At 44.4% G+C, this 71,747-nt stretch overlaps 4 protein-coding genes across 6 annotated transcripts; all 4 read right to left on the reverse strand.

Moving 5' to 3' along the window:
• Positions 1 to 670: 670 nt before the first annotated feature.
• Positions 671 to 28,352, reverse strand: ypel2a (yippee-like 2a). Of its 3 annotated transcripts, none has more exons than XM_083781726.1 (5): positions 28,211 to 28,352; positions 7,301 to 7,658; positions 4,489 to 4,532; positions 4,169 to 4,277; positions 671 to 1,483 (listed from the first exon to the last, which is right to left on the reverse strand). In XM_083781726.1, the coding sequence occupies exons 2-5, from the start codon at positions 7,406 to 7,408 to the stop codon at positions 1,367 to 1,369; spliced, it is 378 nt and encodes a 125-aa protein (XP_083637852.1). In that variant the 5' UTR covers positions 7,409 to 7,658; positions 28,211 to 28,352; the 3' UTR covers positions 671 to 1,366. The 3 variants fall into 3 exon arrangements, with proteins under 3 accessions (XP_083637852.1, XP_083637851.1, XP_083637853.1); XM_083781725.1 differs by having other exon boundaries at positions 671 to 1,523; XM_083781727.1 differs by having other exon boundaries at positions 1,399 to 2,691.
• A 6,800-nt stretch (positions 28,353 to 35,152) lies between these two features.
• On the reverse strand, positions 35,153 to 51,875 carry smg8 (SMG8 nonsense mediated mRNA decay factor). The gene is made up of 12 exons (XM_083781543.1): positions 51,360 to 51,875; positions 50,038 to 50,273; positions 48,162 to 48,315; positions 46,796 to 47,109; positions 46,293 to 46,532; positions 43,918 to 44,040; positions 42,606 to 42,868; positions 42,049 to 42,194; positions 40,380 to 40,739; positions 39,363 to 39,845; positions 38,918 to 39,091; positions 35,153 to 35,934 (listed from the first exon to the last, which is right to left on the reverse strand). Exons 1-12 carry the CDS (start codon positions 51,585 to 51,587, stop codon positions 35,722 to 35,724), a joined length of 2,934 nt encoding a protein of 977 aa, XP_083637669.1. The 5' UTR covers positions 51,588 to 51,875; the 3' UTR covers positions 35,153 to 35,721.
• Positions 51,876 to 54,286: 2,411 nt separating this feature from the next.
• LOC310855511 (succinate dehydrogenase [ubiquinone] iron-sulfur subunit, mitochondrial-like) lies at positions 54,287 to 55,135 on the reverse strand (the record flags this gene model as incomplete). The annotated part of the gene is made up of 1 exon (XM_083760537.1): positions 54,287 to 55,135. The coding sequence occupies one exon, from the start codon at positions 55,133 to 55,135 to the stop codon at positions 54,287 to 54,289; it is 849 nt and encodes a 282-aa protein (XP_083616663.1).
• Positions 55,136 to 61,264: 6,129 nt separating this feature from the next.
• On the reverse strand, positions 61,265 to 69,118 carry kctd7 (potassium channel tetramerization domain containing 7). Its single transcript, XM_083781671.1, has 4 exons — positions 67,470 to 69,118; positions 64,115 to 64,284; positions 62,824 to 63,002; positions 61,265 to 61,932 (listed from the first exon to the last, which is right to left on the reverse strand). The coding sequence occupies exons 1-4, from the start codon at positions 67,920 to 67,922 to the stop codon at positions 61,553 to 61,555; spliced, it is 1,182 nt and encodes a 393-aa protein (XP_083637797.1). The 5' UTR covers positions 67,923 to 69,118; the 3' UTR covers positions 61,265 to 61,552.
• Positions 69,119 to 71,747: the final 2,629 nt, after the last annotated feature.

Consider the following 71,747-nt stretch of genomic DNA (forward strand, 5'->3'; position numbering starts at 1 on the left):
TGTAAAAAAGTAGGAAATCTAAACCTGTCGCATGTCCCGCTAGCACAAGACAAGACAGCAAAGCATACACTAAAATAACCAATCATCAACTTTTGAATAAGTGAATAAATAAATAAAACATTGAATATGGCTATTTACACAATGCAAATATGGTTTTTATCACAATATATATATACTGTATATATAATGCTTTTATGTTTGTAGAGAATATACAGCTATTCATCACGATCTCACAGAGAAAGGCCTGCCTTCCACTGGCTCGTGGCCAGACCCAATCCTTCGGGAACCACCCCCGATATATACTCAAGTTGACCTTTGCCCCCTTGGGGTCTATACTAGGCTCCTGTTTTCCCTCGACACCAGGGGTCTTCAACGTTATTCAGGCCAAGGACCCCCCGCCCCACATATTGTAATCACGTTAATGTGTATTTTCAGACATTTAACCACTTAAATCCCTCAATACTTGTAAACGTGAACTTTTGACTCCGTACTTGGTTTGCTCTTTCTTTCCCTGTACACCGACCGTCTTTGTAGAAAATAGCCCAATCTACAAGCTTGTAGATCGTGGTAGATTTTCGGCTAATGCCCCCCACCCCCCAGAATAGGGATGCGAGGGTTCAAGAGTTTAGTGTAAAAAAAATAAAGACCCCCTCCACCCCTTGCAGTATCTCTGAGGACCCCCTAGGGGTCCCGGGCAGGCCCCCCTGTTGAAGACACCTGCTCTACACCAAATATCGTCGCCAAAATGGGACAAGTCATGAACTTCCTGATGTCTGGAGTCTGGACTATAGGTCCACGGCTCACCGATTGGGACAGTCATGATCAACTTCCTGGTGTCTGTACTAGGTCCACGGTTTCACTGATGAGACACAGTCTTTGGTTGTGGAGGGATGCGTCACACGACTCCCTTTTGATTGGTTAAGTTCCACGTTGATCCCGCTTTTTTTTCCTGGTTCGCACCGTTAAAACACATTCTGTGGTTTGTATTGGTTCTTGAGTTCAAGGCTTTTTAGGGACTCAAGGAAAAACAAAATATGTCTTCAGTAAAACAAAGAAACAAACAAACCAGCGAGGAGTAGGACGTGAGAGAAAAAAATCAGTTTACAAAAATTCAAGTGTAACATTCTGGCATGAATACATCCGAGCGTAAGTCTCAGCAATTGTTTCCGGTACGAGAGTGAGCGGAAATAATGACAATAAGTACAGTATCAGAACCCACAGGTTCGTCCAGTTGTTCTGGATTCACTTCCACAACCAGATATTCTCCTGATTTCAATTGTCTTGAAGGCCGTCTTGGAAGAACGCTACTAGCATTAGCGACGCTAGCGCGCTTCGATTCTCACACATTCTCTCGTCGACCCCCGCGTCAAATGCGTCCCTCTTCAAAAAGTGTTTCCTCACGTCGTTCTACATTTGTAAAGCATTCCACGGGCTGGTAAACAGGCAACGTCCACTGTGCGGGTCCACTTGTAGGCCTGTATACCTTCAGAGTTGGGGATGTTTGCTGTGTAAGTAACATCACACTGACAAAGGCAAAGAAAAATAAATACAAAAAGACAACATGACAAAAGTGTTACCTCATAAAGATTGCTACCATTTGTCACAATGGGGCCAAATAAATTAAGTAAGCATACATTTTTATGTAACTTGAACACATGAATAAATAATAATAAAAAATCTTAAGCAAATATTGTTTTTAAAATAAAATAAAAAATATAAAGCAAGAACATGTTTTGCCTTTTTTTTTTTTCTTTTTTGTTCAACAGTCAAAACAGTCCGATTTCGGATTAAGTTCAGTTCATTTTGTTTAAGGTGCTGAGTGTGTGTGTGTGTGTGATGACACATTATTTTGATACAATCTAATATTTGTATATGGACTTACATTCCCATAAGGGCCGGGGTCCTGAGTACTTCACTACCAACCTCCCCCCCCCCTCCCCTCCCCCCCCCACATCATCACCGTCATCCTCTCTGTTGAGACCTGTGCACATAACGAGCGCAGACTGGAGAGCGTGATCGTGGCGATTCAGCCCGGAGCCAGGGGCACAACAAGCTTCCGCCAGCTTGGGCAACATCAGCCAGGGATGATGATGGAGGGCTTGAGAGTGGGGCGGAGGGGGGGGGGGGCTCGGAAACCCTCCTCTAACCAGGAGGATAAGCTAAGCTAAGGAACGAGGAGGAAGCTGGGACGGCAACAGCACCACTCCGGAACGAGGGATGGAGAGTGACAATGCAAAAAAGGAGGGAAGGTTGACGCCAAAAAAACACAAAAAAAGATCTCATTGGGACAATATTCATGTTCATGTACGTGCGTACATGAAGTGAGTGTATGTGTGTGTGCGTGTGTGTGTGTGTGTGTGCGCACACGTGTTGCGCATCGTCTCAAAGTTGTCTTTTCACAGTCCGTTGCCTTACAGATTGCGCGCTAACAAAGTACGCGCACGCGCTCGAGTTCCTGCTTTAGACGTCCATCGGCAAGCCACGCGCTTTAAAGTCCTAAGACACGCCTCCCGGGCGGGGAGGGAGGGGGAGGGGGACATGGGCTCCTCCTCCTCCTCCTCTGTTCAACCCCAGCCGTCGTCCTTGATCATGTGGGCCGGTTCAATCCCAGCCGTTGTCCTTGATCATGTGGGCCAGTTCGATGATGAACTTGCCCTCCTTGTATTTCTGACTGCTCTCGAACGCGTGCTCCTGCAAGACGAGGACACGAAGAAGAGACCAGGTTGGATATACCGTCGCTGTCAGGCAGACACCTCTTATCTCCATATTATAACTGTTGGTGTTTTTTTTTTGTAAATAGACGCTTCCTGCTTGTCTTGACCACACTACTTTTCTTTCCTCTAATTTCTATCCCACGATTTTGTAACCCATTTTCACCCCTGTGTCAATCATCTAATGTGATCCTGGGCTCTACACACCCTCTGCCAACCTAGTCCCCATATATGGGGGACAAGGGGAGAGCAACGGACTTGAACTCATGCTTCCTTCATGCCTGAGTGTCCAAGTTGCTCCTTTACACCTGACAGGGGGGAGTTTCCCTGGTTGGACGTAGCGTGTGGAAGGAACACGTTATTCCAACCAGTTCCTTTCCCCTGGCCAGGGGGAGGCAGTTTAGAGACCAGGATTACTGCATGTTTTTTGTGAGGGTACCTACCCTAGGGGACACGGGGAGAACATGCAAACTCCACACAGAAAGGCCCTTTCGCCAACCCCGCCTCGGGCACTGACGCGGAGGAGGAAACACGCCACCAGCACCCACAGCGCCCCGAGCGGGAATCGAACCCAGGACCTTCTAGCTGTGAGGCGACAGCACTACCAACGGTGCCACCATTGACCACAGTACAGTACAGTAAAAAGACAGGTAAAAACAAACTGAAGGGTTTCTGCGAGGAAAATACTTTTACTGATTTTTTCATGTTTCACATAAAGGTGTGGCACTGAGGAAACTGTTGCGCCTTTCTTCGTCCTTTTTTTCTCTCTTCAAACTTAACTACGGTAGCGGTGGTCTCAAAAATATAAGGAAAACTTTGACTGGAAAAGAAGGTGTGTCATACTCATTAATGTATAAATAAAGTATGACAAACTAGAAAAGTATCAATTAAAGGCACAATACAATAAAACAAACACAAAACTATCAAAAAGAAGAAAGGGGAAGCAGCACATCACAGCAATAATGAAACTATAGATACACACAAAGTACAGTCAAATATTATTTAAAAAAGGAATAGTGTTCTTTAAAGATGGAGTGCCGTGATTTTTTCCACCCTAAAACATTCCTTATTATTATATAATGAGGAAGATTATTTATTTTTTAAGTGTACAGTATTTGTTAAAATATCGTTTTTATGTGGACACGCCCACCAGTTAATTAAGTATGCCTGGTTTGCCTTGTGTGTGGTGATCCACCTGAACTGAAGCCGCACCCACAGCTGTTGTTGTATGATAAAGGGGGAGGGGTTAGGGGAGGGGATGATATTGTGATGTCACTATATCACTGTTTTTTTCATTGGCACGTTTGACTATCAAGGTTTCAGCCTCCAGTAATACAAAGGGAAGACATCATTGCACATAACAACCACACCAAGGGGTCCAATGAAGTACTGTCACCTCATAAACACATGAAACATTCCATCCACCCTTGTGTGTGTGTGTGTGTGTGTCTACGTACGTATTTCCATCCCAGGGTGGTTTTACAGTTTTCACAGTAGATGTCGGCCACGGCGTGGAGGCCCGTCAGCAGAACCCGCTCCTCCGCTGGCCCACAGCCCACGTTCACCCTGGACACACACACACACACACACACACACACACACACACACACACACACACACACACACACACACACACACACACACACACACACACACACACACACACACACACACACACACACACACACACACACACACACCTACTGTAAGTTTCTCCCATTAATCGAATAATCGGGAAAGACTCTTATAAATCAATGGTTTTGTTGGTGGTACTTACACAGAATTGAAGAGGTAAGCTCTGCCTTGACTTCCTTGGAATGACTGAAACAGAGGAATGGGACAAAATCAAACATCACAATATTCTTATTTTTTTTTACCTCAAAATTCATCACAACATTGTGCAACATTTTAGAATATACAGTATATGACATATACGTTCTTTTCCCCCATGTATTTAGAAAAACAAAAATAGAAACAATTGTGCGGTATTTGCCCTATTTTATTTTTTATTTTTGTGGGAAATTAGTGTATAATATAATAAAATAGGGTCTATGGTGTGGTCACAGCGAACTTTAATTCTGCCTATGATCGATATAGAACGGCTAGTTGAACAATTTTAAAATGTTTAAAAAAAAGTTTTTTTTAAAGGCAAAGATGTTTAAGGATAAGGTGTATAAGTTGCATGGTGAAAATCGGGCCCTATAGGTTTACTTTAGCCTATTTTGTGCAAAACTTAGCATGTTTTATGAACAACTGTTAAGTTATGTATCCTTTCTTTCCCTGCGCCATAATTTGAGCCATTGGTGCTGCCTACTGGCCATCTTTTTTCTTCTCTCTCCGTTTGGTTCAGGTTTAAAATGGTGATGCATGTTATGGTCGGACTGGGCCTTGGGCCGGCTCAGTTAGGGTGGAGCATACATGTTCAGGCCCGTTGGACCGGCTCAGTTAGGGTGGAGCATACATGTTCAGGCCCGTTGGGCCGGCTCAGTTAGGGTGGAGCATACATGTTCAGGCCCGTTGGACCGTCTCAGTTTGGGTGGAGCATACATGTTCAGGCCCGTTGGACCGGCTCAGTTAGGGTGGAGCATACATGTTCAGGCCCGTTGGACCGGCTCAGTTAGGGTGGAGCATACATGTTCAGGCCCGTTGGACCGGCTCAGTTAGGGTGGAGCATACATGTTCAGGCCCGTTGGACCGGCTCAGTTAGGGTGGAGCATACATGTTCAGACCCGTTGGACCGGCTCAGTTAGGGTGGAGCATACATGTTCAGGCCCGTTGGACCGGCTCAGTTAGGGTGGAGCATACATGTTCAGGCCCGTTGGGCCGTCTCAGTTTGGGTGGAGCATACATGTTCAGGCCCGTTGGGCCGGCTCAGTTTGGGTGGAGCATACATGTTCAGGCCCGTTGAGAACTCTAGTCCGCGTACACTATTCATTTGACACGACAAAAACAAAAAAAAAACTATGGAACTACACTTCAGAAACAAGCCCAAAGAAAATCTGCAACCCGCAACTCCCAATATTTACAAGCAACTTTACAGAAAAACAAAGAAAGAAAAGTCTCTTATAAGAAGCAGACATGGCAACACTGGTTGCAGGACCTATACTAAAGGTCAGAGAGTGTTTAAACAAAGCTCCATCTGGATGTATAAATAGAATGTAAATATGGTATCCAGAGCCCTGCAGGGTTAGGGTACGGATATGTATATTGAATGTAAATATGGTATGCTGGGCCCTGCAGGCATAGCAGTCGGGACAGCACACCAACCCAAAGGCGTTCACAGCACAATGGAACAAAGCCCTGTGCCGAGTGGCCAGGGGGGCCCATTCACACAGCCCTGTGCCTAGTGGCCAGGGGGGCCCATTCACACAGCCCTGTGCCTAGTGGCCAGGGGGGCCCATTCACACAGCCCTGTGCCTAGTGGCCAGGGGGGCCCATTCACACAGCCCTGTGCCTAGTGGCCAGGGGGGCCCATTCACACAGCCCTGTGCCTAGTGGCCAGGGGGGGCCCATTCACACAGCCCTGTGCCTAGTGGCCAGGGGGGCCCATTCACACAGCCCTGTGCCTAGTGGCCAGGGGGGGCCCATTCACACAGCCCTGTGCCTAGTGGCCAGGGGGGCCCATTCACACAGCCCTGTGCCTAGTGGCCAGGGGGGCCCATTCACACAGCCCTGTGCCTAGTGGCCAGGGGGGCCCTACTTGATCAATACCACGTCACACAAACAGTAGCACGTCGCACGTGGATATTATGCTACTTTTGAATTAGAATCCTGAAAAGCAACAGTTTTGGACGTATGAGGACGATTTATTTGTATTATTAATGTAGCTATAAGCAATATCAGATTCTAAAAATGTCTTCTACATCCTGACAGTTTTCTGAAAAAGCTACGTTTCTATGTCAGCCGTTCTTCGATTTTTCAAAAATAGCAGACCTACAAGCTCGTAGCGCGCCACTCTACATCCTGACAGTTTTCATTCTGACCTGAGATCAGATTCTAAAAGTGTCTTCTACATCCTGACAGTTTTCTGAAAAGGCTATGTTTCAATGTCAGTCGCTCTTCGATTTAAAAAAAATAGAAGACCTACAAGCTCGTAGCGCGCCACTCGGTGGCGCGCTATGAGCTTGTAGATCTGCTATTTTCAATAGCTAAAGCATAACATGATGCTGACACCCGTATGTATCCATCGCATTGGCCTAAATTAGCTGAGTGCAGAGAAGTGAATACAGAATACTCACCGGCCTGTCTTCACACAGAGTTCTATGAGACGGTTGAAATCACGAGAAAAGCCCACGGCCCCCTCTTTTTTCGTGATCTCAAAGACATCCTGTGTGAAAACTCACGGCCCTCGTCTCTCTCTCTCTCTCTCAGCAAGGGGGGGGGGTTTATCACCCCCCCCGGAACATGAGACTGGAATAACACAGCTATGCTGTTTCAATAGCTAAAGCATAGCGTAACGCTAACGCCAAAAGGGGTTCCCGCCCCCCAAAATGGGTTAAAGACGGGGGAGGGGGGTATCATTTTGGGTGCAAAACGTTTTGCAGAACCACGCCTGCCTCCAGAGGTCATCAAAACCAACCAGCGCTGACCTTGGAGATGAGCTCGTCGTGGTTGGCCAGGTGCGCGCGGCAGTGGATGCAGCTGTAGGTGCGGTGGCAGCTGGGCAGGTACGCCTGGAAGGTCTTGGAGCGCGTCATGATGTCGCCGGCGGGCGGGCGAGCGGAGCGGCGACCGGGAGGAGGAGGAGGTGACGGAGTCGCTGGCGCTGGGGCTCCAGGCGGGCCGGGCCTCCACGGTGGGCCGCGGAGCAGGAACAAAGGGCTGCAGGAGGAAGGAGACCACCCCGGTGGACTTTGCAGGGGAAGCAGGGCAGCAGGCAGGCAAAGGGGCCGTGATGCAAGGGGGGACACCAGGGCCGCCGGCGAGCCCACCGGCCTGAAGGGGAAACTGCAAAACGCAAGAGAAAAACGCACGGTCAGAAAATTGGGTCGAACGTTCTTCCCACAAATGACAGCAGAAAAAGTCACACAAAGGCATCAAAAGTATAGCAGGTCGACGAGCTCGAAACGTGGCGCGAGGCGAAGCGACGCGCTTTGAGCTTGTGGAGCTGCTACCTTTTGATGCTTTTGAAATGGAATCCTGAAAAGTAACGGCTTTGGACATGCGTTCCCACAAATGACAGTAAAGTAACGGCTTTGGACATGCGTTCCCACAAATGACAGTAAAGTAACGGCTTTGGACATGCGTTCCCACAAATGACAGCTCAAAGGATGAAAAGTAGCAGATCCGGCCCGGGCCTATAGCTGGCCTTGTGATCCTAGCCTGACAGCAGTGTTAATTTCGTCGGCTACGACTAGGACTAAAGACTAAGTCGACTAAGGTTTCTACTATTTAGTTGACTAAGACTTAACAATTTCATTTCAGAAGACAAAATAGTACTAAGACAAAGACTAAGACTAAATCAAAAGATTTTTTTTGTTTTTACATTGCAATTATGCAACCGCTGAACTGAACTGAAATCACTTCAAGTCATCTTTGTGGCTTTTTGTTACTTTCTTCTCCATTTTAGATAAGATAAAAATTGAAAAACACCCAAAATGTTTCAATATCATGCATCCCTAATGCACGCCGTCTGAAGAGATGACACAGTCAGGAATGCCCTTTTTGACTACTCAACGACGCGACAGATTTACTGGGCTTACCAAGCATATGGCCCACCAGATTACAGTTACAGTTGTTGACGTGTGCACGTGTGCACACACGCACACACACGCACACACGCACACGCGCACACAGGTACACCCAGACAGGTAAGCCGCTCAGGTCTCGCAGCATCCAAAGCCTTTAAAACCGGAGAGCAAGCAGGGCAGGGGAAGCTTACTGTACACTACTGTACAGTACATGCGGTTGGACCAGTTGCTCAGGTGTGCAGTCTGTCAGTCAGTCACTGTACCGTTAACCCATTCTGACCTGAGATCAGATTCAAAACAATGTCTTCTACATCCTGACAGTTCTCTGAAAAAGCCACGTTTCTATGTCAGTCGTTCTTCCATTTTTCAAAAATAGCAGACCTACAAGCTCATAGCGCGCCACTCGGTGGCGCGCTATGAGCTTGTAGATCTGCTATTTTTCAATAGCTAAAAGCATAACATGATGCTAACACCAAAAGGGGTTCCCGTCCAAAATGGGTTTTAAGAATGAATGGGATTTGCCGTTATTATTATTGGCTGTTTGGGCAGCGGCCATTTATGTTGGTGAAAAGTCAAAAAGCGGCAAATAATGTGACATATTATCTTAACCCATTGATTCAATCCAGGAAAGCATTTCTCATTTTAGATTTTAGACATAAAGACATATAATTTTGGGGGTCCTTGACATGAAAAGGTTTGAGAACTGTTGGCATTTATTTTTTAAACCCATTTTGGGCGGGAACCCCTTTTGGTGTTATGTTATAATTTAGCTATTGAAAAATAGCAGATCTACAAGCTCATAGCGCGCCAATCGAAGAACGACTGACATAGAAACGTAGCTTTTTCAGAGAACTGTCAGGATGTAGAAGACATTTTTTTTAATCTGATCTCAGTTCAGAATGGGTGCAGAATGGGCCTCTGGGGGGTCTTTATGGGGCTAAACATGTCCAGTCAGTCTATGAGGGGTCCTGGAGTTCAGCCCTGTGGTCCCCCACCTCAGCAGTATCCCTGAGGTAAGCAGCTCTTCAGCTGTGGTGGGCCGGCCTGCTGACTCAGTGCCACTAGTTGGCACAATGTGTGTGCATGTGTGTGCGTGCGTGTGTGTGTGCGTGTGTGTGTGTGTGTGAGGGGGGTCACTTAGCGGGGTGTGAATGGAAGTGCTGAGGTCAGAGCATTGCGGGGGGGGGGGGGGGGGAGGCGTTGGAGGTCAGAGGGCACAGCTATACCAGTGTTGCAAACAGGCTGCGTTTTTGACGCAATATATTGATAAAGGACGCAATCGTTGTCCCCTTCCCCCCGGGGGTCCTGTCCCCTTCCGGGGGTCCTGGGTCGCACTACTGTACTGTAACACAATCCATGTTACATTGAAGTTGTCAATTGTGTTTATTTATTTCAGATAGGCTACATTTACAAACACTGTACACTCAAGACATCAGAAAGGCTACATTTACAAACACTGTACACTCAAGACATGCTCCTAAGTTATATGGGAAGTACAGAATTCATTCCATGTTGATCTGACCCCCCCTCGGCCCTCGCCCAGCAGTCTGCCGTCAATGAGGCGGCTGTGTGCTTCTCCCCCTCAGGCGTCTTACTGGTACTGATGTCAGTGCTGCACACTGAGAGTCTACTCGACGTGTTCCGAGAGGAAGCGTGAAACTCTAAGCCTGTACCTTTAGAGCGTGAATAAAACATGAAGATATTTTATGCCATACGTCATTACCCTAATGCACTGCTTCACAAAGACTGCGTTGGAACTTTGGTAGCCTGGTGTCCACCTATGCTTTCTATGGCATAGGCAGCTCCCGGCACCATCCGCCAGGAGAATCGACACAGCTGCGCGACATGAGACAAATTAATTAGAGCGTCTGTACGTCAATTTAACAAAGGTGCAGACGATCAGAAGAGAGTGATCGACGTTTGCGCTACTGTATGCCGAATTGAAGTAGACTCGGACCCAGACTTTTTTTTCTCTCCCTGGAAATAAAAACGTCTGGGTTTCCGAGGCTAGAACTTTGGGACCCGGACACATCTTTATGGGTCCCTCAATTATTTTAAAATCAAAGACATTCCATAAATTAGAAAAGAAATGTTTTCACTAGAAAGGTGAAAATAGCCGATTTACAACGCAGCACGAAGCGATGCGTTGTGAGCTTGTAGATCTGCTATTTTAACTAAAAGGTTTGGGAACCACTGCCCAAAATGCACTGCTTCACAAACATAGGGCAGCGCACCCCATCTTGGGTCCGTGCGGCGTGGACCACGCCAATAGCAATAGTTGGGCATAGTTGAGCAAATAGTTGGAACCTTTCCTAGAATTATATATATATTTTTTTTCTTCCAATATTTTTTACACATTTATAAAAGACAACAAAAAAAACAAAGTTTATTATATCGTTGCTGTCGGGTAGAAAGCAGCTAACTCAACTTGTTTTTTTCTTTTCTTTTAAAATAAATCAACGCTATTGAACCCCCTTTATTGTCTGTGCGTTAGTTAAAAAAATATTGAACCAATGAAATGTATTAAAAAGCACTTTTGGGGCCCAGGCCGTAGCGTAACGGTCTGGGCACCGGACTGGTGATCCAGTCGCGGTGTGCCGCGGGTTCGACTCCCGGACCCGACACGGCCTTTACCGCATGTCATCCCCCCATCTCTCTCCCGTTTCCTGTCAGCCTACTGTCTATCCCTTAAATCAATAAAGGCGTAAGCCACAAAAAAATATCTTAAAAAAAAAAAAAAAAAAAAGCACTTTTGGCAAAACCAGCTAACTCCATTGGATCCTCAAACTGTTGACTTTAAACGGTAGAAAAGATGGACCATTCAATAGTTGAGCAACGTCCACATATTTCAACTTTTTGCGTGGATTTTCTGTGATAAATGAATGCCCTACTGCCTACTTCATCATATAAGACTGTCACACAAAACCGGTTTGGGACGGTAACCGAAAAGCTCACAGCAGCACTAAAGTAAAATATACAGGTAAGATGCATTAATAGGATGACTCACAGGCACAGCTTCATCCAAACGTGGAAGGATATCGTTGCTGTGTAACTAAGTACATTTTAAAATGTTAAGCATTTTAAAATAGTGAAAATATATATATTTACACACCCTTAAATGAATGGAGATGTTTGTTTTTGTCACATTACTAAGCCAATAATTTGATAACCAGCGGAGTCTCCGGTATACCCGGTGACTTAAATATAGTCTCCATTGATTCTCCTATTGACCTGGGGCCCGTTTCACAAAACTTGGATTAGAGATTAAACCGGGATTTAACAGATACCCTGGTTTAATATATGCTGGATCAGCGATTAACCGGTTTCATGGAAGCTGGTTAATCTTGCCAGATTAAGTTTGCCAGTTAACCTGGATATGTTGAGGCTTGAGTCAGTTTCATGAAAGCAATGCCACACTAGTTACCATGGAAACTAATGCTGTGGACTTGGCCTGCTCCGGACCAGGCCTTTAACGATTACTATTGCAATTCATTTTGGATCAAATCTTAGATTGACTGGCCCATTATGTGACACTTAACCCATTCTGAACGGGAACCCATTTTGGTGTTAGCATCATGTTATTCTTTAGCTATTGAAAAATAGCAGATCTACAAGCTCATAGCGCGCCACCGAGTGGCGCGCTACGAGCTTGTAGGTCTGCTATTTTTGAAAAATCGAAGAACGACTGACATTTTTAGAATCTGATCTCAGGTCAGAATGGGTTCATCAGACCAGTGTGTGTCCAGTGGAAACCTCGTATGAATCTGATCTCAGGTCAGAATGGGTTAATGACCACAAGGGGAGGTAGGCTTCCCATCTCCTTTGTACATAAAGATGTTTGCATTTGTTGATTTGATGATATGTATTATTGTGTTATGCTGCATATATAGGACCACAATGGAAACAAGTCCCCAGGACTTTTCTGTGTTATGCTTTAGTCTCTTAATGTCTGACTGTACCACATGATGACATGTTTACATTTCTGGCTAATAAAGTATTCACTCAACAAAGGAAAATAAAAGGAAAAAAAAGGAAGAAAAACATGCTCCATCCAAAACACGAAGCACCAAGCGTCCTGGATGCGCACACGCACGCTCACACGCACGCACAGACACACACACACACACACACACTAAAATCATTTGAAGGTGTAAATGAACCAACAAAACATATCAACAAGCTCGTGCCTAAAATCTACAACTACATCGGATCCATTTGGAAATTGGAACCAAAAGTTATTTTATTTCCTGAAAAGTAAAGTTTTTCTTTTTTGGACATAGGCCTACAAGGTTTTTCTTTTTTTTTTGCTAGTGATGATTTCCAACAAATTCCCACGGTTGGGAGGAGGAGGGAGTACTGCCTTTTGTACGCATGTGTAAAACATTGTAAGCTTGGTGGGTTATATAGCCAAGCCACCAACACGCTCGTGCATGCATGCACGCGCACACACACATAAAAATACTGTAAGCTTGGTGGGTTAAAGCCAAGCCACCAACAGGACGGGAAGGCAGCTGCTGCATGAGCGTCCAACTGCTACAGTAGATTAAAACTGTGTGTGTGTGTGTGTGTGTGTCATGTTCCGCGATGCTGACGCCCTGAGGCCAGCCGGGCCAAGCCAAGTCAAGCCAAGCCAGGGTCATCTAAATATGTATATATGGGTGGGTTGGTTTAACCACTTTCAAACCTGCCATCCCTATTTTTGGGCATGTGTAGTTGTGTACATATGTTTGGATTTTACGGAGCTAAAATAGCAGATCTACAAGCTCACAGCGAGACAACGATGCGACACGCTGTGAGCTTGTGGATCGGTTGCTTTAGTGGTTTGTTGTACGACCAAGTAGTCTACTGTAGTGTATTAATAGGGCTGGGGGCTTTACCACTTAAACCCTATAGCCTATAGGCCTACATACATACATAGTACGTTGACCGATGTCCCTCAAGGGTCTACACTACAGGTATATACGCTAAAACAAAATCTATTCGTTGGAAATAGCCGATCTACACGCTCACAACGCGTCTCGAGTTCGAAGATTGGCAATTCTCCCCAGAATAGGTGACTCGAGGGCTCGGCTGGTTAAAGTGGTTGAATTGAAGCGCTGTTGACCGGGTTACGCTGAGCTATAAAGGTTGTAATTTCACAACAGGGAATGGAGGACGGGAGGACGGGGGGTGGGGGTTGATATTTAGAGGAAAGTCATACAGTAATGTGGCTTGAAGTGTGATTTTTCTTCTGAACACTATGGCATTGGCCAATAAGGCTGCAAGAAGATGTATCGAAAATGTGAAAATGTACCTTCATGCAAGGTATATACATATCGCGAGAGACGGCATTTATCAAGGTAAATTAATGGTATATCATCATCAGTGTTGATTTCGTCGACAAAAACGATGAAAAAAAAAATGTTCTGCGACATTTTTACAAAGTTATTTTACACTTGACTGCATGCTGAAAATAGCCGATTTACAAGCTCATAAGTAAGGATCATAAGTAAGCTAAGAACCTAGCATCCGTCTAGCAGTAACCCCAACCCTAACGGCACGCAAAGCCACGTAGTCTGAATTGTGGGGTGTCGCAACTATGGGCAGTCCCCATCCAAAACTGTTACTTTTCAGGATTCAAATAAAAAAAATAGCAAAAGCAGCAGATCGACAAGCTCAAAGCGGGTCGCTTCGCACAGTGTCTCGAGCTTGGGGATCTACTGCTTTTGATGCTTTCGTGTGACGCTGTAGCGTGATCAAGTAGAGCGTTAATTCACGGGGAAACACAAAAGGTTACAATATGGAGACGAGAGGTTTCTGCCCGACGGCAATGTTATTATGCAGAGTCATTTAATTTAATTACTGGTCATTATGTGTCAAGGACCCAAACAAATGTATGCAATTGGCTGCCGACTCCCATCTCAAAATATGTTGTTCCAGGGACCTTCCAGAAGCAAATATATTAGTTAAAAACGACAGCTGTGAAAGAGCATATAGATCTGCACACATTTTCACGATGTTTAAAAAATAGCAGATCTACTCGAGCTTGTAGATCTGCTATTTTCCCCAACAGCTAAAGTTTACAATAATGGTTAAAGTGAGGTCTAAATGGGTCATACTCTCTACCATACAGATTGGTTAATAAATATTAATGTATTCATTAAAATAAGTTGCAGTGAGCAGTGAGCAGCTCTGACCAGGACCAACTCCTACAAGCAATAAAAGTGTAATATAGTTCTGAGAGCTTCCGTTGGAGAACTGCCACCAGCCCACATAATTTTTTTTACCTAAGGCTGGGTGATGATTTTCCAGCGCAAACTCTCAACGCCGAAGGCACTGGAAAGTATTACGTCAGATTTTCACATTGTCAAATCCAGGGTGGGATTTTTTTTTGTTTTGTATTCACTCAGATTTTATTGTGCAGCGCAAGGAGAACATAATGTGGAAACCTGTACAGTATGTCCAAATGAAGCGTTCCTTTTGGGTTGTTTCGATCTACACGCCATGTCATGTGAGCTTGTAGAGCTGCTGTTCTCACAGTGCTCTTGTACAACAAAGTAGGGGAAAAAAGGAAACGCCAAAAAAGTGGAAATATGGAGATAAGAGGTTTCAATTTCGATATGGAAAGGGAGACAGATATGGGTTAAACCAGTGGACCTCAACCTGTGGTTCTGGATCCCCATGTGAAGTTCTTATTTTAGTGTGTGTGTGTGTGTGTGTGTGTGTGTGTGTGTGTGTGTGTGCGCGCGCGCGCGGTCCACATGGTTAGCTTAATGTGCAACATTGTTTTCTCACTCAACAGAAAACCCACCAACTAACATTTTACCTTTTGGTCAAGTTGTGAAATATTACCTGAGAAAGAGGCAAACATTGTGACAATAGTTGATCTACATGCTTGTAGATCAGCTATTGTCACAATATGCATCTGTGGAACCGAGGCCAAACCAAATGTAATATCTCAACTCCTACAATACAGCTACAATACTACAAATAATTTTGGGGGGGTACCCAGTTCAAATATGATTATTTTGAGGAAAAGGTTGAGAAGCACCAGGTTAAACAACAAACAACAATAGCAACAAAGCAGGGACAGAGAGACGAAGAGGAAAGGTACAGTGCAGTGCAGATGAGAGGAAATGGCAACACAAGAGAGAGAGAGAGAGAGAGAGAGAGAGAGAGAGAGAGAGAGAGAGAGAGAGAGAGAGAGAGAGAGAGAGAGAGACATACAGGCCACATCATGGAAGAAAAGAGGGAAAAGAAGACAAAGAGCTCTTTCTGCATGCTATCAAAGAGAGGGAGGCAAACCTACCTGCGAGTGCAGAATGTGCTGCATTTAGCTCTTAAATAGCAAAGATAGCATGCCATTTGGTTTAGTCCCGGTTAATTACGTTATATTACATTATACAATTACACCAGTGCTTCTCAGCTACTGACTGGGAGGACAGAGTACGGTGACCCAAACGTTGAAATGAGCAGAGTGGATAGCATGCGGCTCTTGTACAGGCATATCCGGTTTGCACAAGCCAAGTGAGTGTGGGAGTTACTTTGAGGTCATGCCATCTACAGTATCCCACTGGCCTTCCCTCATCCTTTACCTGAGCTGACCTGAACAACAAGCCCACACCTCCTCCTCCTCCTGCTCCGCTCACGCTCTGGCAGGTTTGCACCGTGAATGCATCATGGGGGATTGATGGCTGCTGTCAGTTACAGGAGGAGCCACTATACCAACTACAAAATGAGACGTTTACCTCTCCTCTTTTTCACAATCAATCAATCCAAGTAATTGTCTGTCTGTCATGCACATATCTTGAAAACCATTCATTCAACAAATAAAGGTCTTATCTTATCTTAGGTGTAGTATTGCAGAGGACCCGAGGCCTCAGCAATACATAGACTTCACTTCATACAGGTATACAGTGTGTTGAGTTGATCAGGTGTTTCTAGGGAAAGCTGTATAATACTGGAGGCCAATAATTGCTTGGCCTGTTGTGGAAGGTGTTCACCTTTGACATGCACATGAACCCATTTAGAGACTCGAGGCCGATTTTACAAATGACTTTTAAATCAGTAGTTCTCACACTTTGAATATTCTCCTAAAATGTTAAAAGCAAATGCACAAATACAAAGAAATTACTTTCCTAGTTTTAATGTGTAAAAGGGGGGGGGGGAGAAAAGTATTAAATTACAATTGTTTCCCAAATCAATTAAAATCTATTTTTAATCATTCATAGACTTGTGTAGCATTGCGTCGATGTGTATTTTGAGTTAACCAGGCCAAAACTTGGCATTGTGAGCTTGTAGATTGGCTATTTTTGGCTAATGTTGGTTAATGCAAAGGCCAGTCCACACCAATGCAACTCCTTGCAACTGCCAGTTGTGATGGTGGTGTCAAGACAAGTAGTTGCATGTTGCAAGGAGTTGTGTCGCAAATCATTGGTGTGGAGTGGCCTTTAGTTTAAAACCAGTTCCTATCACAAAGATTTGGCACTGGGAGGCTAGCCCCCCGTGTTGAAGACCCCTGGTTTAGAGTCATCTCCCTCAGAGTGAAGCCTGAGTCTGTCCTCCCCCGTGTCGAAGACCCCCTGGTTTAGAGTAATCTCCCTCAGAGTGAAGCCTGAGTCTGTCCTCCCCCATGTCGAAGACCCCTGGTTTAGAGTCATCTCCCTCAGAGTGAAGCCTGAGTCTGTCCTCCCCCGTGTCGAAGACCCCCTGGTTTAGAGTCATCTCCCTCAGAGTGAAGCCTGAGTCTGTCCTCCCCTGTGTCGAAGACCCCTGGTTTAGAGTCATCTCCCTCAGAGTGAAGCCTGAGTCTGTCCTCCCCCGTGTCGAAGACCCCTGGTTTAGAGTCATCTCCCTCAGAGTGAAGCCTGAGTCTGTCCTCCCCCGTGTTGAAGACCCCTGGTTTAGAGTCATCTCCCTCAGAGTGAAGCCTGAGTCTGTCCTCCCCCGTGTCGAAGACCCCTGGTTTAGAGTCATCTCCCTCGGAGTGAAACCTGAGTCTGTCCTCCCCAGGACACAAAGCACTGACACGTGTTGCATAATCAACACCTACATGTAGGTCTTAGGTGAGTGGTTCTTCAAAGTGTGGTTCACCCCTGAGGGGGTTCCAAATGGACCCTTGCAGGTCTACAACTCTGAGTGTAAAAAATTGAACCAAATGTTGGTTCCATTTGTGTGTACACGCTCTAAGAGTTATGGGGAATCTTTGAAATTAAAAAGGATGACCTCTGCGATTGATCAGAATGACCAGCACTCTCTTCACTTGCGGTATGGTTTGATTTGATGATGTTTGTGTGAACTCACTTTTATTCAGAAGTATCTTTTATTGTCTATTCCAGGGATGAAACAGTTCATCGAACTAATCGATAATAAAAAATAAAAACAGTTATCAATTGAATAATCGATAAGAAAATGTATGGCCTTTCAGCCCTGAAGAGAAACCATGAGTGCATTGTTTTAACCCAGGATGCAAAGCAGCCACGTGTTGCGTAATCATCACCTCACCGATTGGTCTGCATGCTCACTTCCTGTATGGTCTAGACTATTTCATGATGAGTAGTTCCTGTTCCTGCTTCTCAAAGTGGGGTCCTTGAGGGGGTTCCAGGGGTTCCCCAACCAAATGAGCTATATTAATATCAAAGCACTTAAAGCATGTTGTAACCATATGTCGAAAAGCGCTTTATTCAAGTGTATTATTATCTAACAGTTATTTTTTTTCATAACTTTTATTGCATTTTTTATTGTATTTTATTCTGTTAATTTCCCCCAAAAAATTAAGAATAAAATTATAAATAAATAAAAACTTTCCTCCGCCCAGTTTTTGATCATTGCCTGTTCGCCTGCGATCGCCAGTAGTTGCCGGGTGGGTCCCATCGACAAATAATGCACTTCCGGAAATTCCCATTTGTGTTTTTTCGTTTTTTCCCTGCGGACTGCTGTTATGAGAGCATACTGGACGCAGTTGATCACCGTAATCAATCGATATTAAAAAAAGGCGTCAAAAGGCGCAATTGGCGACGGGTGCATATCAAATATGTAAACACTGAATCAAACTACTTAAGGAACTGTCTGGGCCGAGCGCTCACAAAAACCAGAGTAGTCTACGTCAAAATGACCCCAAACCTGTTTGGAAGTGAAATATCCCCTGTAAGGTGTCCACTGTCGAGGTCTGAGACTGCACACACAGCAGAGCATACACACTGACAAGCAACACCCTCGGGTGTTACTTTAACACTGGCAGTGTGAAACTAGAAGCTCGCCGGGCCTGTGTTCCTGCTGTAAACACAGCAGCGTTCACTTATCCCTGTGGACTGTAGAACTGCAGTGTTGCGTTGACACACCGTGAAGAGTTTAACCTACTAACATGTGTGATAATCCTAGCGCGCGCGCACACGCACACACACACACACACACACACACACACACACACACACACACACACACACACACACACACACACACACACACACACACACACACACACACACACACACACACACACACACACACACACACACACACACACACACACACACACACACACACACAGCTCTGATGCTGAATAATAAACAACTGTGATCCTCTCAAACATAAAACACACGGCGCACGGCGCCATGTCGCCAATAGAACAACCACTCTAATTAACCCCATACGTTGTTGGGCGTTATATACCATCGTTCCCCAAACAGTGGGACGGGACCCATTTGTGGGTCACGGACATGTATTGTTTCGTTTTGTTTTTACAATATTTTTGGGGGCTATTTGCCTTTTATTGATACATATTATATATAGTAGGTAGGTAGACAGGAGACGGGGAGAGAGATGGGGGGGGGGGGGGGGGGGAGACATGCAGCAAAGGTCGTCTGGATCGGGACTCGATCCCGCGACACGCTGTCAGGCTGCAGGACTACCAGCCTCGGTGCCCGCCGGACCGCTAGGCCAGACCGGGCCACCACGGTGGCATAAGTGACTTCAAAATGTACTTAACCCATTCTGACCTGAGATCAGATTCATACGAGGTTTCCACTGGACACACACTGGGTCTGATTAACCCATTCTGACCCGAGATCAGATTCTAAAAATGTCAGTCGCTCTTCGATTTTTCAAAAATAGCAGACCTACAAGCTCGTATCGCGCCACTCGGTGGCGCGTTTTGTAATAATAATCAAAATCTACAAAGTAACTAGTGACTGAAGTTTTCAAATAAATGTAGTGGAGTAAAAGTACAATATTTGGATCCGAGATGTAGTGCCAGTGGAGTAGAAGTAAAAGCATTGGAAATTGTACTTAAGTACTACAGTACTTAAGTAAATGTATTTCATTACTTTCCACCACTGATAGTGCTTTAGTTTAACCTTTGAACAAAATCAAAAACGTTTTGTTTTAACCAGAACATATCACGTACCCTTAACCTTCACATCATCAATCAAACGAGCTCCCATCCGGATTGCAGATTTTAAAGCTTTTACTCTCGATTGCACAGCGGTGTCGCTTGTCGACAATAAGAGCTGATGGAGCCGACAATGGCGCAGCATAGTACTGAGCATAGACACAGCAGCTGGGCTAGCCAGATGGGAGCGACTGGCCACCTGGGCCTGCCTGGAGGCTGCTGGGTGGGTGCTTACTGCTTCCATAGACAGGGAAACATGGCAACAACAACAGCGTGGGAAATGTGGGCTGACTGTCTGTTAGAAGCTCACGAGGAAATAGATCACGCAAAAACTCCCCCAAAACATTACATTTACACTTTCACGCACGACGCAGTCTCACACAGGCAGACAACTGCTCCACAATCACCGGATGCTATATATGATATGTCTGGAACTACACCTCCCGAAATCTGAGTAATCTGAAAGTTTGCCTTTTTAGAACCTGATATATCGGCCAGTATTTGTAACAATTTTCTTATCGGTGGCAATGTTATTTTGGACATGTTATGAATGGGGCTATAGCGCCTACTGTAAATAAAATCAAGTTCAGTTAGGTGTTTGAGACTTGTTTTGCTCATTTTGCTGGATAAACTATTCATTGTCAAATGTTCTTTTTATACATTTGAAGTTCAATTCACACTACAGCGTCACACACAAAAGCACCAAAAGCAGCAGATTTACAAACTCAAAACAAAACTTTGGGATATCTTGCCGGCTGGCGACACATACAAAACTAGAAAAAGTGCCCTTCCGGGCACAGGTCTCCACCAGGTTATCCACAGATCCGTGCAGTTAGAGGTAAAAACACTTTTCGGCCAGTTATAGCGCCACCTTGAGGCTGAGTTGAAATTGTTCATGTGGCATTTCGTCCTCGGCCTAGTGGGAATGTGGGTGCACAATTTCACGGAAATCACGCGATGTGTTCATGCATGTTCAGCATTTTGTTTGAAACTGAGCACTCCTGTGAACTTTGGAAGCCAATCTTAACCAATCAGGATGGAGTCTGATAAATCTGAAAGACCCGTTTCGTTGAATGGCTCTAGAGAGACTGTGTACCAATTTGCGTGATGTTTGGACAAAATCTGTAGGTGTACTGTGCAAAAACTTGTTTTGCACAAAGCGGCCTCCTGGTGGCGCTATAACAGGCCGTTCTGGAAAGTTTGGGGCAGAGGTTCATGGTTGGCATCCAGGGAGTGTGTGTGCAAAATATGGCATGGAAAAACTTGTTTTGCACAAAGCGGCCTCCTGGTGGCGCTATAACAGGCCGTTCTGGAAAGTGTGGGGCAGAGGTTCATGGTTGGCATCCAGGGAGTGTGTGTGCAAAATATGGCATCGACCGGGTTAACGGTGGCCGAGATTAGCTGTTCACGGACACACGGACACACAAACGGACGGACACACAAACGGACGGACACGCGGACGGACGGAGTGCAAAACATACTCTCCCCACATGCCTTCGGCCTGGTGGAGACAAAAATAGGCCCACTGTTTTGGGGAAACACCAGTCTGGAGTGGTGGTTAAGCTACTTAAAACTGTGAAGATTTTACTTTGAAGGCTGCCCCCTTTGAGCCAAAGATCGCCTTCCAACCATGTATCTTTCACTATATAATAGAAGAACGACACAGCCCTACTCTTCTGATTCCTATTATTAGTGGTGTAAAGTAAGTAAGTAGCCTACATATACTTAAGTACTGTGCTTGATACAATTTTTAGTATATATATATTTGTACTTTGTTTGAGTATTTTCAATTGCCAATCCCTTTACATCTATTCCACTACATCTCAGTGGCAAATATCGTACTTATAGTTACAAATATAGTTACTTTGCAGATTATTATTATTATTATCTACAAGCTCACAAGTATGTGTTGCGATGTGACACATGATTGTGAACTTGTAGCTATTTTCTTGAGCTTGTAGATCTGCAATTTTCTAATGATTTTTATACATGTGAAATTGGACATTATAATCTGCACAATGAGTACTTTTGGTACATTTTAATGCCAATACTTCTATACCTTTACTCAAGTAAACTTTCAGGACTTTTACTTGTAACGGAGTACTGCTACATTGCAGTATTATTGATACTTTTAGCCTACTTACAGTAAGTACAACATTTGAGTACTTTTTTCCCCCACCACTGTCCATGTGTCTGTGTTTACAGCCTCCCCTTCCCCATAATATGGAGCAGATCTACAAGCTCATAGTGTAAGCTTGAAGATCTGCTATTTTTGAAAAGTTGTGAAAATGTGTGCAAATTCTTTGAATATAAATATTCTTTCACAGCAAATGTTTTTACCTAAAATATTTGCCCTCCCTCACTGGGTCGGTGGCCAATTACAGAAGATTTCTGGGGTCCTTGACATGAAATAGCTTGAGAAACAGTGGCATAGAAACATAGTTTCCAGATAACTGTATTTTTAGTAGACATTTATAGAATCTGGTCTCAGTCCTAAATGAGTTAAGCAGCAGTCGGTGTGAACAACAAGTCAAAGAATAGGTGCAGGAGGTCGGGGACGCGGTGGGGTGAGATCGGGGGTGGGGTGGGGGTGCTGCAGACAGGCCCTTGGCTGAAAAACAAGCTCCACTCTATGGACTTTGTTGTATGCAGTGTTGCCATGTCTGCTACTTTGGGCTTGGCTTTCCTGCGACGTCGCATGTTGCAAATATTGGTGGTTGAGAATTGGGGGGGGGGGGGGGGGGTATGCTTGCTTTCAAAATGCTGTTTAAACCAGTGTTTCTCAAATATTTTCATGCCAAGGAGTAAAAGGACCCCGAAATGAACATGTACTTCTTGTCCCTGATCCCCATCTGAAAATGCATGATCTGTGTTTTTAAAATGTTTAAAAGAAATTCTAAATAGAAAATAAAAATACAAGAAATAGAGAGAGAGAGATAAGAGATTTGTGATTGATTTGATTGAAAATAACAGATCTACAAGCGCACAGCGATACGTTGTGAGCTTGTAGGATGGGCTCATATATGTTTCAAATGCTCATGTGGCCTTTTATTAGTCGCTTCTTTTGGGCTTGTTTTCATAAGACCTGCTTGCTGCTTATATTTCCCTCGCAAAATCTGGCAACGCTGCTTTGTATGGCTCCCTTGTGAAGGGCCCACACAGTACAATCCTGTGTTTAATTTCACTCCGAGAGGTGTACAAATGCAACCAAATGGACCCCTCAGAGCGAAACGAAACACTGAGGACTTTACTGTGCACACACACTGTGGGCCTATTGTCAATTCAGCTCTCTCACCGCCCGATGTCAGGTAGCTGTTAGTGTTGTGCTTAAATATACAGTGGTTTTATTAAAAGGCTGCTAGAGGAATGATCAATGGCTTCTCCTCTCGCTCAGTACCCTGGCCTGAACTACACAGCAGGGCTTGATGCCGTTGGCTGTATGCACACGCACACGCACACACACACACACACACACACACACACACACACACACACATTTGCTCGATTTGCTCAAACGTTCACCGCAACCACAAGCCCTTTACACAAGATAAAAACTCAAGCCACACACATACATTATTGAAGCAGGGAACCCAATCTGCGTCATTTTAGATATCGGCTATTAGTGATGGGAGATTAATCAGCAAACACGTCGGTATCGGCCGATTCTAGTTGTTTTTAGATTAATCGGCATCGGTCCCATTAATCAATCACACCGATTAATGAATTGGTCCGATTAATCGGTTTGTCTTTACAGATAAACAAGCCATAAGTAACAGCTTGAACAGATCTACAAGCTCACAATATTAAATATAAAAGGTATTACAGTTAAATCTGACTTGCCTAAGCCTGCAGTGCAGACACCCTGTTACATGTATTTTTCAGAACGGACAAATTATTTTTTTAAAATCATACAGAATGAGATCAGATCGGTAATATCGGTTATCGGCCATAACAGTAATTAATTATATCGCATATCGATATCAGCCAAAATGTCTCATCGGCACATCCCTATGGGCTATTAAAAAATAGCAGACGCACAAGCGCTCTTTTTGAACATTTTAGGAAGTGTGAGAACTACCCATTTAGAAGGCATTTGTAGAATCGGCCTCAGGTCTAAAAAATGGCCAAGAAGAAAATTAAATAGAACTTGAATGTTTCTTTCTGTCATTGTGTTGATGCAGTGGCAGTGCAAATAAAAACAGGTCAGTTGAGTTGCTTTTCTTTTGACAGTTGACGGTTCCTGACCTACAGGCTGCAGCCATGAAGGCAACAAAACAGCCAGGGTGCAAACGGTCAGACCTATTTGGGGACACCACAGAAACAAGGAACAACAGACCACGGAAGAAAAAAAATTAACCTTGTCAACCTGTGTGTGTGTGTGTGTGTGTGTGTGTGTGGTAAATTGCTATTTGGATCAGATTGCAGAACCAAGATGATGTTACGTTATTATGCACTGGTTCCTGTTCCTCTAAAAACAAACAAAAAACAACTTCCCCCTTTACCTGATGCTATAACAGTTTGGCTGTTGTATTGCATAGCAGTGGTTCTCAAAGTGGGGTCCTTGTGGAGGGGGGGGGGGGGGGGGTAGCCTGGTTAACGGCTGATTCGGTCTGGTTTATTAACCAGGCTAGGGGAGGGGGGGGGGGAGGTAGCCTGGTTAACGGCTGATTCGGTCTGGTTTATTAACCAGGCTAGGGGAGGGGGGGGGGGGGGGGGGTTTCCAGGGGATCCCCAGCGAAATGGGTGAATATGACATTTTAATGTAACATAATGTAACAGTTTTAACCACTTCATCCCTATATATATTTTCAAGAACTCTTGAAAAAAAAAAAAAAAAAAAACTTTGAACAACAAATTTAAATATAGCCTATCTGAAACGGTTTAACACCACACATCTTGTATGGGGAGTATGGCATTCTATGCCATCAAAAGAAACATCAAAATAGACATCCCAATTAAAACCTGGCTTAAAATTCTGGACTCTTTGATAGAACCAATTTCCCTCTATGGTTGCGAGATCTGGGGACCATTAGCAAACCATTACCTTGAAAAATGGGATAAACACCAAACCGAGGGTCCGAGACCCTACACACAGAATTCTGCAAATCCATTCTCCGTACCCAGCGAAAAACACCAAATAATGCATGCAGGGCAGAATTAGGACGATACCCACTCATAATCAAAATAAAAAAGAGAGCACTTAACCCATTCTGACCGGGCACCCATTTTGGTGTCAGCATCATGTTATGCTTTAGCTATTGAAAAATAGCAGATCTACAAGCTCATATCGCGCCACCGAGTGGCGCGATACGAGCTTGTAGGTCTGCTATTTTTGAAAAATCGAAGAGCGACTGACATTTTTAGAATCTGATCTCAGGTCAGAATGGGTTCATCAGACCAGTGTGTGTCCGGCGGAAACCTCGTATGAATCTGATCTCAGGTCAGAATGGGTTCTACAACCACCTAAAAGAAAGTGACCTAGATGCACTCCATAACAAGGCAGTGAAACTCTAGAGAGATGCCCCCTCAGCCAGCTGGCCCTGGAACTCCAGGCACAAACACAAACAGAGCCACGAGATAGAAAACCCATTGGACTAAACCAAATTATAAAACAGCAAAAGGAAAACTATCTGACACATTGGAAAGAAGCAACACAAAAGCAGAGTAAACTAGAATGCTATCTGGCCCTAAACAGAGAATACACAGTGGCAGAATACCTGAGCACCGTGACCGACCCAAAACAAAGAAAAATCTTAACTAGGTACAGGTACAGACTCAGTGAGCACAGTCTCGCGATCGAGAAAGGCCGTCATAGGCAGACCTGTATCCCGAGAGAAGACAGACTATGCACCCACTGCACACTAAATGAAGTGGAAACCGAGCTACACTTCCTAACAATCTGTCCATTGTACCAAGACATCAGAGACACATACTTCCCACAGATTACAACCACACACAGAGATTTTGAAAACATGACCAATGACAAAAAACTCCCATATCTGCTGGGCGAAGTACAACAATGTGCAAACACAGCAGCAAGATTTGTGAGTTGCTGTGATAGGAGAAGGATATCAAATGGAACACAACCACCCTAAAGACTAATCATTGTGTATATTCCTGCACTATACCTGCATCGAGTGATCTTGGTACATAGAAGTTGATCTATTGAAGATTCTGACCTTCAAAGTACATCATTTTTGTTTTGATTGTATTGCTGTATTGTTCTTTCTGCTTTGGCAATGTAAACGTATGTTTTCTCATGCCAATAAAGCCCTTTGAATTGAAATTGAATTGTATGTGGAGTGGGGGACTACTCTGGCTCACATTATTTTCATAATGGGGCTCCGCCATATTTATTTGGGGGTCCTCCTTGACAGAGAAGCACCGTATAGTCGTATATGCAGAGGTGTGTGTTTGAATAATAATATGGTAAAGGTGTTGATCGGAGGTGCTGCAGGATACGCCACAAGCACAACTTAAAAGTGTGGCTAGCATGAAATCCCATTGTCCAAAAGGACAGCCACTCTGAGACTGGTCACTTGGTTGCCAGAGGCAACAAGCCTGCCTCCAGTGAAAACCTAGTCAATGCATGCTAGGGTTGGTAAGTTGAAAACCATGCTGGGGTTGGTAAGTTGAAAACCTAGTCTATACATGCTGGGGTTGGTATGTTGAAAACCTAGTCTATACATGTTAGGGTTAGTAAGTTGAAAACCTAGTCTACTCTACTCTATACATGCTAGGGTTGGTAAGGCCAGTGAAACCTAGTCTATACATGCTAGGGTTGGTAATGCCAGTGAAACCTAGTCTAGACATGCTAGGGTCGGTAAGGCCAGTGAAAACCTAGTCTATACATGCTAGGGTTGGTAAGGCCAGTGAAACCTAGTACTGTATATACATGCTAGGGTCGGTAAGGCCAGTGAAACCTAGTCTATACATGCTAGGGTCGGTAATGCCAGTGAAACCTAGTCTATACATGCTAGGGTCGGTAAGGCCAGTGAAACCTAGTCTATACATGCTAGGGTTGGTAAGGCCAGTGAAACCTAGTCTAGACATGCTAGGGTCGGTAAGGCCAGTGAAACCTAGTATATACATGCTAGGGTCGGTAAGGCCAGTGAAACCTAGTCTATAAATGCTAGGGTCGGTAAGGCCAGTGAAACCTAGTCTATACATGCTAGGGTTGGTAAGGCCAGTGAAACCTAGTCTATACATGCTAGGGTCGGTAAGGCCAGTGAAACCTAGTCTATATATGCTAGGGTTGGTATAAGGCCAGTGAAACCTAGTCTATATGCTAGGGTTGGTAAGGCCAGTGAAACCTAGTCTATACATGCTAGGGTTGGTAAGGCCAGTGAAACCTAGTCTATATATGCTAGGGTTGGTATAAGGCCAGTGAAACCTAGTCTATATGCTAGGGTTGGTAAGGCCAGTGAAACCTAGTCTATACATGCTAGGGTTGGTAAGGCCAGTGAAACCTAGTCTATACATGCTAGGGTTGGTAAGGCCAGTGAAACCTAGTCTATACATGCTAGGGTTGGTAAGGCCAGTGTTTTGTGGGGGGACATCAAGGATCAGCTACTGTGGTTCCCCATTTGAAAGGATTTTGAGCCAGTACACGTACAGTGGCGAGGAGGGACACCCTCTTAAGATTTGGTTCCAAAAAATGTCACTGTCACAAAAGGCGTTTCAGAAGTCATAATATAAAATAAGGTTTCAATGTTGTTCACTCACACTCACACACAAGTGTTGTGCATAAATATACAGCGGTTGATTAAAAGGCTAGACTCTGGAGGAATGATGAATGACTTCTAATAATAATAATAATAATAATAAGAGCCCTCTCCGTGCACACACACACACACACACACACACACACACACACACACACACACACACACACACACACACACACACACACACACACACACACACACACACACACACACACACACACACACACACACACACACACACACACACACACACACACACACACACACACACACACACACACACACACACACACACACACACACACACTCTCTCTCTCTCTCTCTCTGCTCTGACAAATCAACTCCATAGCCAATCACAGGACGACCCTCTCTGGACTATGGGATGGTGGACTAAATATACCTCCAGCAGCACAAGTGGAACAGTGTGTAATCGAACTGTGATGATGATGAAGATGAAGATGATGCTGCTGGCATCATCACAACACACACACGCACGCACGCATACGCACACACACACACACACACACACACACACACACGCAACCAAACAACCACCAAATAGCATAACCACACAACAACGACATATTAAACAGAACGTACGTCACGTCACAACAAAAAAAAACTTTAAAGCGTTGTTAAGCAAAGCCATCCAACCAAAAATCCCCCCCCCTTCCTCCAAACAGCAGCAGGCCCCCATGCATACGTCGTAATTACCTTGACAGAAGAAAAAAAGAATAAACTTGTCCCTCCTTCTGTCGTTCGGAGAAACACTTGTCAGCTGCAAAATGTTGTTATTCGTATAGTTTTGACAGGTTTTAACAGAGCAGTCCTGCTGCGGCTGTGTGTGTGTGTGTGTGTGTGTGTGTAGAGGAGAGGTACTGTAACAATAAAAGCTGCTTTGCTGTTATTGAGCTGAGCACACACGGCAGGGGGGCGGGGCTCAAACACCGTTGACTGACACCCGGTGTGGCCAATCGCGTAGTCGCCACGGCATAGCAACATTGTGTCGATTGGTCGTTTTTTTTTTTTTTTTTTTTTACTTTACGGCGCACGAGCGGTGTCAATTGCCCCCCAAAAAAGAACAGATCTACAAGCTCTCAACACGTCGCAAAAGCGACGTGTTGAGAGCGTGTAGATCTGTTCGTCTTGAGAGCTTGTAGATTTGTTCTTGTAGCTCTGTTCTGGGGCTTTATGCAGGTCCAGACATGTTTTTGGCTGTTTTTTTTATTTTTTTATCTCAACAATATTGTATCACAAGTTTTATGATTGTATACCCATTTAAAATGATCTATATTCAGTGCTCACTGCTCACACAAGAGTGCTGCATTTGCCTTGCATATTAGGTCTATACTAATAGAATTATTGAATCTTGTTTAACATATTTTGCACTAAAAGCATTTCAAGACGAGATATGCATTTATTGATTGATTTAAATTTGTATATGGACAATTCTATCTCATGCATCTACTGTATTCTGTACTGTCTGTTTGCATGTAGGCTATAGAGTGCAGACAATTACTTCAAACGACATTCAGCCTGCTTATAATGAACTCAGATGATTACGCTCTATTATCTTAGATCAGTGGTTTTCAACCAGTGGTCCGGGCGGGGACCACCAGTGGTCCTTGAGGGGGTTCTAGGTGGTCCCCAGCTAAATGGAGAGTTGGTAACCAAATGTATCTCTCATGTAAAAGCACATTGATGGCCTACTGTAAAGTGTAAACATGTGTGGCAATAATTAAAGGCCAGTCAAAACCAATGATTCCCAATGCAACGCCTTACAACATGATGCAACTACTACTTGCAATCATTATTGGAGGTAATGGTGGAGGTGAACGGAACTATTCTTATATGTAAACAACATCAGCTTGTGAGTGCAACTTGTTCCTGTTCGTGGATAACTCGGTACTGTTGGTCTCAGACAGAAACAATAAACTGCAGGTTGAAAAGGCCCTCAGCTCTGAACTGGGTAGAATCTGCACCTGGCTCGCTGATAACAAACTATCACTACACCTGGGAAAAACTGAACCCATTCTCTTTGGATCAAATAGTAGTCCGGCAGATGGGGTGGACGGGTGGGAAATTTCGTATTGTCTTTTTTATTGGCCTGTAATAATATTGTCTACGGTATATACATTGATGAATCCACATTGCTGACCGGCTGTCGGTATTGGGGAATTTTTTATAGGGGTTACTTGTGACATCCTATGGCAGGCAAAAATGTCAAACTTTCCTTATGCTTTAAGTAGCATGTGACATGTTAAACTAGGGGCTTTTCATGATTCTGAATTCATTCCAAGCACTAGTTTTGCACAAAAAACACTCCTTGGGCTAAAAAGGGCCATAGACGTCATGACAAATGTGATGAGATCAGCACAAAATGTGATGAGGTCAGCACAAGTGGCTATGGCTGTTAGCTTCTAGTGGGTGACAATATTATCACACGAAAATATGAAATTAGCTACCATAGGTTCCATCCTGGAGGCAAGTCTTTCCCTGTGATAAAATGGCCACCAACGTCAACCAAAGAACAATAATATTCCTATACAGGATCTCCTCACATGGTCAATAAAAACACCTTGAAGACCCTAACAGGAGCTCTCATACTAGGTTTCTTCGACTGCATGCACCTCTTGGTACCACAGCACCTCAAAAGGCCCTTAAAACAAGGCTCCAGACTTCCCAAAACAAACTGGGCAGTTGCAAAGAGTTGCATTGGTGTGGAGTCTGACCTTATAAATAACAACACTATAGTAGTAACATCTGGGCACCTGCGCCTCGATGTAAAATTGGCCATTTCGTCCAAATGTTACATTAGCCTGTCCTACAGGGAGGCTAAAGCATAGTATAGTCTATGATATGAACATCATATCAGACAGATTCCGACTAGATTGTATCCTTCAACTTCTTGTTTAAGCCCCCAAATTATTGGGGTTTTGTAGCAATTGTAGAAATATTATTTATACTTTAAAACTACGATGTTAATATTGCTATAAATTATCATTATCGCATCATGAAATTATTGAAGTCTCACCTGTAGGTAATTGTGCATTAGCACTACTTTGAATCTAGCGCCACCTCCTGATATAAACAATGGTTTGCTTTGACAGCGTCAATAGGCTATACCTGTATACAAAAACAATAGAAAGCAGACAACAGTGTGTGATATGTCATCTTTCATTTCCTGTACCGTTTGGCAAAGGTCGCATTCAGTCAAACTAAAGGTTTATTCACATGTTTGTTTGTCCTCATATACATTCCATTGTATGTATTCCATTCCACAAGATTCGATACACCACCAAGATACCCATGTACCTGTCTAAATACTTCCTTAATGTAAACGAAGTCCACACCCACAACACCAGAGGGAGTGCAACAAACCATGTACAACCCAGATTCGGCACAAACAAGGGACTAAATTCTTTTCGCTCCTATGCCACCAAAATGTGGAACGCCCTACCAACAGTCATTAAGACATGTGAATCCCTTGACTCCTTCAAAACCGCTCTCAAAGGGCACCTACGGATGTCTGCAATTCGAAACTGGCCTCTGTAAAATCTGAATCCCCCCCACCCCCCCATCCCATTTTCCCTCACTGTATATAGTATCTTTTCCCTTTTTTGCTTCCCATATGATGAATTCCTGTTCTGTTCTTTACCTACAGAGAAATGTCTATTTGTATGTCTCTAAATGTTTGTATGTCTTTAAATGTTTTGATGAATTGAACAATGTGGACCCTGTTGTAAACAAGTGTAATGCTTAATTGGGTCGTCCACTCACAGTTGACAGTCTTTGTATTGAGTTTGTGCTTAAAATGTACTGTAAATTCTACAAACTGTTAATAAAGATTTCAATCAATCAATCAAAATCCATCCAACATCCAGTTGGCCTCCCGGCCATAGGCTCCCAGTCCCAGCAGATTAGAATGATGTGCTGTCAACATACGCCATCTAGTGGCCACAATGAAAATCCATGATCACATAATGGTAGTCCCTGATCAATGGTAGAATGATCAGGGACAACAGCTAACCAAAGTGCTTTCATTTAGGAATAATAAAGCAGCTTTTGTTTTTACTCGTTGCATTGGAAATAGTACACGTGTCTTATGCAGTAAGACATTTGGCATGATCTTTTCCTCATAAGTAGCCGACCTAAGTATCTGCATTCTGAACATGTGACCTATATACATTATTGTATGCATGAATGGATATTCTTCATGATTCACTGTAAATCTAAGACAATATTATGTCATATTATATATTCTCAATTAGAAAGGTAGTGCAAATGCATTGGTTCCCCAACCAACATGGATGTTAGTCAGATGGGAGGGCTGTGTGCATTTTCAGAGCATGTTTATTTTTAATGAACAATCTATCGATTGTGTTCCAGCTTGGATCATGGGAACCAACATAAAGAACCAAGTATAGTAGTAGTATAGTAGTAATGTTTCAGGTTAACAAAACAATACCTTGACACTTTTTATCATTAAAATCTTATTTTTTTGCCAATTATTTGATGGCCCACTTGCAAATACCCTCAGTGTGCCAATTCATGCCATGTTGAACTTTAGGCTGTAGTGTCCAAAGAGCCACCTTGTTTGTCCTTTCTTCTCCTGTCCATCTTTCTCTCACACTTCGTTTAACTCTGGACAAGAATAATCCACCTCGATCAACAGCAGCAACTTGCCACGACTGTGTCTGTAACCATGGAGCTTATGTTCTTCATCAACTAACTTTATACAATTTTATTTTTGTATGTCTGGGATAATGCTGACGAAGGCCACACAGGCCGCAACGCATTCGTTATCAACTCTTGTCAGAGGTAAATAAATTCATGTGAAAAGGACATACAATGAGTGCTGGCATTTTCTTCATTTCAACCTGCATGTAAGAGCCATTATGACCTGATGTTTTGCTGATTGACAATGTCACTGCAGCTTGGTCAGTGTCGGTGCCAGCCCAGGTATTTAACCAGGCTGCTAATCAGGCACAGGTGTTGCCAGTGGCTAAAAGTTTTCTATTGTGTTCAGGAGGGCTGGTCGCCTGTGTTTGTTACAGTTTCTTTCTTATTATTTTATCTGTATGTTGTATAGGAAAATGGCTGCAGTATATGAAGCAAAGTTAAACTCAACAGACATGTTTTGGAGATCAGTTTGTACTGGCACACGTAAGAACTTCCACCTGGCCGTCGGCAACCAGTAGTGCCATTAAGTATATGACTTTAGGCACTACACTGTATATCCGAGCCTTGCACCGTAAGGATTTTGTTCTAACCTGGAGTGTTGCAGGTTGTCTGCTTCTGCAGTACTTTCTTGCTCAGTATGTCTGGGCTTCCCACAAAAACACACCAATGAGCTCTATGCACCCCATGCCATTTTGGAAAGGACTCCCCTACTTCCTTCACAGGTTTACCGCGGATACTAATGAAGGCTCTGTTCGAAGGCTCTGTTCAACGGCTCTGTTCAAACTCAAACAGAGTCAGGGTGCTGCTATTGTGCGTGTTGGCACACTGGACACATTCTGCTACACCAGTGAGTCTCAAAGTGTCCTTGAGAGTGACTGGGTTCCAAATGACCCTGTACAGCTGTGTAACTCTGAGAGTGTACAAATGGAACCACAAACGGACCCTTACGGGAGTCCATTTGTACACTCTCAGTTATGGGGGTCCTTGACATTCTTTGAGAACCACTAAATGGAACAGAGCCTTAACACCTGTGAAGGAAAGTGTAGGGAAGCGGCCCGGAGGTAGTTAGTTATTCTGTGCGCATACAACTGTACCATGGCAGTAACCTCAGTGATGTCATGTGAACACTGCACGCTGACATGCCGGGCCAAATAATTCATCTATTTCAGTTATGCCTAATAATATCAAAATTGTTTTCAAATAGCAAATCAGTGTTACGTCATTTTTCTTTTAACACAGGTGGAACTCAGCTTTAATACCTGAAAACAAGGTCGTCAACAATAACTCAATATGTTATATCATCCTCAATATGGAAATATGGTACATCATCCCCCGTGCGGGCTGCTTTGCACAAACTCAATAGTCATGTCACTATACCAACCACCATCATTCAGTTAACAACCCCAGCATCCGTATTGTGGGGGAAACCCTGAGAGAACCCCTAGACCCGAGGGATTCCGGTCAACCATATATAGGGTTTAGGTGCCAACCAACGCACCAAATCCAGTTGAGTTCAGTGAAAGGACGGCAGTGAAACAACGGCCATGTTGGTTTATATACAGCACCTAAAAGGTACTTTCAGACGGGCATCGATTAACACAGACGTTGTTGTCGCCTGGATCAACGATCAGGTCTGCTCAAGAGGGGCGCGACAGCCGACAACGCAAGCGTAAAAAAAAAAGCTCAACAGAATCCAGGTCTAGTTAGTCGCGGGCGTGTGCCGTGTGCACGTAAATACGCTGGCGTTGTCGCCCCTCCACTTCTCCGCGCGTACAGTAAAAAAAAGAAAGGCAGTTCTCATTGAAAATGAATGACCAGGTGCGTTAATCACTGCTCATCTGAAAGGTCCATAATACTGGTAATAAATCCAAAACAAAGCATCCCAATTACAAGCACACATGACGAACACAAAGGATTTTGAGGAGAAAAACTAATCTCTCTGGGAATCAAATCCAACAATAGCCCGAAGGTCAAAGCACGGGTCAGATGGATTATAGATCAAGTATCCCTTCAATTGCTGTTCGCACTGGCGGACAGTAACAAAGTACATTTACCTGAGTGCTTGTAAGAAACTCTGAATGCTTTTGAAAAAAATAAACAAAAGTAAATACTCCAGTACTTTAACCGCTGCTATAGAAGACACACTGGCTGCTGTGGAAATCAGTTGTGAAGAATGAGAACCTGAATCCATGTGTCATTGTCCACCACTCTGCACGTCTGTCTGTATGTCTGACTGCTGCCACCTGTTAACCAATAATTCAATCTATCTCCTTCTATTATTCAGAACCAGAAGTAAGCGATCACACGACAGAGCAGGGCCTGTCGATGTGGAAAATAATCACACATCAGGATATTCTTTGACCTAAGTCCTTGATATCGATTGACAATTGTCATATTGTGACGATGAGATATATATATATATATATATATATATATATATATATAAAAAATTGTGAGCTTGAAACCCGGCAATTTCTTTGAAAATAAAGTTAAAGATTGAGATCAGGAAAAGACAACACTTGCCGTATCACGATATTACCAAAATATCCCAAACCTACACGACATCCAGTCTCTCATATACTGTTATCGATATCACATCGACCAGCCCTATAATAGAGTGGGATTATTTGTCGACAACACGTCAATTCAGTTCTGTTACTTTTGTCCTGAAATGACTGAAACATCGCACATTAATCTCTCGGACAGACGCAAGGACCCTCTCTAATCTCTCTAATCCTTAACATGTACTTTTTTTAAAGGACCAACTGGATGCAAGTGCAGAGGCCTGTCTATGAATACTAGCCTGGGCACCATTTCATTTAGGGTATATGATCCTGTCGGGAGCGGATGATATAGTTACATCATGCTTTAGTATTGTTTTGTAGTCGACAGGCAGGAACAACAGACGGCAACTTCCTTTTCCCTCAAACCGATTTTTCTCATTAAAGAGAAGCTTTTATTGAGAGGGCCTGTCGACTACAAAACAATACTTACAACATGACGTAACAATATCATCCGCTCCCGACAGGATCATACAGACTTTTGAAACAGAGACCAGGCTTTCCTCCGAGGTGGTGGAAAGCCTGGTGAGGCGACGTTAATAAATAGTAAATACACATCATGGTGCTCTCTCAATACCAATCGCCCCTTCTTTTTGCGATACAAAACCAGCCTCGCCGTCTCGAACACACTTAAAATACTTCAGTAGGCCGTCATCGCCGAAAACAGTCAATCTACAAGCTCAAAACGCATTGCAAAGTAACGTGCTGTTATATCTTATCATCATATCTTCTACTTCGTCAATTATGTCATGCCCAAAAAGATAGATGCTAAGGCTCTTGTGGTTAAGAGAACTTGCAATATTATCCAGAGAAATTGATTTTGTATGCTCCATTTTCAGAGGACAATGCTCCTTCCAGATGTGTGGATCAGTTATCAGTTATCAGTTCAGTCAGTACATAGTCAGTACAACTACAAAGCCTGACACCAACCAGAGAGAAGCCAGTGTTTTTTGTTGTTGTTGGCTGTAGCCTCATGGCGTTTCACTGTGCCGGTGGGCTTGTGGTGGTGGCACGCAGGATACCTCGCAGCACCTTGTGGTTGTTGAGGGGCTGGTTCTCTTTCGGGGGGTAACAGGGACCTCGCTCCGTCACATACGAGTACGGGAAGCGCAGCACCCACAGGCCATCAGGAGGCAGTATGATTTCACTCTGCTCTGGGTAGAAGATAGGGCAGGGTGGAGGGCCTGGCTGGACCTGGACAACACCACAAAGACAACAACGTACTGTATGTCACAATGAATCACATTAAAGTACCATGTACAGAAGCTTTAGGCTTATGTTCTACAGCGTGGCTTCCCAGAGGCTAGTCATGAGATGGTCTGGTGTGTGTGTCTGGGGGATGGATGTACTTGTACATCAAGCCACCTCACATACAGTAACAGAAATAGGAGATAGGCTCCTGGCTCTATGGGCCACATGGCTCGGGAACTGTAGGCTCCCAAGGCTACTTACTTATTAGTCGCCTAAAGGCATGTTCATAGTCCAGTTTTCGGTGTAGGTGACACCGTTTACGTTAGTAACTAGCGTTAGTAACTAGTGTCAGTAACTAGTGTCCCTCAAAAATCACACCCGTGTGAAGTGAGGGGCGATCTTATCATCGTACATCATCATGCATCATCTCATACTGGCCAATCAGAATGCCTGTTGCCACAAATTTACGTCATATTTGGCGGACATTTGACCTAATTTCTCCTTTCATTGTCGATGGCAAATATGAGTGTGTGGACAAGATGACGCAAGTCTTGTTCCCTTCATTGTCAATGGCATTTAATGTTTGTGTTGCAAACTTTTTGTGGGGACAAAAGCTGTAGCCTATTTAGGAGGGGCTAGCGCTCTTATCATTGTACATAATCATGACGTAAAATAGACACTAAAGGTCTCCACACAGCGGGCGCGAATCGGATGCGAATTCTGATTTGTAGCAGCGTTTCTTCATTGGTTTTCCGAAAAACGCGGCCGGTGTGCAACCACCTTAAGCCTATTTGCTCAGACACTATGACGTAACATTTTGTTTAAGACGAAGTTTGTGGACGGCAACTACATTTCTGAGAGATTTGTTGTGTGAGCGGTGACCATTATTTGTGTGACAATTAATCGTCACATTTGTAACTGTGAGCGCCTCTTCTGTTTAAGAAAGATAGCCAACTTTCAGGTAGATACATCTTTAATGATCTTGTTCTACAGAGCATTCATTGAGTCTGTCATTTAATTTGCTGGTTTTGTAACCTTGGAATTAGACGGAAAAATGCCCTTAACGGGGTTGTTAAGGGGGCTAGCAAAATTGTGGGGGAACATTTTTGTCTGAGTCATATATATGACAAACAGGTGCTTTAAAAAGCATCATTAATTAGAGCAGACAGCTCCCACCCCCTAAACCGGGAATATGTACTACTGCCTTCTGGCCAGTGGTTAAAGACCCCTGTCTTTAAGAATACAAATTAAGTAATAATACAAATTAAGTAATAAGTACAAATTTGCCTCCATCCGGGCCATCAATGGGGGAAGTAAGAGGAGGTAGCTGCCGTGTAGTTTCAAGGGTGGGTGGTGAGGATAGTTACACTTGGTGCACTTTAACAGGTTGAAAAGACCCTCAGCTCTGAACTCGGTAGAATCTGCACCTGGCTCGCTGATAACAAACTATCCTTACACCTGGGAAAAACTGAATCCATCCTCTTCGGATCAAATAGTAAACTCAGCAAGGCAGATGGCTTCTTGGTTAGAGTGGGTGACAATATTATCACACGAAAAGATCAAATTACCTACCTAGGTTCCATCCTGGAGGCTAATCTTTCCGGTGATAAAATGGCCACCAACGTAATCAAAAAAGTCAATCAAAGAACAAGATTCCTCCACAGGATCTCCTCACTGGTCAGCAAAAACACCTTGAAGACCTTAACAGGAGCCCTCGTACAAGGTTTCTTTGACTATGCATCCACCTCTTGGTACCACAGCACCTCAAAGGCCCTTAAAACAAGGCTCCAGACCTCCCAAAACAAACTGGTCAGGCTCCTACTTGGCCTCACCCCCCGAACCCACCTCACCCCTGCCCACTTTGACAGGCTGGGATGGCTTAGGGTCGTCGACAGAGTACAGCATCTTGCAATGGGTCTGGTCCACAAGATTCGATACACCACCAAGATACCCATGTACCTGTCTAAATACTTCCTTAATGTAAACGAAGTCCACACCCACAACACCAGAGGGAGTGCAACAAACCATGTACAACCCAGATTCGGCACAAACAAGGGACTAAATTCTTTTCGCTCCTATGCCACCAAAATGTGGAACGCCCTACCAACAGTCATTAAGACATGTGAATCCCTTGACTCCTTCAAAACCGCTCTCAAAGGGCACCTACGGATGGCTGCAATTCGAAACTGGCCTCTGTAAAATCTGAATCCCCCCCACCCCCCCACCCCATTTCCCTCACTGTATATTGTATATTTTCCCAGTGCTTGTATATTTTCCCTTTTCTGCTTCCCATATGATGAATTCCTGTTCTGTTCTTTAGCTACATAGAAATGTCTATTTGTATGTCTCTAAATGGTTGTATGTCTTTAAATGTTTTGATGAATTGAACAATGTGGACCCTGTTGTAAACAAGTGTAATGCTTAATTGGGTCGTCCACTCACAGTTGACAGTCTTTGTATTGAGTTTGTGCTTAAAATGTACTGTAAATTCTACAAACTGTTAATAAATATTTCAATCAATCAATCAAAACTCTTGCACTTTATATTTAAGGTATCTTGTATCTTGTGATAATGTATACGTATGTCTCTTGTTGTTGTTGTTGTATGTTTACTGTACTGTGTCTTTTAGAGCTTTTATAATCTGCTGTAAAATGAATTGCCCAGCTTGGGACATATAAATAAACTTGACCTTGACCTATACCTGTGGGTTGAGTCAGAGTAATGTCCAGGTGACAGTCTCTATTATACCTGTGGGTTGAGTCAGAGTAATGTCCAGGTGACAGTCTCTATATACCTGTGGGTTGAGCCAGAGTAATGTCCAGGTGACGGTCTACTCTATATACCTGTGGGTTGAGTCAGAGTAATGTCCAGGTGACACAGTCTCTATATACCTGTGGGTTGAGTCAGAGTAATGTCCAGGTGACGGTCTACTCTATATACCTGTGGGTTGAGTCAGAGTAATGTCCAGGTGACAGTCTCTATATACCTGTGGGTTGAGTGTAATGTCCAGGGGAACGTCGGGCACCACGACGAACAGCCGGGTCAGCTGGGCGTAGTGAGGCTTCAGCCCTCGGCCCTGGGCGGGGGAGGGGATGTAGAGAGGCATGTCCGTGTTCAGCACCCTGGTGGCGGGCTCCTTAGGTCCCCCGGGCCCCAGCACCTTAGATAGATAGATATCTTTATTATCCCATTGGGGAACAAAGCAACGGTAAACAAGGGTAAAAAATCTAATCAGGTGTCTATACATAGTCAATGAGCGCGTCAGAAGTGTATCACGCGTCTCGTCATAATAAAGACAAGAACAATAGAGTCCATTGGTCAGTGTAAGAAAGTGTAAGACGTGGGTGAAAAAAACAACACAAGAACCCCCCCTGGAACGTCTTAAGAGGTCAGAGTCATGAAACAACCGTTTAATTCCAGGTTTAGGCTACCTTCACGATCTTGTCCGGCCCGGAGCTGAGGAAGCGCCTGCCCCGGCTGTCCTCGTACTCGAACCCGACGAAGACGCGCGCCACGTCGTCCCTCCGGCGGCTCCTCCTGTCCCCCAGCCCGCCGCCGGCGCTCCCGCGCTTCCCCGCCAGCAGGGCCTTGTTGGGCGCGGGCCACGACGAGGAGGAGGAGCCGCTTCCGTCCAGCGGCTCCCCGGCCGCCAGCCCCCCCAACGCCTCCTCCTCGGAGGAGCGCGAGGAGCGGATCACCAGGTCCCACGGCAGCAGGAAGGACGAGCCGGGGAGGAAGCCGGGCTGCTCCAGGCCGGCGTGGGGGTTGTAGGCCTTGGCGGAGCCCAGCTTCACCAGCGACCAGCTGGAGAACTTGGGCAGCAGGCCCTTGAGGCAGCCCGAGTGCAGCATGCCGGGCAGGTACTCCACCGTGGACGGCTGCCGGTCCACCAGGCTGGGCCTCTTGTGCGGCACCTACCAGCACATTTACATTTTAGTTTCACTCATAGTGTTTTCAGTACAATTTAATTTAGCTTTAGTTGTTTTGGTGTTAAGCCTAGTTTTAGTCGACTGAGTATAAGATTAAACTGTCGACTAAATAGTCGACAGTTTATTTGGTCGACTAAAATGTATTTTGGTGAGCCTTGATGCCGTCGTAATAAAATATTTTACAAATTAGCCGATCTACAAGCTTGTAGATCGACTATTTTCAGCATGCAACCTAGTGTAAAATGACTTGTCTTTTACTTATACTGGAGCTCTTGTCCACTAGTCTCTCCTGGAACATTTTAGTCTGGTTTTTATTTGTTGACGTCAATAGATGTAGTCTTAGTTCTATAGCCTGGCTAATAAGCCAGACTGAATCAGCCGCTACAGTGTGATATTAGTCTGGCTTATTAGCCAGGCTATTAGTTCTAGTCATCGTAGCTTGGTTTTCGTTTAGTTTTCGTCAGTGCAAAACGTTAAGTTGCCGGACATAGCATTAGTCGAAAAATCAACACTGCTGACCTGCTGCGCCTCGCTTCCCACCACTCCGTCTCCGTAGGCGCCGAGGCTGTCCGTGGACTGGCCCAGGCTGAGGGCCAGGCTGAGGCTGGTGCTGTCCCCTGGCGTGTGGCTGTGGGCCATGGCGGTGCCACCGCCGGCAGCAGCAGCAGCAACAACGGCGGCCGTAGAGGCGGAGGAGGAGGAGGAGGAGGAGGGGTCCTTCAGCCGCTCGCCGTCCCCGCCGCCTGGCCCGGAGGAGGACTCCGACGGGGGCTGCGGCGCTGCGTCGTTGCACGCAGCCGGGGCCGGGTCCGGGGTGCTGGGCTGGAACACGGGGAACTGGATCCTCTCCAGCTTCCCGCAGCACTTCTCCTCCAGTATCTATACGAGAGCAGGAGGGGAGAGGAGAGGAAGAAGAGCTTGAACAAGACTTAACACATCCATCTTTTCAAATACAACCGTTCACAGCCATGGCTATGGGTTATAGTGCGCAGTCGCAGATTAGTTCCACTCTTTCGCTATATACGGTAATGTTATGTAAGATCATATATTATATAATCGATTTTTGACATTTGTGAATCGATGAATTATCGTCCATGACGGCATCACGATTATTTGAATGATAACCTTTTGCACCACTAGTGAGTACTACTGACCAGAGTAATCATTGTAACAATGGAATGCGGAAGTGCTCATTCTATCTCAATGGGATAGTTCCAGCCATAGGAGCTATGATTGGAACTATAGCCCATAACTATAGCCCATCGCTTTGCGGCGAGATCAAAGCGTGTCGCTACTCTCCTACTCTACACTCTGCTACTGACCTGGTAGAAGTCTACTCACCTACTCTACACTCAGCTACTGACCTGGTAGAAGTCTCTACTCTCCTACTCTACACTCTGCTACTAACCTGGTAGAAGTCTACTCACCTACTCTACACTCTGCTACTGACCTGGTAGAAGTATCTACTCTCCTACTCTACACTCTGCTACTGACCTGGTAGAAGTCTACTCTCCTACTCTACACTCTGCTACTGACCTGGTAGAAGTCTCTACTCTCCTACTCTACACTCTGCTACTGACCTGGTAGAAGTCTCTACTCTCCTACTCTACACTCTGCTACTGACCTGGTAGAAGTCTACTCTCCTACTCTACACTCTGCTACTGACCTGGTAGAAGTCTCTACTCTCCTACTCTACACTCTGCTACTGACCTGGTAGAAGTCTCTACTCTCCTACTCTACACTCTGCTACTGACCTGGTAGAAGTCTACTCTCCTACTCTACACTCTGCTACTGACCTGGTAGAAGTCTACTCTCCTACTCTACACTCTGCTACTGACCTGGTAGAAGTCTCTACTCTCCTACTCTACACTCTGCTACTGACCTGGTAGAAGTCTCTACTCTCCTACTCTACACTCTGCTACTGACCTGGTAGAAGTCTCTACTCTCCTACTCTACACTCTGCTACTGACCTGGTAGAAGTCTCTACTCTCCTACTCTACACTCTGCTACTGACCTGGTAGAAGTCTCTACTCTCCTACTCTACACTCTGCTACTGACCTGGTAGAAGTCTCTACTCTCCTACTCTACACTCTGCTACTGACCTGGTAGAAGTCTACTCTCCTACTCTACACTCTGCTACTGACCTGGTAGAAGTCTCTACTCTCCTACTCTACACTCTGCTACTGACCTGGTAGAAGTCGTAGTTGGCAGCCTGGATGTCGAAGGGGTCTTCTCGGGGTGCCTGCTTCCTGCCACAGTTGCAGGAGCTGGTGGAGCGCCCCCTGCTGTTGTGATTCAGGATGGGCGGGTTGCGGTCCATCTCTGGCTTCTCGCCTGCATGCGGAGGAGATCATTCGCCCCCACATTAAATGACTTGACACCTTATATTAATTAAGTAATTGTATTGTCTTGTAATGTTCATTGTTGTTTTCTGTATGTTTGTACTGTCATTTGTGTGTAAAAAAGGAAAATAAATACATTGTTAAAAAAAAAGAAAAAAATGACTCGACACCGAATCACATTCAATGCTCATGTTCTGTGTTCACGGCAGACAGGCAGTTTTACAGTACAAAGTAAAGTACAAATGTACAGGCCCTCAGGTTGATATGAACACAAGAGGAGTTGCTCCGTAAAAGTATCAATACTGCAAAATAAAATAAATACAGTACTTGAGTAATTGTACTTAGTTACTTTCCACCACTGCTAATTAACGAATAATAACGCAACAACAACAACGGTTCGCACCTGGCTGCGGCAGCAGGTGGAACTTGTGCACGCAGTGCTGGTCGCTGAGGCTGCGCTCCTCGCACAGCTGGTGGCCGTTGCTCCAGAAGGCGTAGCAGTCCTCGTGCAGCTGCACGGCGTAGCGCTGGAAGGCCACGCCGCGCGCGTGCTGGCTGTAGACGCGCAGCGCCGCCGCCAGCTGGTTCTTGTGCACGGCCGTGGTGTAGTTGTGGGGCAGGTTGGACTGGTAGGCGCTGTGGGCCAGCGGCAGCGCCTTCTGGCACCTGCGACGCGGATTTAAAACAAGAATGACACGCGTATCATTAACTGGCAGGTGAAGCAAGCGCCGTCTCCGTTGTGCATCTGTCGTCGTCCCCCCTTTTTTTTTTTTTTTTCGTTGGTTTCCGAGGTGGTTTTGGTTGGTTCAATCACTGTGTTTTGTCATGCTGTTGTCACACTTCCGCGTTGCGGCCAAGGTTCATTAAATAATGTTAGGAAGCGAAGACCGTACGGTGGACTCCATGTTGCTCCCTGGAAGGAAGGAAACATGCGCAGTTGAGACCAAGGAAGCTGAACGCGGAAGTGTTGGCTGCATATAGCCCATTGCGCATGTTTCTTACCTTCCAGGGAGCAACATGAAGTCCACCGTACGGTCTTCGCTTCCTGTCCTGGTTGCGGCGTTTCGGGGACTTCCATTGGCTTAGGGGCAGCCAATCATTTTTAGGTCGTGAATAGGTCGCAAAAGAAAAAAGATCTATGATAAGGACAGGTTTCACCTGCCAAAAAAACCATTAAGACCTGGAGAACTTCTGCGTGAGAAGGTTATGTTTTCTCAGAGAACTTGGCGTCTGGGTGAGAAGGTTACCTGTTCTCAGAGAACTTGGCGTCTGGGTGAGAAGGTTACCTGTTCTCAGAGAACTTGGCGTCTGGGTGAGAAGGTTACCTGTTCTCAGAGAACTTGGCGTCTGGGTGAGAAGGTTACCTGTTCTCAGAGAACTTGGTGTCTGGGTGAGAAGGTTATGTTTTCTCAGAGAACTTGGCGTCTGGGTGAGAAGGTTACCTGTTCTCAGAGAACTTGGCGTCTGGGTGAGAAGGTTATGTTTTCTCAGAGAACTTGGTGTCTGGGTGAGAAGGTTACCTGTTCTCAGAGAACTTGGCGTCTGGGTGAGAAGGTTATGTTTTCTCAGAGAACTTGGCGTCTGGGTGAGAAGGTTACCTGTTCTCAGAGAACTTGGTGTCTGGGTGAGAAGGTTACCTGTTCTCAGAGAACTTGGCGTCTGGGTGAGAAGGTTACCTGTTCTCAGAGAACTTGGCGTCTGGGTGAGAAGGTTACCTGTTCTCAGAGAACTTGGCGTCTGCGTCCAGGAAGGCCTCCAGGACCTTCAGCTGGCCTTGCACCTTCAGAGCCAGTTCGGATGTCTCCTCCTCCGTGTTGCTGATCATCACCTGGTGGAGCCTGTGGGTGGGTGGGGGGGGGTCACCATCATGGCATTTTACACATATTCATTTCCTTCCTTCTTTTTTTTCTTTTTTGCATTGAACACCAGAATAGAAGCTTTGTAAAAAATTATAATAATAATAAAAAAAATTACAGGGTAACTATGAAAAACGACAAAGAAATTACAATGACCGGTACCATTAAAAACGTAATAATAATGTACTAACTATGTACGCCTGATGGAGGGGAAAGGAACTGGTTGGAATAGCGTGTTCCTTCCATGCGCTACGTCCAACCAGGGAAACTCCCCCCTGTCAGGTGTAAAGGAGCAACTTGGACACTCAGGCATGAAGGAAGCATGAGTTCAAGTCCGTTGCTCTCCCCTTGTCCCCCATATATGGGGACTAGGTTGGTGGAGGGTGTGTAGAGCCCAGGATCACATTAGATGATTGACACAGGGGTGAAAAATGGGTTACAAAACCATGGGATAAAGAATATATATATATATATTTTTTTTTAAAGTACTATGGCCAAAATAGGCCATATGTAATGATTTTATAATTTATAAATTGATTTTCCACATTTCTTTTTAAATGTATGGACATTATTTCATCATTTAAACTATTCTGACTTTAACGCAATATAATTGCAATTTGAGTTAAAAACAAAAATAGCCGCTATGAGCTTGTAGTTCTGATATTTTTCAATAGCTAAAGTTTAAAATAATGGTTAAAGTGGTTCAAGTGTGGAATGCACTTCCCATTGCAGTCAGAACTGCAGCATCACTCCCAATCCTCCGCCGTAGCCTGAAAACCCACCTTTTCAGACTCCATCATGGCCCATAGCACTTACCCTACCCCCTTAGATAGCATTTGATACAGACTTATAGCATGTTATGTAGACAGCACTATAATTGCATTGTATGTAGTCATAGCACGTCATAGTACATAATTATGTATAGCATAGTATAGTTTATATGTATAGTTTCATTATATAGATATACCACTGCTACGTTCTTAGCTTACGCATGTTTCATGATAAATGCTTTTTATGTGATGTATTCCCATGCTTTTTTTGTTCTTGCTTAATGTAAATCGCTCTGGATTAAGAGCGTCTGCTAAATGCCTAAATTGTAAATTGTAAATTAAAAGCTATAATGTAACAGGTCTAAATGGTCTAAATCCTTAGGTCTAAATGGTTTAAAGGTAGTGTAAGTGATTTTCTTTGGTTAAAATAAGTGTCAAAAAGCTCTATATTGTGATAGTACTCATTGCTATAGAGTGTTTGTTCAGTAACAGGAATCTCCATGTCTCTCTCTTTTTATTATAGAAAATGCATTTTCAGAAACTGGGATACCAACCGGGATACCGATTTGATCCAATCAGGATAGAGAACGCAGTCAGGATACAGATTAAACAAGTGGAATTGTGAAGACACAAAATTGGAACTGGAACAACAAATTAAGCTCATAAATAGCTACTCACTCCTGATTGGATTTTGTCACCTACCTGAAAATTCATTTTCTGTTTACTAAAGAGCTGGAGAACAAACACTCTTTAGCAATGATTTACTAGCAGAATATATTTAACCTTTTAACAAAAATCTTTTGTGTTTTAACCATCACTTACCCTACCTTTAATGGGATCATTTGCTATTTGGAGTCACGGTTACGCTAATTGTTCCAACATGCCTGCAATTACCTGTGAGCCACCAGCACCCACTAGCCCCACTAGTTGGGCAGCTCAAAGTGAGTGGGCTGTGGGTTGCCTTACTTTTGAGCCACCAGCGTCCACTAGCCCCACTAGTTGGGCAGCTCAAAGTGAGTGGGCTGTGGGTTGCCTTACTTGTGAGCCACCAGCGTCCACTAGCCCCACTAGTTGGGCAGCTCAAAGTGAGTGGGCTGTGGGTTGCCTTACTTGTGAGCCACCAGCGTCCACTAGCCCCACTAGTTGGGCAGCTCAAAGTGAGTGGGCTGTGGGTTGCCTTACTTGTGAGCCACCAGCGTCCACTAGCCCCACTAGTTGGGCAGCTCAAAGTGAGTGGGCTGTGGGTTGCCTTACTTGTGAGCCACCAGCGTCCACTAGCCCCACTAGTTGGGCAGCTCAAAGTGAGCGGGCTGCATTTTGCCTTACCTGTGAGCCACCAGCGCCCACTAGCCGTAGTTGGGCAGCTCAAAGTGTGCGGGCTGTGGGTTGCCTTACCTGTGAGCCACCAGCGCCCACTAGCCGTAGTTGGGCAGCTCAAAGTGTGCGGGCTGTGGGTTGCCTTACCTGTGAGCCACCAGCGCCCACTTGCCGTAGTTGGGCAGCTCAAAGTGAGCGGGCTGCGGGTTGCGGCCCACGCTGTCGTCGAAGCCCTTCTTGGTCAGAACCAGCTCGATGTGCTGCCACAGGAACTCCCTCAGGCTGCAGTCCACCAGCTGACCGCCGCCCGTCGACGACATGCTGCCGGGGGGGTCCGCGCCGAAATACGGCTGCTTGACCGCCGCAGAGCGCCGCATCTGCTGATACCTAGTGTTGATTTTGACAAGCATTTCTTTAATGACTTTAGTTCTAATGGATCTCTTTTCCACTAGTCACCCCCCAAACATTTTAGTCTAGTCTTTTTCTTTTTTTTTTGCTGACAAAATTGTCAATAGATTTAGTTTTAGTCATCATAGCTTGGATTTTATTTATTTTTAATTTAGTTTGTCAGTGAATAAACGTTACTTCGACGAACATTTTTCGCCATAGTTTTTTAGGTCGACAGAAATCAACACCATACTGATACATACCGCCTGGGCCCGGAGAGCGCGTTGGCCGGCGGCGCATTGGCGTCCTGCTCCCGCAGGGCGCAGTTGGAGCGCAGGTGTCCGATCAACGCGCCCATGGGGTCCTCGTCGGGCCCCGGGATCACGTAGACGAAGGCCTGGTTGGCGGGCACGGTGAACAGGCAGTTGCTGCTCTGGTTGGTGAGGACTCGGCTCTTGCGGAAGATGCGGTAGATCTGGTCCTCCAGCGCGTGCTGGAGGCGCCGCCGTGGCGAGTGCTTCTTGGGCTTGTCGGGGTTAATGGCCCCGGCGGAGGAGTCGCCGTTTCCCCCGGAGACCTTCAGGTAGGTAGGGGCGGGGGGCGATATGGAAAATACATTATATCACAGTATAAGAGACCTTCAGGTAGGTAGGGGGGCGATATGGAAAATACATTATATCACAGTATAAGAGACCTTCAGGTAGGTAGGGGCGGGGGGCGATATGGAAAATACATTATATCACAGCATAAGAGACCTTCAGGTAGGTAGGGGTGGTGGTGGTGCTTTATGGTTATTTTTCCAAGTTACTCAACAGTACAACCACCTACAAGGTAACAAAAACTAAAAGAAGAAGGAGTTAAGAGACCATTTAGACCAGTGGTCCAGGCAGGGACCACCAGTGGTCCTTGAGAGGGTTCCAGGTGGTCCCCAGCTAAATGAGTTGGTAACCAATTTGGACCCTTAAAGATCTTTAACTCTGGACTCGTACGGGTCCATTTGGTTTAATTTTACGCTCTCAAGAGTTACATTATTGTTAAACATCTGCATTACTTAATTTACTATAAGTCTGCACAATTAGAGAATGTAGAACATTTGCCAACGGCATGGAATTGTGTGTCAACGATAACAAAATATTCTTTGGTTTTGGGTCCGAGGCTAGATTTCATAAGAAATGGTGGTCCGTGGATTAAAAGCCGAATAAATAATGGACCTTGATATGAAAAAGTTTGAAAATCACTGATTTAGACCACAATACGTATTGTTTTAGGGCGGCAAATGAAACTGTCGTTCTACAGAAGTATAAATTAAAGTACCACTGTATCACGATATATATACGATATCTCTGAAAAGGCATATCGTGGGGAGACATTGTATCGGCTCGACCATGTTTATCCCATTCTGAACGGGAACCCAAATAGCAGATCTACAAGCTCATAGCGCGCCACCGAGTGGCGCGCTACGAGCTTGTAGGTCTGCTATTTTTGAAAAATCGAAGAACGACTGACATTTTTTTAGAATCTGATCTCAGGTCAGAATGGGTTAATCAGACCAGTGTGTGTCCAGTAGAAAACCTCGTATGAATCTGATCTCAGGTCAGAATGGGTTATCAGGATAATATGCCCCCCTACCTTCAGGGTCCCGTTCATGTGGAACACGAAGAGCAGGCGTGGAGGGCATGGCCTGCAGTTGAGCTTCCACTCCTTGGACACGGGGCAGTCTTTGATGGCGGCGCGCACCAACGGCAGGATCTTCTGCCGCAGGGCGTCCAGGGCCCGGAACAGCCTGTCAAGCAGGATCAGAACAATCACAATCAGCTTTATGGGCTCTATGCAGTACTATGCACACGCCATTTTGGAAATAACTTGGGTTGGGCCCCTTCCCTACTTCCGTCACAGGTGTTACCGCCGATACTAATGAAGGCTCTGTTCCATTCTGGTCAAACAGAGGCAGGGTGGTTCAAGGTTCAAGGTTATCTTTATTCGTCTCCCTTGGGAGAAATTTGTCTTGGAGACAGAGTCACAGCTGCATACGAATAACAGACACGTTCACATACGAAAAGGAAAAACACCATGAAACACACACATACACAAAACAGAGATATTGCACACATTCCCTTGATGATGCAACTAGTCAAAAAAGTGCTTTTGGCAATCCCTGAATCTCTGAGTCAGTAAAGTGCATTCGGGTGCTGCTATTGTGCTTGTTGGCACACTGGAAACACTCTTCTACACCAGTGGCCTTGAGTGGGTTCCAAATGGCCCTGTACGGGTGTGTAAATCTGACAGTGTACAAATGGAACCAAATGGGCCTATGAGGGGCCATTTGGTTCCATTTGTACACGCTCAGAGTTAAAAAGTTTGAGGACCACTGCACACTAAATGGACCAGACAGAGCCTTAATTTGTATCATCGGTAAGGTAACACCTGTGAAGGAAGTAGGAGTTATTCTGTGCATTGTCACATCCACACTTTTACAAGTTAAAAAAGTGGGTGAAATTAGTTGTTGTGCATTGTTCCCATCGTGTTATTTTTCCAGAAAACAAAGAAAGTGAAGGGGGGAGAGAGAGAGAGAGAGAGAGAGAGAGAGAGAGAGAGAGAGAGAGAGAGAGAGAGAGAGAGAGAGAGGAGGTAAGGAAAGAATAAAGGCAGGAAAGAATAATGTTTGAGCACTTTTACCACAAAAAAGTAAATACGCTCAAACTTCCTTCTTTCCTGCCTTGATCTCCTTAAGATTTATGTTATACTTTAGCTATTGAAAAATAGCAGATCTACAAGTTCAGAGCACGGCACCGAGAACTTAGCACGGCACAGATGAACTTGTAGGTCTGCTATTTTAGAAAAATCGTGAAAATGTGCCTCAAATCTTTGAATTTATATTATTACAGAGTTAACATTTTAACTCAAATCTTTTCTTCTGGGGAGGTCCCTGGAACAACATATTTTCAGATGGGGGGGGTGGAGGCATATTACATATAATTTTTGGGGTTGACATGAAATATGGAGCACCACTGATACAGAAACATAAGGTTTTTCAGAAAACTTTTGAAAGGCATTCATCTCTATGAAGAACGGACCGTCTTATTTTGAAAGCGCAGACTAACTTAGAAGAAGAATCCGAGATATTACGATTCCAAAAACTGCATTCATGTTGTTGTGATTAAGCCAGCGAAATTTTCACTTCCGTTATATATATTTTCTTTTCATCGCAGTGTTCCAAGCGCATACAAGCTGTTGCCAGACCTACCAGACAGGCGCGGCCGTTTTCTGCTGTCTGGGCGTGTCTTTTCCGGGTTTTTAAGACAGCTGGTGGATGGAAATTAAGCTCCACCCACGCAGCTGACTGCCGCGGGGGCAAGCGTTTCTGGGAATCTGGCTGTCGCGGCATTCAGCCGCTTGGGTGGAGCTTCTTTTCCATCCACCAGCTGTCTAAAAACCCGGAGAAGACGCTTCCTTTGGCCGCTCTTGTCTGCTCAAGTGTGGAAACGGTGACAGCCCTCCTCTCTACCTGTCATAGGTGACGTCGAAGGTGCAGTTGGGGTGCACCAGCAGCAGCACGTGGCACAGGGAGAACAGGTAGAGCAGCTGGAGGCAGTGCTGCCTGTCGGTGCCCTTCCAGAAGTCCTGCGCGTCGGCGTGCGCCACCCCGGCGCTCAGCGACTCGCACGCGCGCAGCAGCTGCCGGTTGTCGCACACAGAGGTGAGCATCAGGTACAGCACGCGGTTCTCCTGGCTGTAGTACGCCTGGGTGGAGGACGTGGTAGGAACACAAAAAGGATTATCGCTGCTGTGTCGGGGCAGACATCTTTGTGTGTGTTTGTGCTAGCCCCTGTGTGTGTGCGCGTGTGTACTCAATCCCCTGTAGGGATGATTTGATTGCTTGAGCATCCCATAGCGATGATTTGATTTGAGCAATGCACGCATTGAGGATAAACAAAATCACACCTGTGTGAAGTGAGGTGCGCTCTTATCATCGTACATCATCATGACGTCAATGGGAATTTAATGTTTGTGTAGGTTTGTGCACATAGGTGGACAGAAAATTGAGGACGACACAAGTGATTACCCTTGAGGATAAAAAGTCAGGACGCCAATTGTGATTGGCCGGAATGTGCCGAATGCTGATGTATGACGACAAGAGTGCCCCTCACTGCACACGGGTGTGATGTTTTGAAACAAACACCAAACCTTTTTTTATAAGTTAACATGCTAAAGTAACAGTACAGTAAAGAACTTGGGGGTCATTATTGATTCTGAATTGAATATTAATTCACACATTAATCATGTTACCAAGATTGCCTTTTTTCACCAATAGAAATATTGCACGAATCAGAGCCTATTTGTCATTGGACGATGCAAAAACGCTAATCCACGCCTTTGTTTTTTTTTCTCGGCTTGATTACTGCAATGCACTTTTTTCTGCAGAGTGGATACGCATCAGGCGTCTACTGTTAACAATTGTAAAGGTTTTTCTCCAGTGTGGATACGCTGATGTGACTTCAATTTAGATGAACTGTACTGTTGACAGTTGGAAAGGCCTTTCACCAGTGTGGACACGCAGGTGCCTCTGTAGACTACCTAGATGAGTAAAACTTTTGTCACACTGTTTACAGTGGAAAGGCCTTTCACCAGTGTGGATACGCTAGTGTGATTTAAGACTACTTAACACACTGAAACTCTTGTCACACTGTTGACAGTGGTATGGTTTTTCTCCAGTGGTCCGTGGCTCAAATGCCGAATAAATAATAGACCTTGATCCTTGACATGAAAAGCACATGCAGGTACCCACTGCTTTAGTTAAGTTACCGTGCACCAACAAACACAACTCGCCTGGATCAGACTGCCTCCCTCGGGGATCATGTCGTAGTGCTCTGGTCCTCCGAACAGGGGGAACAGGTGCTTGTCGGCCAACGTGTTCAGGAGGGACTCTTTGGGCGGCCCGGGCTGCATGGAGCTCTTCCCGAAGATGCCCAGGACGCAGAGACCCTCGTCCTTGTACAGCGCGTCCTCGATCACCTCCGACTGCAGCAACGAGCCTATGCTCGCAGGAACCGACATGTTTTGGTTTGTCTCTCTCTCTCCAGTGCAGTCAGTCAGTCGTCTAGTCAGACTGTTGTCGACACGAGAGAGACCGAGGCTGCTGGAGACTCGCACGGTTTTCAAATGGTTAGCATTGTTAAAATGTATACAGTATTACAACATCCAGTCGCGAGCTTTAAATAAATGCTTTAATACGTGTTTTCACTAGGCTGTTTTCCGGTACACATTATTTCTACATTGAGAGATAAATCATGAGTTCTGTAGTTTGGTTTCAGTCATTTTACGAGACGCGCAGCCGGACAGTAAATTTCCGGGTCCCTACGACAAAACAGTCCGTGTGGGAACTATGTCCCGCATAACAAACGGCCCATGTAGTGTTTTTCTTTATTTTTTTCTCCTCCTTGCAATCTGAGAGTAACCTGACGCTGCCAGATCCAAGAAGCTTGCTACACACATGTTTCACAGCTTATTGGGCAGCTGATAACCTATACATAAAAACACCTTGAAGACTCTAACAGGAGCCCTTGCATAGATTTCTTCAACTATGCATGCACCTCCTGGTACCACAGCACCTCTAAGGCCCTTAAAACAAGGCTCCAGACTTCCCAAAACAAACTGGTCAGGCTACTACTTGGCCTCACTCCCCGAACCCACCTCACCCCTGCCCACTTTGACAGGCTGGAATGGCTTAGGGTTGACGACAGAGTACAGCATCTTGCAATGGGTCTGATCCACAAGATTTGCTGCAGCACCAAGATACCCATGTTACCATGTACCATGTGCAACCCAGATTCGGGGACTAAATTCATTTAGCTCCTATGACACCAAAATGTGGAACGCCCTACCAACAGTCATTAAGACTTGACTCCTTCAAAACTGCTCTCAAAGGGCCCCGTAAAATCTGAATCTCCCACCCACCCCTTTCCCCCCTCACTGTATATGTTTCTTTTCCCTTTTTACCTCCTCTATCATGATTTCCTGATTTGACTATATAGTTGTGTATATTCGTAAACGTACGTCTCCAAATGTTCTGATGAATTGAAAATGGTGGGCCCTATTGTAAACAAGTGTAGTGCTTTATGGTGTCGTCCACTCACAGTTTTTATATTGAGTTGTACTTGAAATGTACTGTAATTCTGCAAACTGTTTTAAATCAGTCAATCAATCAATCAACCGTCTGTCTCGAAACGACTATTCCTTGCACAGTGTGCAAGACAAGAACGAGTGTGATTAAAGCCGAGCAAAGCTGAAAATGGGCCGGAACCGGAGAATGCATTGTTTCTTGCAGTATTCGTAATATCATTAAAGTGCACAAACAGTATACACCGTAAGTAATAAATAAATAGCTATAGAAGCTGTATAATCTGTGAAAAATTGCATTTGGCACACTGGCAGTCAGTATTCAAAAATCACACCCGTGTGAAGTGAGGGGCGCTCTTAACATCTTACAACATCGAGGACGATTTGCGCAGTAACAAACAAAACAAACATTAAACTCTGTCCATTGTCAATGACGTTACACGTACGTAACGTAACGTACACAAATGCATTAAAATACTATAGGCTATAAAATGCATTCCCAGCAACAGGGGGGAACATGGGGCATGGGCTGTAGGGATTAGGTGGTATAGAGGCTAGAGCTATTTAAACATTTTCTTATTTATATCAAATGTCCACTGCAGTTGTCCACACAGTTACAACCCTTCTTTTTTGAGGGCCTCTCCTATATACAGCTTTTGTCACGTCTCAATATTTGCCATTGACAATGAAAGGAGAAATTAGGTCAAATGTCCGCCAAATATGACGCAAATTTAACCAGATGTTCATGAGATGATGTATGATGATTTATATTTTTGCTAAATGGCACTCTATAGGCTATAGAGTCTATAGCCTCCTGCCTGATGGTAACAGGTCAAATTTGCAGAATCTCAAACCATGCAGATGGAATTATAGTAACTCTCCCATTACTTGTGGTGGTTTGGAAATAGAGAGGAAGAGAACATATATACGTACTGTATGTAATTTAGTAGACTTTGGAAAGGTTTAAGGATGTTTTCATGCAGTAGCCTAAGCCAAAGGTTCTGGAAAATATTCACGTCAAGGTCAAGGACCCTGCCTGTGACAATAACTTGCACCAGACCTGATAGCAGAAGATTATTGTATTGTATTGTATAGGTGTGGAGATAACAGTGGAGAGAGTGAAACCTATGATCCAAATATACTTCTTATACACATGATTTCATCGGGGGCTTAACTTCTATAGCCCGGGAAATTTAAGTTTCTCATTTTCTGGGGACCTCCTGGAAACCCCCTCAATGGTAACTGGAAAGCTTGCCCGAAAACACACTCACCCTCATTTCTTTCACCGACCACACGACCCTAGCGGTCAGGTATTCTTGTATTTGTTTTACAGAGTATTAGGTTAGGAATGCGTTTAGGGTTAAGCATTTCATTAATGCTAAGTAGAAATAACGTAAGGTTTTGGCATATAGTTTAAATGAGCTTACGTTTAGGACCAAGGTCAGGTTTAGGCATAGTTTTACCGAGGTTGGGTTTAGGCATAGTTCTACTGGGGTTACGTTTAGGAATACCTGGTGGCGACTGGCAACCGTTCCGAGGTCACCGGATTTGACCCAGGGCGAGCATGTTTTGGGGCGAGCGTTCTCGTATTCCCCTCAACCACCCATGGGTGTCCCCAGATCCCAGTTTGAGAATGCCTACTGCCGATGTCTCCTCATAGTATTAGTGGGCATCATCTTCTTAATCTCAGCTATGGCCTCACCTGGGTTCAGACCCTTGGGGCAGGCCTGAGTGCAGTTCATGATAGTGTGACAGCGGTAGAGTTTGAAGTTATCCTCCAGCTTAGACAATCGCTCGTCTCTGAACTCATCTCGTGAGTCAATGATCCATCGGTAGGCCTGCATAAGAACAGCCGGCCCCAGGTATTTATCGCCATTCCACCAGTAGCTGGGGCAACTCGTAGTGCAGCAGGCGCAGAGAATACATTCGTACAGGCCGTCCAGTTTCTTTCTGTCCCCCACAGTCTGCAGGTATTGCTCCTTCCCTTCATTTGTCTCATCTTTCTTCTTCAGATAGGGCTCAATGTGCTTGTACTGGGCATAGAAGTTATTCATATCGGGCACCAGGTCCTTGATCACGTACATGTGTGGCAGGGGTCGAATCTTTACTGGCCTGTTGAGGTCGGTGTCAATCTTGTCAAGGCAGGCCAGTGTGTTGCCCCCGCCGATGTTCATCGCACAGGAACCACAAATGCCTTCTCTGCAGGAGCGGCGGAAGGTCAGTGTGGCGTCCATCTCATTCTTGATCTTGATGAGAGCATCCAGAACCATAGGGCCACACACGTTGAGGTCGATGTCGTAGGTCTGCATACGGGGCTTGACCTCTGGAGTGTCTGGGTCCCAACGGTACACCTGGAATTCTTTTACTCTGGGCTGTGGTGCTGGAGCTGCTGCTGCTGTTTGGACACACCAAATCGCCATTAATCTGATGGGGGAGCAAAGTGCCAAAACACCACAGCGACTCGAGGACAGAGCAGCAACCAACATGTTGGAAAAGGGAGGTTGATTTTGATCGACATTTATAGCAGGTGCACTCAGCTTTAATCCAATGGTCATAGAGCCAGTTTGGACTGTTTAAAATGTGTGACGTGAAGGAGCTATCCCTGCTATTTGATATGTGCTGTGTAACCACTGTGCTACAGAGACCAGTGCCTGGTCTGATGTCACACACGACAAACTGTTGCCTAACAACAGTGATTCGCGCAGTCAATCTTTGACGTCAGTCATCTATGACATATGCCTCCATATTGGAGTTCATCCCAATGCAAACGACATTGACATAGCCATAGCCAAAAATAGCCGATACAGGCTCACCAACTTCCATCTGCAATATTGCTGCAGCATAACAGATCCGTAATAACATTGCTTGGCAAGCAGCTCTGTATAAACAATGCTATTTATCCCATTCTGACCTGAGATCAGATTCTAAAAATGTCTATTACATCCTGACAGTTTCATTATTAACCCATTCTGACCTGAGATCAGATTCTAAAAGTGTCTTCGATTTTTCAAAAATAGCAGACCTACAAGCTCGTATCGCGCCACTCGGTGGCGCGATATGAGCTTCTAGATCTGCTATTTTTCAATAGCTAAAGCATAACATGATGCCAACACCAAAATGGGTGCCCGGTCAGAATGGGTTATCAACCAAGGACTCAGTTGCCTATCTAGTGCAGCTACAGTAATCGTCTTTGGAAGACTGAATGCCAAATGTGCTCCATCTAATTTCGAAAGCAACATTCTCCAAAAAGAAGGAATGACCCTTTATCCACCACCAGGGGAAACAAATGACAAAAGAGACATTAGCTTTATACAGAATTAGGCAAACTGTATTTTACTTTGTTATAAAATCCATAAAATATACATAACTTACTATTTGCACAATATAGCAGAGCATTACAACAAACAATGCAATAGATTCATGTTTAACACAAGAGTCATCTGGTAAGACCAGAGAACTAATGGAAGCCTGGCATCAGCCAGACTGACAACGTGGTGGATTCACTCACACGTTTTGCTCCACCGTGGAGCAAAACGTGTGAGTGGAGCAAAACGTGTGAGTGAATCCACGCTATGAGTCTGGCTAATCGCAGGCTAGAATCGTGGGACACTGGTGAAGCTGCACACACCTTTTTACTTTCTTGTGCCAATGGTGGCTAGAGCCAGCAATGAAATGATGCACAATGATGATGACATTCACCGGCCAAAAAAGGAGCTCCTGAGAGTTCATTCAACTCCGAGAGTGTACAACATTTACAAATGTAACCGAAAATGTGATTTTCAAAGTGGGCCAGGGCCAAGCGGAAAGAATAAATGATATAATTATTAAAAAGCATTCATTTAAATTCAAGTCATAAGATTGTTGTGCCAATTCAAACATGTTTAACCTGCCGTCCCCCTTTTGGGCATTCGGAATGTTAAGCCGTTTCGCATTTGGTCCATTTGCTCAAACATTTATACACTTTCAGAGTAAACACAAACTCAGGATCTGCCTGTGAAGGGAATTAAGAGAGCCATGAACATAATATCCTTACAGGTTGTTAAATAAATGATAGCTGCAAAACAACTAAATAGACGCCACTATAGATTTAAAAAAGAGGACACCCTACACAACAGTGATTGTACTAGCTAACTCATTGCACTTTTTCACCAGTCACTTAAAACAAAAAAATAACACATTATAATGGAATGCAAATAATTGGTGAATTAGGCTACAAGTAATTGGAAAACTGCAGTGCCTTTGGGAGAAGGCACTTTAGTCAGCCCTGACTTTAACCTGGACTCAACGGATTTCCATGAAACACCTGGACTCATTTATGTCAAGTTGTAAGTGCAGCTGTTGCTACAGTACCATAAAGGTTACAAGGTATTTGAAGAGCATTTATCTTGAAAGAAGTAATCAGGGGTTCTCCAGATAATGAGATCTATAGGGCCCCATCTTGCACTCCGCGTAAGGTGGCGCCCACGATAGGGCCCCTAGTCTCTTTCTGACATCTTTTCTCATGGCAACCTGAGCTTTAACTGTAATATATTGAGATATTTGTCTCTGTGCGTCACATTCAGTTAGTCCAAGAGAGGGCGCCATTGCATCTGTATGTAGAGTTTGTACAAAGAAACCTGTTTGCTGACAAATCACACCAATCCTCACAATGTTCCAGTTATAGAAGCGTCATAACATTTTGTCATTAATGCACTTAAAACAAAATAGAATTGGACGTTTTAAAGTACAGAAACAGTACAGAAATGTAAAGAGTGTCTATGTTGCTTTGTACAGTATATAGATATCCACATTGAATTTATGACTTCTAATGATAATAATATGGATTTGAATAATGTGTGCCATGAGCACTGCATGAGCAAATGCAGTCATATCACCGTGATTGTGATTAGGCCTGTCACAATTATTACATAATCGCAATTATTTGTTCAATAATCGCCATAATGGTTATAATCATTTCCATGTTAAAAATGTCAATGCATTTTCCCAAACTTCGTAATAGCAGATCTACAAGCTCAAAACGTGTCGCATCGCGACACGATCGGATATTGAGTGACAATTAATCGTGACAGCCCCTATATTGTGATTGAGCTTTGTCGTTTTGATTTGAACGTTCCACATAGGCTACACAGTATATTGACATCCAATAACGTCCATATCAGTATCAGACCTGCTGTTAACCTTGACCACTTCCAACCTGGTGTCTGACCCTACTGTACGTTGGCCATGACACTATAGGCATTCTTTATTCCTTCTCTTTCCCCTGTTTTCAGAAAGATTTACGAAAAGCATGTGCAAAAATAATGTGATCTACAAGCTTGTAGATGGGCTATTGTCCCTTTTTGTCTCAAGACGAAGTCCTGCAGGGCTTAATTGGTTAATTAATCTATACCGTAGCACCACAAGATCAGTAATCTGGTGATTAAGGCAGTATATCCTAAATCTCTTTCAGTTGCTGTACACATAAAACCAACAAGAAGCATGTTGGCAGAAATGTGCAATAAGCGCCTTGGAATAGGAAGGCACTAGCCACCACGTTTCTTGATTGTAACAGATAAAAAGCCATTCACTTGGACACACATTTCAATTAATTAGGGTGGTACAGGGGGTAAAAGACAGGTATCAGGTATCAGACAGGTAGAAAGGTATCTGACATGATGTCATTTTATTCCGTTAGGAACAAATTATCCAATATGGGATGATCAGATAAAAATAAACTTTGGGTTGACCGAAAATAACGCCTTGCCGTTACTTAAAAGTATTAGACAATCGCAAAGTCTGCCTGCCGAGTGTCCTTGATTAATAATAATAATGAGAAATGACACGTATAGACTGCATAACGAGAAGAGATATCAATATAATGAGAAAATGTCAACAGTGCAAATGTGTTGACATTAGAAAAAACCCTAACCCAAATTCCTTTTGGAGATGAATGCAATAGCCTACATTCCTGCAGCAAGCAAGAATTGTGTTGCAGTAATGAGAGTTGGTCAAATACAATCTTTTTCTTGTCTTGACAAAATCAAACATAATGCTATTATTATGATATTTCTGTACAATAATTGGATTCAAATTTAGTTTTGGATTGGGGTTGACGGTTGACCGAGTTACCAGAACATCTAAGAACACCATTAGGCCTACATATGGATAATGCTTCTTTTTTCAAGTCAATTGATCAGGTGATTCATACTTGTGCGTGCATAGTTGTGCATCGGTTCCGTGCGATGAAAACAGCCGATCTACAACGCGTCTCAGCGTTATGCCTTTGTGAGCCTGTACATGGGCTATTGTCAGTGTGCAACAATGGCACACAACTTGCAAGTATAAATTAAGGGTTACTTTACTAACTGTAGTGTATACGTAGCTGAAAACTTTGGAAGTTCTGAATACCAATTATGGCACCTTTGAGTAGTCACATTCCCGCTCTTGAAACCGCCATGAATCTTTTGCCGCAGTGTTTGCATTAACAGCTCACGGTTTAAAATGGTGCCATATTATGTGGTGTTTGCAGAAGAGTTATGTCACCCTACCGCAACAGCTCCAATATTTAAACACAAAGGAAGATTTTTGATCTCAGCCAGGCTCAACTCAATATGGGGTGTTTGGTGTTTATACTTTGGTTACAAGTTGAAGATGCACTTGAGCCCTGTCCAGTGGAAGCCTTGTACTGTTTGTTAGAGAGGACCACAATGGAAATCAGTCCTGGACTTTATTGTGTCATATCCTCGATTGGTTAACCCATGTTATTATTACTTACTAACTAAACTAAACTAAACTATGTCCAACACCTTTACTTTCCAGGACATGGAGAGAATAACCTGCAATTCAATGGATCCAACCATGCTCTTCAGTTAATACTTTTCATTGGTTATATAAAACTCAGACTTACTTTTAAAGAGCTTGTAATCTGGCCTTTTCTCTGCTTTTGTGTGATATTCTTGCATGACGAAGTAGGAAATTTATTTTACAAAAGATATATAACAAGTTGAAACATGGAGATACAAGGTCTCTGGCTGACAGCAACGATTTCAGGCCACCATATAACCGTGTCTTTCTTTTATGAAGCTGGCTTTACTATTGGTCTACAGATTATTATGAAGATGAATAGGTGTTATTGATCACCTTAATCTAATTTTAGGATAGAAGTCATCAGAACCAAAAGAGTTACTTACATAACTACTTACGTAGTGTATTCATACAGCGCTGGTTACACTGAATCCTGGGTGAATTTGAAGGCGTACCTTTCATATCAAAGACACCAAAGGGTCATAACAGGATGGGGATTGTGGATGAGAATTAAAATGTGAATTTACCATTAAATCCTAACAATCCTTGGACAGATGACTAGTAGCTTATAGTTGGAGGTGTATGGAAAGCTCGTACATCTGTTTTCGAAATTCTCAAAAAACGTTAAATTTTTTTTTGAAAGAACTTCATACAGCATACTGTACATGATCATGATTAACAGGAAAACTGAAAGCAAATGACACCAAACGACTGGCTTACAAAACCTCCAACTTGCTCATTCATTAAAATATTACAGTAGCAGCATGATAAGATTCTCAGTAGATTTTCAGAAACAAATGACGGAGCCTACTGTCTGTCTCCTAGCGCACGGGACCCCAAATTCAAGTCCGGGGACCCCCAGGGATGCTTATGGGTCTGTAACTTTGAGGGTGTACAAATGGGAACCACATTTTGCAGTGTGGGTTCGGGGTATGTCCAGTAGGAGATTTCCCCAGTTATGCATCAAGGGCTTTTCACACGTGTCTTGTAAATCATTTCCAATGAGCGCTGAGCGGGCATTTAGGGAGGCGCGGGCAATCAGACAGGCGAAGCGACAAGCGGGCGCACTCCTGTGACACTGCCCGCACCTTAGTTAGCTCATAGCACAGTTTGACCTACATGATGACCACGCAGACGTACCGTGGTCATTTTGTTATCACGTTTTTTGTACTAAAACCAAGGCTTGTTTTTCCTGACCACAAAGTAAAGATTTAGATAGCACGTCATTTAGACAGATTCTATGGTTCATTCATTGTTTACCTGGTACAGTGGTTCAATGTACAGATTCTTATTTTTGATAGCATATTGTTCTTCAGGTTCTTAGTTTGCTCATGATGCTAGTTTTCTACTGAGGTACTACACTGTCTCTCTGAATGTGTTTACCTTGTTTATTGTAAGTCGCTCTGCTAAATGTCTAAATACTAGTAAATTGTGCAAATTGTCACATTTGTTCTACACAACGTGTTAAAAAACACATCTATTTCCATGAGGAGCCAGGTGAGACCTGTCTGATGGACTCCCATTTGATACTAGAGTTACAGACCTGTAAGGGTCCATTTGGATTTTGGACACCTGGTGATGGTCCCCCAAACCCTTCGTTGTGAAACTGTATCCTAGATGATCATTTCTGCTATCTTTCGGCAATGTCTTCCGTATGTCTTTGTCGTCAGTTCTTGTAATCAGGGTGATCAATCATCCACTCACATCAACCCAGGTTCGGTCGAAGACAAAAGCACCCATTCAGGACATTCATAGTGTTTCGTGGTCTACTCCCCCCACACACACACACACACACACACACACACACACCCACCCACCCACCCGGGAGTCGTAAAGGTGAACATATAGTGCGGTCCATACTCCTTCCGATCCTTTTCTTTTCTTCTGAAAGGAAGGTGACATAAGCATAATTTGGCGTCATTCCGACCTTCAGAAAAAGATGGTCCAAGAACTTTTTCCTCTGAAACCCCTGCACCTACACGGTGTCCCGACTCCCGAACCCTCCGAACTCTAGCATCGGGAAGCCTTTCTCTCCCGTGGGAGAGATCTTCCGACGTCAGAAGGAGCATGTCATTTGGCTTTTAGGTTCCCCCCCTGCTCCTCCTCCTCCTCCATGTCTCTCACCACCACGTGATCTTGAACTCGTAGATGGGCCTCTTGCAGTAGTAGTGGTTGATGAGGTGCTTGTCGCAGACGCCGATGCACTGCTGATCGGCGGTGATGCCGCGCTCCGCCAGGTCGCCCACGATGCAGTGCAGCAGGTCGTACACGTCCGCCACCGCCTCCCACGGCCCGAACGAGACGTCCACCTCGCAGTGGTGCTCGAACAGCTTGCCCTCGCCGTCGCCGCTGCGCTCGAAGCGCAGCGAGTTGAAAAGCGGACGCTCGTACGGCGTGATGGGCATCTCCTCCTTGTACACGCAGATCTTCAGCTTGGCGAAGCGCGCCTTCCGCTGCATGGCCCGCAGCTTCGCGATCTCCACGATGCGCTCCAGATTGTCTGAGGAGGAGGGAGAAAACAGTTTGGGGTTGTTCGTGTGTTTTTGAGTGGTGCAACCACTCCAAGGAACAGCAATGTCCGTCTTGTTCACCTATGTATGTGATGTTAATGAGCACCAGTATGACTATTAGTACCAGTAGGGGCGCTGTTGTGCCAGAAACAGAGAGAGAGAGAGAGAGTGCTGCACTGTTGCCTGCTAATGAGAGAGAGGGGGTGGGGGGGGGGGGGGGGGGGAGTTGCACCACTCAGTTCACACGGGTGTGTTTTTTTTCTTTAGAATAGATTTAACACTATTTAATACTCCTCCTGACAAAGCCAGGTGTTTTGACAAATAGACTTTTGGTGGATTCCTTCATGTCACATCACAGGTGTAGGTTCTGTATGTCACATGGTGGGAAACGACACGTTTGTGTGGGACCTTATGGGCCTTACCGTTGATCCCTAAAAACATTTTTAAAAATACTTCAGAATAGCCGATCTACAGCGATACATTGTGAGCTTGTAGATCGGCTATTCAAACTATTTAAAGTAAGGCACCGGAGAAAATAGAGTCCATTGACTTCTGCGTATTCCTCCTGCGAATGGGGAAGTGTACGACTCGACTGTGACGTTTTACATCACCTGGCATGTTGTTTCACGTTAATTTATTGGGAGTGCATTCAGTATGACTATGCCAGATGACACGAAACGACGTGTTTGGCGACACGCCTGAACACAAACGCATTTCACTGAACAAAGACACAGAAGACATGTATTGCAATACGTATATTGTCTCCTCACATCGGAACAACGGGATTTACTGAGTCAGAACTCAGAGTTCAACTTTGCCTAGTACATTCATTAACACTGAGGCTTCCGCTTTGCAGATTCAGATACAAACGAGGCACACACCTTTGTAGTAGGGCAGCAGGTCCAGAAAGGCCTGCCTTACTTTCTCTCCGGTGAGTGGCTGTCGGTCCTCCAGGCTGTCCAGCAAGGGTCCCAGGGCGTAGTACTGTGCCTCCCTGTACACCGCCCGGATCCGCTCTCTGTGAGGTAGCTCGCCTTCTCGCAGGAAGTTTAGGATGTCACTTTGGAAGGGAAACGATATATACCGTTGGCAGACGCAACCCGTGTGACAGTACACAAGCAATACAATACTGGCTTATCATCACGAGACCCAAGTTTAAAAATGGATATACAGCAGCAACAGCATCTGTATCAAATATCAATAACACACAGACCGATGCGGAATAGAAAAGAGTATTGTACACATGCAAAAATTACTCTTGGCTTCATTGTGGTGCATTTAAATGATACAAGACAATGGATATGCCTCTCAAACACCACCACAACATAGCATAATGTCCAGCATACATTCACGTTCAGACTCACAGATGGGGAAAATAAATGACGAAATTCACTTAAAATTAAGTAAAGTCATAAAGACGTGATTCTAGATAGGGGGCTGGGTAATAAATCATTATATTAATATCATTATATGAAACTAGATATGGTCTGGGATATCTTAACATCATGATAAGGCCAAGTGTTATCTTTTCCTCTTATGAAAGACTAATCTAAGCATTACAGTGAAGTGATGTCAAGCTGTAAACTTACCTGGCTGTTTTAGCTATACTATTATTTATAATGTTATATAGACATTGTTACTGATGATTATTCATCAAAAAAAATATCATTGTGTGAATATTTTGTGAAAGCACGAATAACCATCCACAACATGGATGAGGTAATTTGTCAAAACTATTGTGACATTAGATGTTGTCATTATCAGCTAGACCTAGTTCGAGATACGCCCAGTGACAATTTAAGGACTTTTAAGACTGTCCTTCCACAAAGGAAAAAAAAAAGAAGAGAAAAACAAGGAAAGAAAAAAGAGAGAGAACAAAAGACCATTACTGCATAAAAAGTAATCAACAAACTATACTATAAAAACTGGTCAAACAAATAATGTAAAAAAGAGGCAAACATCTTGAAAATAGCTTGTAGATCTGCTATTTTCACAATATTCATCTAAGGAACCGAGTAAAAGTAAATGTAATGGATCGAATCCTACAATTCCAATTTTCCAAGTGTTTGTCAAGGTGGGGGGGGGGGGTCCCCCGTTCAAACACGATTCTTTTGGTGGGACACGGCCCGAAAAGGTAGAGAAGTTAACCACTGGTCGGGAGGTGGTGCTCACCCGAAGTACGCCCCATCCCGGTCAATGAAGAAGCGCCCCTCTGCGTCGCGTGGGATGTGATGTCGTCCGCTGAACATGGCGGCCAGCATGGTGTCCTCGTAGCGCCGCAGCGTGGACAGGCGGGTGGTGAAGTACGTGCCCCCCACGTTGAGGGGGATGACCTCCGGGAACTGGATGGGATCAGACGTGAAGATGAGACTCGCACAGCGAGCGGCGTGCGATAATTAATTTACTCTTGATGTATTTAGCAGTGATGTAAATAGGTTTTCAATGTAGTAGTCCTGGGATGCAGGAATGGGCTTTTTTAGGGGACATTTTATGAGTCCCACTTCAACGACGTTATAAGAGTCATATTTTGCACCTTTCAGAACAAGGTTCCAAAAGTGCTGTACAGTACAAGGTTAAAAAACACAAAACAACATATAGCAAGTCACAATCATCGGTAGAGCATTCCATAATCTGGGTGCCCGGGCCAAAGGCCCGATCACCTCTGGTGACAAGGTTCGTCCTAGGGACCTCAAGTAGGGCCTTATCTGAGGATGCGTTCAGATTTAGGTGGGGACAGCATCTCTATGGGGCCCTGAGGAACTATACAGGGTATAAAGGGTTAGTTCAGATTTTTTGACTTATTTGTTTGTGTCCAGTATCGCTACGCCAGCAGCACAAAAACATAGTTCCATGTGAGAGAGGGGTCAAAGTTTAACAAAAGTTGCGCTATAAGGTAGAGATAGGTCAACAATACGAATGACGCTATTGTTTTGTATTAATTTATTTTTAATGAGTTGGCCCCTAGACCTGCACAAAACCAAATGACTGGAACTATTTAATATTCACCAAAACCAGCCCAGAACTCCCACACTGACAATCAATTAATACCTTTGCAACCACTACCGGTACATATTAATGGCAAAGTATTTCCTACAGCTTTAAGTCCGAAAAGCTGAACTAACCCTTTAAGTGGTTAAAGAGACAAGATTATCCGACTGGGTATTATACCGTACTAGCAAGCCCAACACTGTTGACAGGCCATACGGGGATCCATCAGCTCGGCTTGAACATTATGAGACCTGACACTTACAGTAACACATAGTCATGATCCAGCTAGTAGCTATAGGCCTACTGGCTACAGAGCACTGGCATATTGTGAGCCAAGAGGTGTGGACAGACAGACCCCTGGAGAATATGCAGTGCGCATGTAATATCACTAACCCTAGAACACTAAACGCAACTTTTGTCACACCATCACTAAACCCGGGTATACTTTACCCAATGTAATATATTCCATAAAAAAAAAGCTTGCAACACAGCGCGAAGCAACGCGTTGTGTGCTTGTAGATCGGCTATTTAAATTTCACTAGTTTGGGTCCCAGGTAGCTCTGGTCCAAAGCTCTAATGCGTTTCATTTAGAGCTATGTTACTCTCAACTTCCGCCGCTCGCATGAATGCAGACCAGCCTCTCCTCTTTAGCGTAAATAAAGATAACGTTTTTGCTACTCACCAAAACAAAGGCGGGTCGTGTCATTAGAAAGCCTACTTTCCTTAGTGGACGCACTCTGAGCCCCCCACCACACGTATAAACTGTACTTTTTGGCCAAAAGGGGATTTTGTTTCCACCAGGAAAAGAATACTTTTAGTTACTCCGCTGCGCCTTCTACCGATATTGCCCAGAGAGTTGCCTCATAGAGAATATCTCTCTTTCTGGTGAAAGAAAATCCCTTTCTGGCGAAAAAGTTGAGTTTATACGTGTGGTGGGGGGCTCAGAGTGCGTCCACTAAGGAAAGTAGGCTTTCTAATGACACAACTCGCCTTTGTTTTGGTGAGTAGCAAAAACGTTCTTTTTATTTACGCTAAAGAGGAGAGGCTGGTCAGGCAAACGTCTAATCTCTGTTCAGGTCGAGACTCGAGAGAGAGAGAGAGAGAGAGAGAGAGAGAGAGAGAGAGAGAGAGAGAGAGAGAGAGAGAGAGAGAGAGAGAGAGACCCAAAACAGTTTCTGAACCACTAGCTACCGTGTCACTCAACCACGGCATCGATCAGCAATGAGTCACACATGTACAGCGATTATCCTGACTGCAGGCATGTTGTGTCCGTCCGGTATCAGCAACATTATGAAAATTGTCTGCATGAAAATCACAAGGTGACACGCTGTGAGCTTGTAGAAATAGCTGATCTACAAGCTCACAGCGTGTCAGCTTGTGATTTTCATGCGGACAATTTTCATAATGTTGCTGATGTCTGAGGTGGGTGGCTCCTTCAGTACCTTTATGATGCTCAGTGACATCATAGAAGGTAGGTTTGTTTCGGTGCCCGCATCCCTGGTGTTTTCTACAGGCAGGTGTTCGGATGCAGCGAGCTTGTAGGCTACATCTGCTAATTAGTATTAGTATTTAGCCTAGTAGCCAAAAAGTGAACCCGGACATGTTGAGTACACCAACGTTTTATGTTAGAAATGTTTAGTATGGGTCCCCAGCATGTAGAAACTGCCGGATGCTAACTTGCATATGTTGAGCAATTTTCATAATTGGCATATGTGACCATACCATTAACAACCTATAGAAGGCAAAATTTCATCATGCTTTATCTAGCATGTGATGTGTCAAACTAGGGGGTTTTCATGATGCTGAATCCAGTCCAAGCATTAGTTTTGCAAAAACAAACACTCATTGGCTTAAAACGGACATGGCCACTGACATTATCAATTTGCGATGACGGCATTGGCAGTTTTTAGCCCAATGAGTGTTTTTTTGCAAAACAAATGCTTGGAATGGATTCAGCATCATGAAAACCCCCTAGTTTGACACGTCACATGCTACATAAAACATGATGACATTTTGAATATTTTGCCTTCTATAGGTTGTAATTGGTATGGTCACATATTACATGCCAATTATGAAAATTGCCCAAATTATGAAAGTTAGCATCCGGCAGTTTCTACATACAATACTAAACATTTCTAACATAAAACCTTGGTGTACTCAACATGTTCACAATGGGGCTCTATGGGCTGGCTACTAGACTAATTTAAGATGTTTGAATATTATTATTTTATTTTTCATAAATCTTCTCCTCGGGGGGGGGGGGGTCCCTGCAACTGTGTCAGAGAAAGTCAAGTAGGACTCAGGAGTCATTCATCCAAGAACAGAACAGAACAGAACAGAACAGAACAGAACAGAACAGATCCACGTTGAGGACACATCAAGCCATACCACATCAAGCCTACAGTAGGCTATGACACACACACACACACACACACACACACACACACACACACACACACACACACACACACACACACAGCAGGGCCCCTACTACTACTAGTCTACTACTACTTACTACTGTAACGTAACGGTTACCTACCTCCTGTGATGCACTGAAGGTCGAGCGGAGCGCCTTGCCCAGGGTCAGACTGGGAGTCGCCGCCGCCGGACTCGGGGCGATGGCCAGCGGCGGCTTTCTGAACTCCTCCTCCGCGGAGGAGTCCGAGGAGCAGCTCGCCATGGCGGCGGCAATGGCATCTGGCTTGTTGTTGTTGTTGTTCTCGCTGCCGCTGTGGTCGCTGGAGAACACCACCATCACTCTGGGCAGCGGCAGCGTCCGCTGCCTCTCTTGGACGAACCTCCTCACCCGCGAAGACGACGACGACGACGACGATGATGATGTGGCCGCCGCGGGCGAGAGCAGCAGCGGGCCGGCACCGGGGCCAGGGCCGGGGGGGATGTTGTTGAACGAGTGGGACGGCGGTGGGGGGTGGTGGCGGCGGGGGTCGCCGCCGCTGTTGGCCGGTGGTTCGTCGGATCCATTCTGCTGCATGCAAGCAAGCAAGCACACCAGCGACGTGGTTGTAGCGACGGTGTAGATGAGACCGAGCGAGGCCCCGGCGGGGGTGAAGTCCGTTAGTCCGATGCAACGATCGCTATGGAAACACACTGCGATTCTCCTCCTCCTCCTGACCTCCTCCTCTACGCTGGAACACACACCCACACACACAGCCTCCCAGCCAGCCAGGCAGCCACGCAGAGAACCGAGGAGGGTCTGTCTGGTCTGGGTCAGGAGGGGAGGCACCCACCCGTCAAATAAATCCACTGTACATTCTTCCTCAGTGCAGCCAGGGTCCCGCTGAAGTGCCGACCGGACCGCAAGCAAGGATGTTTCATATAGAACAGGAGCTGTTGTTAAATATTAATACAGGAACAGGACTACAACAACCACAAAACAAACATATGTGGTTGTTGTTGTAGTAGCAGAATGAATGCCGCACACCAGACAGACACAAATCACGTGGTTGACAATAATAAACTAGCCTCTGAACTGAACTGGTGCAACCGAAATTGGTGACCTATTATGAGGGCAGCAGCGACAACAGCTCTTCTCTTACTCTCTGGCTCAGGTCAGGTTTCATTATGTAATGTATATTTACCCAAGAGGAGAAAGAAACGCCGAGCCTGTAGAGTGAGTATTGATGAGAGTACCGTAGAGTACATATTCTGACAGGTCACCAATTATGGTATAACAAGAGGGCGGCTCTGTGTGGTGCATTCGGGAAGTTCATTAAGCTCGTAATGTATAAACTAAAATAGACTAATCTAATATACGGCAGCCTCCCGGTGTTTGGGAACACAGTTTGCCAGCCACTGCTGCGTGTTGCCACTGCTACAGAGCTGACAATGAGATTATATCTTCCCTTATTCTCTGGAGTCCTGCCTCAAAGCGGACCAGAGGTAGAAAAAGAAAAAAAAAACAGTCGTTCCCTGATGTAATCGCTAGGTCCTAGACCTATAGGGACACATGCATGATCAATAAGTAAGCAGGAACTGGGGATGGTAATGAAGGACCGGGAAGTCTTGATCTCGACCGCGGTCAAAAAATGATGATGATGAACTGAAAAGGTGCTTTCAGCTGAATACGGTATTGCGTTTTTGTAATGATTTGAATTTTGATCGTGTTTTCCGGTTGTGTACACTGTACACGCACTTTTTGTTAATGTCCAAGTTGAATTATTTTATGGTCTTTACATAAAACAAATATGGCAGATGAAGAAATTAATATTAATAGAATATAAATGACCCTTAATGGAATAAGCCATAAGCTTTCTTCGGTTTTTAAATCCGCAGTTTATTTACTTTACTCTACTTTCCTGTGTTTTCTTCTGCAAACTGTTAATAAAGTATTAATTAATTAATTAATGCGTTCATTCATTCAATGAATTGATTCAATTAATTAATGGATCATTCATTCATTCAAAACATATATGAGATGAATCAATTTATATAGGATTGGTGATTTGGTGACATAGAAGTTAGAACAGTTTAATAACTATAAGTGCAAACAGCATTTGCATTTCGAGGAAGGCAGGAAGCCATCCGGATTCCAAATGTAAATCTCTAATTATTTTAACCAATGCAATCATGTCAAAGAATGTGACTTTTTCCTGAAAATAGCAAGGCCACATTACACCAATGAATGTTGTTGTTAATGTTACGGTTACCTGATCAATGGTTTATTATATTCAGCGCCTTATAATCAACGCAATTCCAACTTTGTCTCAGTGCATGCGATACTGCCACCTGGTGTCCAAACACATGTACTATAATAGGATATTGATTTACCTATCAGTTGAATATGTTTGTTTGTTTGTTTATTTGTTTGATTCATTGATTGAAAATTGTATCAACAGTTTGCAGAATGGCCACAGTTCAAGGAAAGTATAGGCCAAGAGGATAAAACAGAAAAATCACCAGTGTGTGTAACTCGTTAGAGTCTAACGAGTCTCTTCTCTCTAACAGTGCAGTCTAACGGTTAGACTGCACTGTTAGAGAGACGTAAACAAACTAACCATGAAGGAGGTGGAGGAGACAGAGACACCGGCACAACAAAGCGTTATAACATCAATACTTGGAAGTATTTGCATTATTTTGAGTATGTCCGCAATCAAGACGAGATGAACATTATTGTCCGCTGCAAGTTGTGCATAGGGAAGAAGCTATATTCCACGTCGAAAAAATCTACTTCAAATATGTGTACAAATGGACCCATCATCATGTGTACACTATACAGTACACTTTTTAGAGTTAAATAAACACTGCAGAATAGGGGAGGGGGGACTGCTAATGTTGAAAATGCAAAGTAAGACTTTTGGGGACAAAATATGCAATTACTGGGGGCGAGAGAAAAAAGTAATAAGTAACTAGTTACTTTTCTCAGGGAGTAATAGTAGTGTAACTTTATTACTTATAAAAAGTAATAAGTAGTATATTATTGTTTAAGTAATATTGTATATATAACACTGTATATATATATATATATATATATATATATATATATATGGGTGTGTGTGTGTCAAGAAGGTCAAGATGGTCGAGATGATGATTAGAATGTGTTTTACATATGTCGGCCTCCTGCTGGCGCTATAAAGAGCAGATGTGAAAAATTGGCCTCTATGGAGTTGGCATACAAAGTTATCCACAGATTCGTGCAGTTAGAGGTAAAAACACTTTTCGGCCAGTTATAGCACCATCATGAGGCTGAGTTGAAAATGTTCACGTGACATTTCTTCCTCTGCCTAGTGGGAACGTGCGTGCACAATTTTACGGAAATCACACAATGTTTTCATGATTTGCAGCATTTGTTTGAAACTGAGCACTCCTGCGAACTTTGGAAGCCAATCTTAGCCAATCAGGATGGAGTCTGAGAAATCTGAAAGACACGTTTCGTTGAATGGCTCTAGAGAGACTGTGTACCAATTTGCGTGATGTTTGGACAAAATCTGTAGGTGTACTGTCCAAAAACTTGTTTTGCACAAAGCGGCCTCCTGGTGGCGCTATAACAGGCCGTTCTGGAAATCTTTGGGCAGAGGTTCATCGTTGGCATAAAGGGGGGGGGGGGGGGGGGGGGGGGGAGATCGAGGGGACAGAGAAAACAAACAAAATCTACATATTTACACAAAGTACAGTATAAATGGGAATGAAGAAATAGTCGGCACACAAGAAATGTCCTTTCACAAGGTTTGTTTACCTCTGACGGACAACGGACTCGTTTCAGCCTTCCTCAGCGTTGTCATTCTTTCTCACAACGTACAGTATTGGTATGTGTAAATATGTAGATATTTATTTTAATGAATGTGATATTCACTCAAATCCAGTGTGCGTTAAGTGTGCATCGGTGTATGACATGCACGGGCAAAGGAGGAACCATCCGTGGGGATGGTATTATTCTTCCGTTGGGGTATTATGGGGAGAGGTAAACGCTAACGGGTGACGGGCTGTTTAAGTCAGGGGTGCAGGGCAACCTTGACGATGGAGAGGGACACTATATTTCCACACTCGCTCCAGAGGGCCACATTGCATATTACTGTCGTAGCAAAAATAGCCAATCTACAAGCTCAAAACGCGACACGTTTTGAGCTTGTAGATCAGCTATTATTGCTATTATTTGAATTGAAATCCTGAATAATTATTTTTTAATTGGAATCCAAAAAGGTTAATTTCAAATGCCTTTAATTTGAGTTCTGTTAACTTTATGAACTAAATACAAATACATTTGACATAAAAAAACACCCTAACCCTTAATACTAGTCATTAAGATATACATAAAAGTAATTAAAGCGGGTCATGTTTAGAATTGCAACAGCTGAAATAT

Source organism: Protomyctophum parallelum (assembly GCF_964188405.1).
Source record: "Protomyctophum parallelum genome assembly, chromosome: 1".
Lineage (NCBI taxonomy): Eukaryota > Metazoa > Chordata > Actinopteri > Myctophiformes > Myctophidae > Protomyctophum > Protomyctophum parallelum.

Bases quoted from the DNA above. Each gene is read 5' to 3' on its own strand.
- ypel2a (XM_083781725.1), bottom strand. From the start codon at position 7,408: ATGACGCGCTCCAAGACCTTCCAGGCGTACCTGCCCAGCTGCCACCGC. The intron at 4,533-7,300 runs GTCAGCGCTGGT...CCTCTGTTTCAG, and splicing joins ACGACGAGCTCATCTCCAAG to TCATTCCAAGGAAGTCAAGG. The intron at 1,524-4,168 runs GTACGTAGACAC...TGCCTTTGTCAG, and splicing joins CCACCCTGGGATGGAAATAC to TGTGATGTTACTTACACAGC.
- smg8 (XM_083781543.1), bottom strand. From the start codon at position 51,587: ATGTCGGTTCCTGCGAGCATAGGCTCGTTGCTGCAGTCGGAGGTGATC. The intron at 50,274-51,359 runs GCGAGTTGTGTT...TCCTCCACCCAG, and splicing joins AGGGAGGCAGTCTGATCCAG to GCGTACTACAGCCAGGAGAA. The intron at 42,195-42,605 runs GTGCGAACCGTT...CTCCGCATGCAG, and splicing joins CCACCTGCTGCCGCAGCCAG to GCGAGAAGCCAGAGATGGAC.
- kctd7 (XM_083781671.1), bottom strand. From the start codon at position 67,922: ATGCAGCAGAATGGATCCGACGAACCACCGGCCAACAGCGGCGGCGAC. The intron at 63,003-64,114 runs GTGAGCACCACC...TCCCTTCCAAAG, and splicing joins CGGGATGGGGCGTACTTCGG to TGACATCCTAAACTTCCTGC. The intron at 61,933-62,823 runs GTGTGTGCCTCG...CCTCCTCCTCAG, and splicing joins CCTGCTGCCCTACTACAAAG to ACAATCTGGAGCGCATCGTG.